This window comes from Theropithecus gelada, chromosome 1 (genome assembly GCF_003255815.1).
Source record: "Theropithecus gelada isolate Dixy chromosome 1, Tgel_1.0, whole genome shotgun sequence".
NCBI classification, from domain to species: Eukaryota; Metazoa; Chordata; class Mammalia; order Primates; family Cercopithecidae; genus Theropithecus; species Theropithecus gelada.
This window is the reverse complement of record NC_037668.1, coordinates 185,107,349-185,178,071: the sequence shown is the minus strand read 5'-3', so window position 1 is coordinate 185,178,071 and position 70,723 is coordinate 185,107,349. Positions and strand designations below refer to the sequence as shown.

At 49.5% G+C, this 70,723-nt stretch overlaps 2 protein-coding genes across 3 annotated transcripts in view; both read left to right on the top strand.

Annotated features, from left to right (window-relative positions):
• Positions 1 to 9,602, top strand: part of XPR1 (xenotropic and polytropic retrovirus receptor 1) — a 259,722-nt gene extending 250,120 nt beyond the window's left edge. For both annotated transcript variants that reach the window (XM_025377428.1, XM_025377418.1), the window contains 3 exons: positions 287 to 426; positions 2,754 to 2,975; positions 6,703 to 9,602. In XM_025377428.1, coding sequence (XP_025233213.1) covers positions 287 to 426; positions 2,754 to 2,975; positions 6,703 to 6,763 — 423 coding nt within the window. In that variant the 3' untranslated portion in view covers positions 6,764 to 9,602. The remainder of the gene's footprint in view (positions 1 to 286; positions 427 to 2,753; positions 2,976 to 6,702) is intronic.
• Positions 9,603 to 34,369: 24,767 nt separating this feature from the next.
• Positions 34,370 to 70,224, top strand: KIAA1614 (KIAA1614 ortholog). Its single transcript, XM_025377407.1, has 9 exons — positions 34,370 to 34,773; positions 37,759 to 38,705; positions 39,454 to 39,517; positions 49,590 to 49,733; positions 56,317 to 57,878; positions 59,769 to 59,925; positions 62,299 to 62,539; positions 65,649 to 65,776; positions 66,581 to 70,224. Exons 1-9 carry the CDS (start codon positions 34,724 to 34,726, stop codon positions 66,864 to 66,866), a joined length of 3,579 nt encoding a protein of 1,192 aa, XP_025233192.1. The 5' UTR covers positions 34,370 to 34,723; the 3' UTR covers positions 66,867 to 70,224.
• The last annotated feature ends 499 nt before the right edge of the window (positions 70,225 to 70,723 follow it).

Here is a 70,723-nt window from a genome sequence, read left to right as displayed (position 1 = left end):
AAGAAAGCCTGGTATACAGTATAGCAGTGAAATATATTTGTTAATGATTACTCAAATTCAGTAATACTTCATATTGCATATTATACCATTTAAGAAAAAACTAAATTGGTAGAAATAATTCTAAAATATAATGTGTACTTTCCTGCAAAATAAAATGCAACTTTCCTCTTGAACCTGTGCTTATTCGTAGGACATATGTGAGTCTTGTTGGTAGGACATGTGCTCATTAGTATGCCTGTTTATGAAAAATGTGATGGGAAACATACTCAATTTGTTTATTTCTCAGGCCTACTACTACTGTGCCATAATAGAGGATGTGATTCTGCGCTTTGCTTGGACTATCCAAATCTCGATTACCTCTACAACTTTGTTGCCTCATTCTGGGGACATAATTGCTACTGTCTTTGCCCCCCTTGAGGTTTTCCGGTAAGCAAACTACTGAAAAGTTTATTAAAGATTCTTTTTAACCTAAAAGACACCCAATACTTACAAATTAGAATTTATTATAACTTGTACTTGAAAATCTTAAATTTTCCAACTTTTCTCAAATTTCTCATCAGCCTTAGAATTGGAAAACCATGTTGGCCAGGCTGATCTCAAACTCTTGACCTCAGTTGATCCACCCACCTCAGCCTCCCAAATAAGATGATATAAAGATATTTTCAGACAGGTGTATAACATTCCTCTGAGTCAGGATAGACAAATACTGTCTGTTAAAATAAGATAGAAGCTGGAAACCAAAAGATAAACCAGTACTCCTTCCCTTCCTTCCCTTCCTGAATGCCTCGGCCTGGCGCCTAAACTCCCCATCGCTGCTGCCACCTCCCCACCCACTTCTTTCTCTTTCATGGGTGCTACTTCATCAATTTTTTAAAAAAAATTCTAGTAAAAAAAGAAAAATACCTCATGACTATTGTATTTCTTTTTTAAAAATCATTTGCTTACTAATTAATCAAATGTTCTATCCCATTTAAAACAAACAAAAAACCCCATCTTTAGATCAGCTTTCTCCCTCCAACTGTTGCCAATCTTTCTGCTGTCCTTTATAGCAAAGCTCTTCAAGAGATGTCTGCACTTGCTGTCTCCACTCTCACTTCTCTCCCATTCTCTTTTTCATTCAAATATGTATTCCCAATACTCAAACTAAACCACTTTTGTTAATAATCTATAATAATAATATTGTAGTGCCTACTATGTAGCTGACAGCATTCTAAGCCTTTTACCTTTATTAAATCCTCACAGCAATCTTAGCAAGTAGGTACTGTTATCATGTCTTTTACTGATGACACCGAAGCATAGGTTAAGTAACTAATCCAAGGTCATTACAGCTAGCAAATGGTAAAGTCATGATTTGAATCTAGACAGTCACCCAGAGCCTATGCTATTAGATCCATACTCCCCATTTTGCTAAATCCCCTAGTCAGTTCTCTGTACTTATCTTACTTTACTTCCCAGCAAAGCACTTTCTTCTCTTGACTTCTCAGAAACTACAGTCTCCTGTCTCACTAGCTATTCCTTGTCCACTCCTTTACTGGTTCTTCCTCCTTCTCCCAAACTTTTAAGTATTAGAGTGTTCCAGGATTTAATCTTCTGTGCTCTTCTCTCCTCTAGTTGTATTATTCCTAAACCTATTATTTGAAGTGCTGTCTTTATGCTATCTCTAGCCATAAACTTTCCCTTGAACTGCAGACTCTCGTCCACCTCTCTACTGAATTCTTCCATATCTGATGAGTAACTCTAACCTAGCATCTCTGATCTTAGTAAATGGTGTCACCTTTCACTTAGACCGAAAACCCTAAGACCACTTACATCCCATGTCAGTAAGTTCTGTCACCTCCATCTTTATAAATAAATCCTTTGTCTGTCTGCTTCTCATCACTTCTGTTATTACCACCTTTAAGTCACCATCATCTCTTTTCTGGACTGCTGCAATAGCCCTTCTAATTGGTCTTTCTTCAGCTGTTCTTGTCTCCCTTTGATCTCTTCACCATTCAGCAGGACCTTTTTCAAACAAATCACTTTATTCTCCTGTTGTTCTCTCATTGTTCTCCATTAGACCTAAAATTTAAACTATGGTTTAAAAGGCCCTCTGTGGATGGGCCCTCTTCCACCCCTCCATCATTATCTCCTGCTATTTTAACCTCACTTATTCTTAGCCCCACTGACTTGCTGTTTCCAACTTGCCTTTTTATACTTGCCATTTTCCTCTGCCTGGGAGGCTTTCCTCCAGGATTTTTACATGACTTGCTTCTTTATATCATTCAGGTTTTCAATAGCTGCCATGTCTTCAAAGCTTTCCCTAACCAGTCTTAATGACGGCATACTCTATTCCCTTGTCCTGCTTTATTTTCTTCACAGTACTTATCATTAGCCGATTGATTGTTTACTTGCTCATTGTCTGTCTCCACTACTAGAAATTACACCCCATAAGGACAAAAAGGCTTTGTGTCATTCTGTGCCTTTACTGCCTTATGGTAGACATTCAGTAACTATTTGTCAAATAAGTTGAAAGAATGAGCACTCTAAAACTGCATTCCATGAGTCCCTTCCTTTTTCGTAGTCTAGTCTTATTTCCCTTACCCGTCCCCCACCCCCAACCTCCCCGCAACACCATCTTTCCCTATTTTAATATTCAGGCCCTTAATTCTGTGTTTTTGTTTCCATGAGTGGAAACTTGATACCCTGGGAGGTTTACAAGTAGCAGAAGTATCTTACAATTTCATAAGTACTTTGATCTACCCCATTTTGCTAAGGCGATTTGTGTGGAACTTCTTCCGCCTGGAGAATGAACATCTGAATAACTGTGGTGAATTCCGTGCTGTGCGGGACATCTCTGTGGCCCCCCTGAACGCAGATGATCAGACTCTCCTAGAACAGATGATGGACCAGGATGATGGGGTACGAAACCGCCAGAAGAATCGGTCATGGAAGTACAACCAGAGCATATCCCTGCGCCGGCCTCGCCTCGCTTCTCAGTATGTATGGCTTCTACTTCTGTGAGGCATATTTCCTTTGGGTTTTAGCATTGGGTAACATGTAAGCTACGAAGCTATCAGGTTGAACCAAATGAAATTGCCAATACTCAGCCATTTTTCGCCTACAAAAAAAAACAGTAATAAGCAGCAATTTCATATGATACAACCTATAGACTATCTAAATGAGCATAGCATATAGAGTAAATGTCATCAATGCATAACCTAGTAATTTGGCATTAAAGATCCACTGTCTGGAGGAAAAGGTTGTTGGAGAGTGATTTATTAATACTTGACTCTTCTGTATGTTTTGTATACAAATGATTTTTATGTTGTAAACTTTAGGAATCCTGCCATCTATGCCTTGACCAAATTACTTAATTTCTGTTTTCTGCCCCTCATCTGTAAACTGGAATTAGTATGGTTCTTGCTCATAGGGCAGTTAAGTGGATTATATTCATTATTACATAGAACTTGGACCAGTTCCCTCACAGAAAGAGCCTACTAAATATAAACTATTATTATTTGTATCTTCTTATTAAATACCTACAGCAATGTTTTTATCAGTCATTGACTACATATGTTGCTAAAAGTTACCATAAATATACAGTATATGGTGACTGCATTCAAAATTTAGAGACAATAGATAGCACAGTAGATTGGAATGAAGGAGACTTAGGTTGAGGATGAACAGTTTTCTAAAGGATAAGGGAATGAATAGACTAGAGACACAGTAAAGAACATAAAGGTTGAAATGAAGTGCAGAAAGAACAACCATGTGACTAGAATTATAGTAAGAATAATTTTTCTGAATAGACGAAGTATGATTGTAAAAGGCTGAAAATGCAAACTTGATCTTGTAGGCAGGAATGAGTCACAGAGAATTTTTTTTTTTTTTTTTTTTTTGAGATGGAGTCTTGTTCTGTCACCCAGGCTGGAGTGCAGTGGTGCGATCTCCACTCACTGCAAGCTCCACCCCCCAGATTCACACCATTCTTCTGCCTCAGCCTCCCGAGTAGCTGGGACTACAGGCGCCCGCTACCACGCCCGGCTAATTTTTTGTATTTTTAGTAGAGACAGGCTTTCACCATGTTAGCCAGGATGGTCTCGATCTCCTGACCTCGTGATCCGTCCGCCTTGGCCTCCCAAAGTGCTGGGATTATAGGTGTGAGCCACTGCACCCGGCCATGAATCACAGAGAATTTTTTTGCAGAAGAATGACATTGTGAAAGTAGTATCCTAGGAAGTTTTAATAGCACTGTGTAAGATAGATTAGGCAAGGGAAAACTCAAGGCCAGAAAGCCAGATGAAAAGCTATGCAGTACTTTAATGTATGGGGCAGTGAAGATTCAGATTAGGATGCTTAGAGTTGGACCAAAAGGAATGTAAGGAGAAGTTTCGAAGGAAGTAAGAAACAGAAGGTAGTATCAGTAACTCACTGGGTATGGAAGAGTAGAGTAGAACCTGCTGAGCTTTAAATAGAGATTTGGAAGTTCTCTGAAGAAGGTAGAGAAAAGCAGAGAGCAGGGAACTGAGTCTTATTCTCTGGCTCAACCACATTAGCCAGGGAAGAAACACAGACAAGAGAAAAAAAGAAAATAAACAAAAGAGGCAGGAGTAGTCAGGGAGGTAGTAGGAAGGGCATCAAAACGAAGCATGGTTGGTACTGTGATCCCAAGGAAGCAGAGTTTGAAGAAGCTGGGGCAGGGGAGCACTGAGTGGGTCAGCGAGATAAGTGCCACAAAGGACTGGAAGAAAATGCTGAGTGTGGTTGGTGACCTCACTGAGCTCCTGATTTTGAAGTCTAATTATCCTTTTTAGTTACCAGCAGAGGGCAATCTAAACATAGACTATTTCTGCTTCAGAAACAAGGGGCTCTTTGGCAATAGATTATTCTGTTCCATTTCAGGTGTTTAATGGAGAAACACTGGGAAACCAGATTGCACCGAGAATAAGACATTAGGAATGGAGTGGTTGATGTGCAGTGGAGAGAGCAGGGAATCCAAAATAAGATCTGAGTTTCAGTACTGACTTTATCACTCATGCAACCTTTAGCATATCCTTAATGTGTGTGGTTTTTTTGTTTGTTCGCTTGTTTGAAACAATATCTCACTCCATTGCCCAGGTTGGATCAGTGCAGCAGCATGATCATGACTCACTGCAGCCTCAACCTCCTGGGTTCAAGCACTCCTCCCACCTCAGCCTCCCAAGAAGCTGAGACTACAAGCCTGCACCACTCTACCCAGCTAATTTTTTATTTTTTGTAGAGACAGGGTCTTACTATGTTGCCCAGGCTAGTCTCAAACTCCTAACCTCAAGAAATCTTCCCTCCTTGGCCTCCCAAAGTGCTGGGATTACAGGCATGAGCCACCACACTCAGCCACTCGATTTTATTGTTGGTATTTATAGTGGTAGATGGTTTATGTTGGGCTGAAATATGCTTCACTGTAATTTCACTGTAACTTTAACCATTTGATCCTAGTTGGGCTCTCTCACATAACTAATAATGAGTCTCCTCCCTCTTCTGCATTGTATGTTGTCAACTCTTTGAAGAGAAATAACTGTTATGCCTCTCCTTAGGTTTTCTCTTCTGCTGGCTAACTCTTTTGGTTTCTCATGTATGCCTCAAGTGGTGTTATATCTGTCATCCTCCTCATCCTTATCACAATTCCTTACATTTGTTTTGTAGGGTTTTGTTTTTGTTTTGTTTTTGAGATGTGGTCTCAGTCTGTCACCTAGGCTGGAGCGCAGTAGTGTGATCATAGCTTACTGCAGCCTTGAGCTCCTGGGCTGAAGTGATCCTCCTGCCTCAGCTTCCTGAGTAGCTGGGGCTACAGGTGTGCACTATCATACCTGGCTTTTTTTTTTTTTTTTAAGAGACAGAGTCTCACTGTGATGCTGAGACTGGTCTCAAACTCCCGGGCTCAGGCCATCCTCTTATGTCAGCCTCCCAAGGAGCTGGGATTTTAGGAACCAACCAGTTTCTTGTTTGTTTAATGCTTTTTTCATCCATGTTCTCACTTGATAATGCACACCGTCTCCATGAGGTGAAAGTGGTATTAAATGAAATTGGTATTATCATTCCTGCCTTACAGAGATGGAAACAGGCACTCAAAGGGTTAAATAGATGCATCATAAAATCAAAGTCAGGTGGCCAGGTTCAGTGGCTCAGGCCTATAATCCTAACACTTTGGGAGGCCAAGGCGGACAGATTACCTGAGGTCAGAAGTTTGAGACCAGCCTGGCCAACATGGGGAAAGCCCATCTCTACTAAAAATACAAAAATTAGCCGGGCATGGTGGCACATGCCTGTAATCCCAGCTACTCAGGAGGCTGAGGCAGGAGAATTGCTTGAGCCTGGGAGACAGAGGTTGCAGTGAGCTGAGATCGCACCACTACACTCCAGCCTGGCTGACAGAGTGAGACTCTGTCTCAAAAAAAAAAAAAAATCAATGTCAGTACTCAAACCCAGATGACTACCCTCTGCGTTGCGCATATCCTGCCATTGTTCTTGTTACCTTCCTCTGGTTGTGATCTAGTTTCTTAGTGTATTTCCAGTAATATCTGAAATTGAATTGGAAACTCTAGAATAATCCATCTGGTACAGCAGATAGTCACTGTTTGGGATGTATGTTTAATGGTGGTAAGACTGGAAATGTGTCTAATACAGTGCAAGTGTTTATATTTGAGTAATGGACTAAGTGCTTTTTGTCCCCCTTGTTACCACTAGATCCAAGGCTCGTGACACTAAGGTATTGATAGAAGACACAGATGATGAAGCTAACACTTGAATTTTCTGAAGTCTAGATTCACGTCTTTGGTTTTCCTACTCTACAATCCTTTCCTCGACCAACGCAACCTCTAGTACCTTTCCAGCCGAAAACAGGAGAAAACACATAACACATTTTCCGAGCTCTTCCGGATCGGATCCTATGGACTCCAAACAAGCTCACTGTGTTTCTTTTCTTTTCTTCTGGTTTAATTTTAATTTTCTATTTTTAAAACAAATATTTACTTCATTTGCCAATCAGAGGATGTTTTAAGGAACAAAACATAGTATCTTATGGATTGTTTACAATCACAAGGACATAGATACCTATCAGGATGAAGAACAGGCATTGCAGGGACCCTCTGATGGGACAGTACTGAGATATCTCGGCTTCCGCTCGACCCGGTTTTGACTGGTTGAAACCGGACATTGGTTTTTAAATTTTTTGTCAGTTTATGTGGAGAATTTTTTTCTTTCCTTCATACCCAGCGCAAAGGCACTGGCCGCACTTGCAGGAAAAGTGCAACTTAAAGCAGTACCTTCATTCATGAAGCTACTTTTTAATTTGGTGTAACTTTTCTTATTTTGGGAAGGGTTGCTGGGTGGGTGGGAAATACGATGTATTTGTTACACATAGTTTTCTCATTATTTATGAAACTTAACCATAAAGAATGATATAACTCCTGTGCAATGAAGGTGATAACAGTAAAAGAAGGCAGGGGAAACTTATGTTGGATGACATTTATGAGGGTCAGTCCCACATACCTCTTTCAGGAGACAACTTGTACCAGTTTGACCTTTTCTTTCCTTTGTTTTTATTTTAAGCCAAAGTTTCATTGCTAACTTCTTAAGTTGCTGCTGCTTTAGAGTCCTGAGCATATGTCTCATAACAAGGAATCCCACACCACACCACCAGCTGAATTTCATGGAAGAGGTTCTGATAATTTTTTTAACTTTTTAAGGAACAGATGTGGAATACACTGGCCCATATTTCAACCTTAACAGCTGAAGCTATGCCTTATTATGCATCCGCATGTATGGTCACTGTAGCATGACCTTTGCTAGCTCTGAATCAGAAGACAGAGGTATTTCAGAGGCTCTGTGTGCCCTCACTAGATAGTTTTTCTTCTGGGCTCAACCACTTTAGCCAGAATTTGATCAAATTAAAAGTCTGTCATGGGGAAACTATATTTTTGAGCACATGGAACAAATTATCCTTCCTCATTCACATTATGTTGATACAAAAGACCTTGGCAGCCATTTCTCCCAGCAGTTTTAAAGGATGTGATCATTGGATTTCATGCCATCCCATGATAGAAAACCTGTTTTAAAATTGTAGGGATCTAAACTTGGTCATACATGAGAAGTACACTGCTTAGAAATAGTAGACCATTATGATCTGTCCACAGTGCCCATTGTCACTTCTTTGTCTCATTTCTTCCCTTTGTTCCTTAGTCATCCAAATAAGCCTGAAAGCCGTAAGAGATACTACATTATTGAATATGGTTGGCATTAAATTTAGCATTTCATTATCTAACAAAATTAATATAAATTCCAGGACATGGTAAAATGTGTTTTAATAACCCCCAGACCAAGATGAAAATTCCAAGTCAATACCAGCAGATTCATGAAAGTAAATTTAGTCCTATAATTTTCAGCTTAATTGAAACAAAGGAACAAATAAGTGGAAGGGCAGCTATTATTACCATTTGCTTAGTCAAAACATTCGGTTACTGCCCTTTAATACACTCCTTCTATCATCAGCACTTCCACCATGTATTAAAGTCTTTACCCATCCCTGTTGTAACTCCAGTAAGATTAAAGTTACTGTTACTAGAAAATTTTTATCAATTAACTGACAAATAGTTTCTTTTTAAAGTAGTTTCTTCCATCTTTCTTCTGACTAGCTTCCAAAATTTGTTCCCTTTTTGAATCGAGGTTTTTTTGTTTTGTTTTGTTTTCTGGAAAAAATCATACAACTTTGTGCTTCTATTGCTTTTTTGTGTTTTGTCAAGCATGTCCCTTGACCCAAAATGGAAGAGTAAATGTTTAATTAATGCTTTTTAGTTTAAATAAATTGAATCATTTATAATAATCAGTGTTAACAAGTTAGTGACCCTTGGTAGATTAAAGGTTGCATTATTTATACTTGAGGGTTTTTTTTCCCCTGAGTATTCTGTTTTTTATACTTTAAAACTATGGGGGAAATATCACTGGTCTGTCAAGAAACAGCAGTAATTACTACTGAGTTAAATTGAAAAGTCCAGTGGACCAGGCATTTCTTATATAAATAAAATTGGTGGTACTAATGTGTATCCAGAGCCATTTGAATTGTTAACTCTATTCTTTATTAGTGAATCTCAATGATGGCACACATAAAATCTTACCGTTGACTTCTGCTGTTTGAATTCCCCAGTGTTTTTACATTAATGTATCCTATGGCCAGTTTAGTTTTTCTTCAACTGTTACGATTCTAGGCCCTAATCGGTCTTATTCTTTCACATATGATGCAATGATAGATGTAACCCTTTTCTGAAGTGTTTGTCAGATTAGCATAGTCTATTCAAAAATAAGGCTTATGTAACTTTCAGCTTGCTATGTGACAGAAGTTTAAATATGTATTTAAGTACACAGCTTTATGTTCCTCTTAAAGCTGTGAAGAGAAAAGAGGGCTTTTCCTCATCAAGAGACCTTGGGAGACAAAGCATACATTTAATTTTTTTCTTTCAAAAAAGGCAATGTGCACTTTCCTCTCCTAAATTTTATATGACCTAGCAGTTGCGAATGTTGTGTCCACCCTGCAATTTGGTTGGAGGCTCCCATACACTGAAATTCTCAATAGAACTCTTAAAAATGAACATTGACTGGCCGGGCGCGGTGGCTCACGCCTGTAATCCCAGCACTTTGGGAGGCCGAGGCGGGCGGATCACGAGGTCAGGAGATCGAGACCATCCTGGCTAACATGGTGAAACCCCGTCTCTACTAAAAATGCAAAAAATTAGCCGGGCGAGGCGGCGGGCGCCTGTAGTCCCAGCTACTCGGGAGGCTGAGGCAGGAGAATGGCGTGAACCCGGGAGGCGGAGCTTGCAGTGAGCCGAAATCGCGCCACTGCACTCCAGCCTGGGCGACTAAGCGAGACTCTGTCTCAAAAAAAAAAAAAAAAAAATGAACATTGGCTGGGCGCAGTGGCTCACATCTGTAATCCCAGCACTTTGGGAGGCCAAGGTGGGCAGGTCACGATCTCAGGAGTTTGAGACCAGCCTGACCAACATGGTGAAACCCCATCTCTACTAAAAATACAAAAATTAGCTGGGCGTGGTGGCGCATGCCTGTAATCCCAGCTACTCGGGAGGCTGAGGCAGGAGAATTGCTTGAACCCGGGAAGCAGAGGTTGCAGTGAGACGAGATCATGCCACTGCACTCCAGCCTGGCTGACAGAGCGAGACTCCGTCTTAAAAAAAAAAAAAAAATCACATACTCATTTTAAAGGAGCAGCAACCTAACCAAAGTTAAAACTTCATTTGATTTTAGGTTTAGAAATTCTAGTTTTATTTTGGAGAATCACTCAGTTTTTAATATCAATTAAAATACTCTTCAAAGGAATGAAAAGGAAGTCTAAGTAAATGAATAAAACTCGTTTTTCATTTTATGATAGTATAGAAAGCATTGATGTGTGTAGAGAAATTAAAAGACAAAAGTGGTTTACTGTCTATGCACAAATGAGTGCCTATATTTAAAGCTGCCTATGCCATTACAGTGGCATAATCGTTGATTTCACAGCATACAGAGAAACAATGAAATCAAAGATTAAATCATTAATTAGGTTATGATGGTCATTTGTAAGACTGGAAAGTAGTCAAAAACCCAGGTGCAACTTTTTTTCAGCACTCTGCCATTAGGCTCCTTAGGCAAGCTGCTTAACTTCAGTCAGAAGCAATGGTGTGGGAGAACACCATTCACCTCAGTAGTAACTTATAAAAACCATGTAAAGAGGAAAATGGGCCCCAGCCGCTAGGATCCCTGACTTCCTGATATTCTAAACATGAGAGTTCTATGACTTTAACTGAGCTTTTTACCAGAAGTAACGTGTTGATATGTATTATCTTTCTACCATGCTTTGACCAAAGTACATTCACAGTAACTAGAGAAAGCAGTTCATCCATTTCTGGATAGGTGAACCAGGGCAAGGTAAGAACAGAAAAAAAGTAAAGTAGTACTGAGTCATACAGGTATCAGATTAACAGACATTTGTTGATGATAAGTAAAATAACTTTGGAGATAGCAGAGAAGAGCAAGATGTTGGACGTTGGCAGTAAGCCTCAGCAAGGCAGTTAGGAAATTACATGAGCCTGATGACTCGAAGGTGATGCCTCCATCTCTCCGCTCAGTGGTTATTAAATTGCTGGGAAAGACCTGCCTTTATTTTCCTATCATCTTTTCCCCATTACTTTGCATTATTCAGGAAATAGTTCTTTATTCCCAAATGTAATTTTCTAAGCAGTGACTACAAAAATTTCTTATTCTAAGGAAAATAATTAAGAAAATAACCCTATCTGTGGCATTATTTTAAAACGTGGGATACTCTGGAACAACTGTACTTTATCTGGTAAGCAGATTTCAGGTTATTGTTTTCTTTGAATGGTTTACATGAAATTTTCCTCTCAAAAAACAAGTACCTCTTACTGTACAACATTTGAGTTTTTAAAATTGAGATAGCTTCTGAGAGAAAAAAAAAGTTGAATTTGTGGCTCTGTCAACTACAAAATCACCACACTTTTCTCAAATATAATAGGAATTCAGTGTCATTACAGATAAGATCTCTCTAATGACCAGATGAAGACAATTGAAGGTTTGGTAGAACTTTTGCAAAAGTTAGGTAAAGAAGAATAAATCCAGTTTGTCAGCTTTGTTCATATTCTTTTTCTGAGTGATCTAAATTTTTCTTGCTTGTGATCATGAGCCAAGACAAGGAGTGTTAAAGGTTTTCTGAATGCAAACACGTATACGTTTCTGCATTTCATAAATCAGTCTTAATAGTAAATCCTACAAACTCTCAACTTTCTGCATTGTATTTTAAGTCTATACAATGTTAGAGCACATGGTAATGTGGGACAGAGTTGATTATATGATAGCATAAGAAATTTGCACTTGTTGTGTTACAAACCAATGATTTAACCAGCATACTCACCAAATAAGAAAAAGTAAAAACATCTCATTAGGTTTGGAAGAGCCTAAGTTAGTCCATACAGGAAGTTTGCCTGAGAACGGAGAGGAGCCTGTTGATTGGCATGACTCATGATGCCTTTCTTGTATGAATTATCAAAACTCTGATATTGAGTTGCCCCTAGAAAACAGCCTTCCAGAATATATTTGCTTATTTATGGTGGAAGATGAAGTGAGAACAAGATGAGTGTTTCCCTTAAAGTGAGGAGAATCATTATACTAATTTGCAACTGAAGTATGTTTCCTTGTAGCAAACCTTTGGTTTATTTTATCATCAAATCAAAGCCACCTTCAGTTTTTTGTATGGTGCCATCAACCTAAGGAGGACAATCAAATAACCTGTTGTTTGCCTTGGATTCAGTATATCTACTAAGTACACAGTCTCATATTGTATACCTTCAAACCAGTTACTTGACTATACTTCCACCATATTACCTTAGTTCTTCCTATGCCCTTTCCTCTGTGCCACCACAAGTCGGAGAGAAAGACTGCAGTACTTCTAGAAAGATGTGGACGTCTAAGAAAGAGCCAGGCTTCCATCTCACTATCCCTTGATCATTATCTCTGAAGTCCCTACCTGCACTTCCCTGATTGCCCTATAGCAACACCAGCATGGTGGGAATAGGGGGAAAGATTGTGAAAAATCCCTAAAGGGTAATTGTTCATGACGTTGTTATTTTGAATTGTAAAATTGTGAGCCACTCACATTTCAATTGCTAAAAGAACAGAACTCTTTATCATGTTGTGAAGATTAATTTCTTGCCATTTTCTGGATTAGCACAGAAGCTTGTATCAATGAAGAGTATTTAGGAGGGAAATAGGGTGAAGATTGTATTTTTCTGTTCAAACTCTCTCCTTCTATTTGTGTTTCCTTCACCCCTCTCCCTCCACCACACTGTGTTGGTCAAATGATACTATTCTATGAAACCCTGAGCTATAGTTGTCAAAAGTAACTATGGATTGTGATTAGTCTTCTGTGGGTGCTTCTTTCCCTCTTTTTTCTCCCTTACTCTCTTTCTCAGTCTCCACTCTGGTAAATGGAAAAGGTGACGTCGGAGAATTGATGCTTGCTTGGACTCATGTTGTATCTGTGACTATGCTATTAGCTGTCTCCTTTTTCCTTCCTATATGGGTAGAATTCTTACGACTTATGAAGTTCCCTTCTTGATAAGTAGGTTAAATGCACAATGTGGTACTGTTTTATAGTTTCTAGATGGTTGTATAAAGCAAAAAGTTAATGTGGTTATGTGTTTTTAAAAGAAAATAAGTGATTGGTTACTAAACTCTGTCCTTTTTTCATTATTACAAGTTCTCTCTGTTTTCCAACAGTTTGCTGACTCCTTTGTCACTGGTGAATGGTTTGTGTGACTGTGTTTTTCTCTCTGGGTTTCTTGAATTCCTGAACATAGTTCCCCTTAGGACTAATTTTCATCTGGGGTTAGGGCAAACAGACTACAGTGGTGAAAATTTTAAACTATCCTACCAAGTTAAAAAAAAGTTTAAATGGCCTTTTATCTTCAGGTAATATGTGAGGTGTGACTCTAAAGCAATGGGATTATTGCAACAAATCTTTCTTTTACTCACACAAAGAATCTCAAATATTACAACTATGAGGTGAAATGATGTGTCCAGTTACATTTTGGAGAGGTGGACACTGCTATCACTGCATACCCATGCCCTGTGAGGGAACATAGCACTTTTCTGCAGAATTCCTGGACTAATTATTGTTCCTTATATATGTCTAGGAAAGATTACAAAATTAACTGACTCTAAGATGAATATGCCCACAATGCAAAGAGAAAAATAATTTATCGACTAAAGCATCAAAGCCTTTTCATCTTACTTCAGTGCCATAAACTCTGTTATTACTATATTTCTGTGTAGGCTAAATCAGAATATGATAATATGGAGTTCCCAGGCCAAAGTCAGGATATGAATATATAAGAATCACTAGATACTCAACACCACTTTTACAATTTGATAGTACATACTCAACATTTGTATGCCTATAGTATTTTATATTTTTCCAAATATGTAGCATCTCAGAAATATTTAGATTAATGAGTCATCTCAGTTTGTTGATGAAGAGACAAAGACCTCGCTAGAGCAGCAGTCCACAATCCCAGATGGTGCTAGGAGGCTGCTCTGTCTTGTATCCATCCTAGACACATCCAGAAGAATCCTTAAAGTTTCAGTGACCTGCATCTTTATATGGATAGTTTTTATTAGATATTTTTAAGGTTATAGGAATAATGACCAATTTTATACCTTATTTATTAAGAGATGGGGTATTTTTCTATGTTGCCCAGGCTGGCCTCAAACTCCTGGGCACAAGTGGTCCCAATTAGCTGGGAGTGCAGGCATGCACCACCATGCCTGGCTTATACTTTTTGATTCACTTCTTTTTCTAGTGTCCCACCTTTTCCCTTAGAAGAATTGTGGAGTTCTTATATTCTTAAAAATTAATGTGTGTTTATTGAGTATGTGTTAATCCTATCATATACTAGGCATTACTTTAATATTTAGTTTTAGTTGAAGTTGGTTTTATTATCGTTAGTTTTATGGAGACAAGAAGGGAAAGGTGATAAAATTATTTCTAAACTACATACTTATCTGAAACCACTGCCAGAAAAGCCAGACCATCCTCCTACTAGGTATCACTGCCTCAGGGTAAGCTGAATTTTGTATCTCAAGTTACAGATTACTCTTCACCCCTTTCCAGGCAGATATTAAAGCCTCTTATTCTGGTTTTTTCCTTTAAAAAATAAAAAGTATCAGATCTGTCAAGAGCTATTTCTTCAGAATCTTCTATTGCCAAAAACTGTCCTTATAATCCATCTTATCATTCACTCACTCTGTCAGTGAATCACATATTAGCACCACAGTTCAACCAATGCTTACCTTTATAAAATGAGAATTTCCCCTTATTTAAATAAATTGTATATTAACTGCAGTGCTGAATGGGAATGATAGTAAAGTATTCTGCCTTGCTCCACCTAGAGCATACCTATGGTCCATTCTACCTATGTGAATAATCAAAGTCAAGGCATGATTTTTGGCGATAGATGTACTATGCTACTTTGCTTCCTTATGACCAGTTTCTAGGTTAAGGAGAAAACCAAGTAGCTCAAGAGAACAGGCGGGTAACAGAAGAGAACCAAGGAGAAGCATATTAATATTAATTCCCAAACCCTCTGCCCTTTTACTAACTTTCAAATTATCATGTATTCTAAATATCACAATATTTTATGTTGTGTGGTTGAAGTAAACAAATTTGCTTATTTGTGGTTACTCAAAGCCTGTCTTCTGACTAGATGGGGCAATACAGTTTTTAAAGTTCTGTTAATCAGGGCTTTTGTATCCCTTCGGCAAGGAAATACATGAGGTAATTTAGAAATATCAGTTCTTCAAATATTCCTATCAACTGTTGGATTTAAACGTTTTTTCTACGCTTTCATAGATATTGTAGGAAATTTTAGCCCCTCTCCAGGCAGCCATGGTCAAAAGACTTGCCGGGCTGGATGTGTGCCTGCTGCTAGCTATTGACTGTCCATGAGGACGTAGCCTGGTTTCCTTCTGTGGCAATCCTCTAGTCTTAACCAGCCTGCAACCCTAATAGGAACACAGTTCAGAGGAGAGGAGACATCCTCTGTCAGCAGGAGGTGCTTCATCATTCTGTGGACTTTCTGTTTTATCCCAGGAGCAGTGTAATCACAGCTGACCCTTCCTGGCTGCTGCAGGGGAGGCACCTCTCCTATTAGTGCATGCCCGTGTGGTGCCTGTCCCGTATATAGAAGAGAAAAGTGACTGGCTCTGGACACCAACAATTACTGAACCTGGACGAGGACCCAAATCTAACTAGCTCTGTAGCCCACATACTGTCTCCCTTGAAAAAAGAAGGAAGGGGGAATTTTTTTTTTTTTTTTTTTTCCCCTGCTTGGCAGACAAGACTAGGAAGTGCCTTGTGAATTACTGTTTCTTTCTAAAGTTATGCCTGCTCAAGTCTGAATATAACCATTTAAAAGAAAATCAAAGAACATCCCCCTTCCTCCCATAAATGCATACATAATATAGGTTTCTCTAAAAGGCTGGGTCCCGCTGACGATGGCTTTTTGGGAATTCGTCCTCTGCCCCTCCATGGAAGACAAATCTGAGCATTTAAAAAAAAAATTAAACAGTAAGGCCGGGCGCAGTGGCTGACACCTGTAATCCCAGCACTTTGGGAGGCTGAAGTGGGCAGATCATGAGGTCAGGAGATCGAGACCATCCTGGCTAACATGGTGAAAACCCGTCTCTATTAAAAATTCAAAAAATTAGCCGGGTGTGGTGGCAGGCACCTGTAGTCCCAGCTATTCTGGAGGCTGAGGCAGGAGAATGGCGTGAACCCAGGAGGCGGAGCTTGCAGTGAGCCGAGATTGAGCCACTGCACTCCAGTCTGGGCAACAGAGCGAGACTCCGTCTCAAAAAAAAAAAGAAAAAAGAAAAAACAGTAACAACAAACAGCTCCCTACTGACTGCTTTTTCTTTTTTCTTTTCTCCTTGAAGCAGCCACCCTCTTTCCCTAAACGCTTATCTCCCCTCCCCTCCCCTTCCTTCCAGTTGTTAAAACTTTCACCAGTGAGGAGGATGGTGTGCTGTAGTAAGGGGTGTGCTGCAGCAGTGTGTCAGGCATTTGAGATACAGGGAGGAGACAGCAACTATGGGGTAATGAGGGTGGGTGGCTATTGCTAAGTGCCACTGATGCCTGAAGAAGGATAATGAACATCAGAGAGCAAGTACCAGGCAACTGGAAGCCAGATGTGGAAGCCTGAAGACCACTAGTTGCATATAGAGAATCTCTCATCTGCAGTGGAAGGGAAGAGAAAATGAGGACTAAGCCCAGGACTTCATAGAGTGGCAGAATTTCAGACAGTTAAACACCCAACCAAGGCAGGTCTGACATGTAAGGTCAAGGACCCGATTGGGAAAACCTAACACATGAGATGGCAATATCTGCTTGGATTCCCGCCAAAGATTTTTACTTCCTGAACCCCTCAACATTCTGAGCCTATACATATGCCTCCCCCATTGCTTGCTAGCACTTTCCATTCCCAATATTACACAGGTCCTTCTTGTGCAAGACAATGTGTGCACCTTTCAGAGTCCTCCATGACTCAGCTGGGGACATTCTGGGCTTGCTAAGGAAGAATAGGGACTATACTGAACTGGAAGATGTAGTCAGCATGGACTGACAGGAGCTGGAAGAGATTCCGAGAGTGCTTGAAGACCAGGACCAGAACATAAGGTAGAAGAGAGGACAATTTTTGACTTGAAAGGGTTTTCTAAGATACAGAATTTAACTCCCTAGCATAAGTATCCCAGGTGTTGGTGTAAACTTGCTGCTAGCACGGCTCCTAGAAAGCTGGAAAAAGCGATGGCCCATGTTGAGCAAAGTTAAAATTCCAGAATTTATATGGGAGACAATGGAGGAAGAGAAGGAAAGACGAGAGAAGGAGGGAGGGAGACCATATTGTGGGGAGACAGAGGAATAGAGACTGTTGCCACATCCTATGCCTCTTCTTTCCACTCTTGTTTAATTGACCACTCGGGCCCCTGAAGAAACTGGATGGGTTAGGGAGGGTCATTGTAGACCATCACAAGCTCCATCAAGTATAATCCCAATTGCATGCTGCCAGATGTGTCTTCATTAGACCAGATCTATACTGCCTGACGTACATGGGATACAGCTGTTGATTCAGTGCAGGCATTCTTTTCTCTTCCAATCAGAATCAGAAGCAGTTCACATTTTCATGGAAATGATAATACACATTAACAGTTTTGCTTCAAGGCCATGCTAAGTCCAAAGAAGTGTGGACCAGCTGGACATCCACAGAACATCACATTGATCCATTACAACAATGCCACCATGTTGACTGGGCTGGATGAGCAAGAAGTGGCTAGCACACTGCAGACCTTGGTAGGATATGTGTACCCCTGAGGGTTGGAGCTAATCCTGAGAAGATTCAGGAGCCTGCTACGTCTGTAATATTTTCAGGAGTTCAGCAATCAAGTCCAGTAACCATAGACATCTTCTCCAAAGTGAAAGACAAATTATTGCATTTTGTACCTCCTAAGGAAGAAGAAAGCATAGTGCCTGGAAGCCTCAATGTCTTCAGTCACCATATTCTGCACCTGGAGATACTACTCCAACTCATATCAGGTGACATCACAGACTGCCATCTTTGAGTGGGTCCCAGAGCAGGAAAGGGCTCTGCAACCAGCCCAGGCTATCAAGCAAGCAATCCTGTGGCTTAGGCTATATGATCTGACAGACTCTATGGAGGTATCAGTGGTGGGAAAAGATATCGTGCGAAGTTTGTGGCAAGACCCAGTGGGAATTAGAATGCAAGCTGCCGAAGCTCTAGAGTAAGACCCTGCCATCTTCAGTGAAGAATTGCATACCTTTGAAAAACAACTCCTATCCTGCTAGCGAGCCCTGGTAGAGGAGAAAGAGTGACCATGGTCACCATGGACAATGTGGCTAGAACTGTCCAAAAAGTACTGTGTCCTATCAAGCCCAACAAGTCAGATGGCCCCAGCAACAGTCCATCGTAAGATGGATGTGGTACCTCCAGAAATGAGCGCAAGCGGGGTCAGAGGACACAAGCAGGCTGCCTGAGCAGAAAACCCAGACCCCTGTCATCTGCTACCATTGTACCAGAGCTCCCCCTTCAGAGCACACTGTGGCTGTCCGGGGGATCCTATGAGACCAGCTGAAAGAGGAGGGGAAAGCCTGAGCTTGTTTCATGGATGGGTGAGCTCCACATGTGAGTGCGAGCTGCAATCAGAGGGTAGCTACACTGCAGCCTCACCTGGGTGGTGTGGAAAGACAGTAGTGAAGGAAAAGCTTCCTAATGATCAGAGCTTTGAGTAGTGCAACTGGTCACCCACTTAGTGTGGGAAAGAGAAGTGAGCTAAGGTTAGTACTCTAACCTTAGAGTGTACTCTAACCTATAGTGGCAAATGACCTGGCCCAGATGGTCAGAAAAAAAACAGATCAGGGATAAGGAGGCTGGGGCAGAGGCACATGGATGGACCTCAGGAAGTGGGCAAGTCTTTGTATCACATATTAACAACTACCAAAGAGCATCCACCACTGACAACTAAACAGCCAGGTAGTCAGGTGACTCAGCCCACTGACTGCAGCTAGCCAGGCTTGCCAGTGTTGGCATGATGGCATCATGAACTAAGTGGCAGAGATGGAAACTCTTCTTGCATGGGCCAACAGCATGGAGTCTCAATCAAGATAATTTGTCTCCTGCTGCTTCAAGGCCCAAACTACCTGCAACAGAGACCAACACTGAGTCCCCAATATGGCATCCATTCCTCAAGAAAACCAACCAGCTACTTGGTGGCAAGTTGGCAAGATGGGGCCTTTCCATCCTGGAAGGTCCAGTAGTTTGTTCTCACAGGAATAGGTACATATGGAGGGTATGGGTTTCCCTTTCCTAACCATAGAGTCTCAACCAGCACCACCATCCAAAGGCTCAGAGAGTGTTTGATCCACTAGCATGAGATTCCATATATCACCTTAGACCAGAGGACCAACTTCACGGCAGAGGAGGAGTGGGAGAGAGCCCATGACCACGAGATTCATTAATGGTAGCGCATAATGCATGACCTAGAAGCTGCCAGCCTGAATGAGCATTGGAATGACATGCTGAAGACATAGCTAAAGTGCCGGATAAAAGGCAATACTCCGTGAGCATGGGTGACATCCTCCAGGATTCAGTAATGCGTTGGATCAAAGACTCATACATACTACTGTCCCCTAAGGAAGGACACATGGGAGGAAGGAAGAAAGAGAGGGAAGGAGAGAGGGAGAGACAGGGGAAGGGAAGGGAAGGGAAAGCAGGGGAGGGGAGGGGAGGGGAAGGGAAAGGAGGAGGGAGGGAGGGAGGAAGGAAGGAAGAAAGGAAGGAAGGAGGGAGGGAAAGAAATGAAAAGGAAAGAGCCTAGCTACCTTTTTGGTGGTTTGTAAGGATCTAGCAGCAATAATCGTCACCGCTGCTCTCCTAGGAGACAGAGACAAGTCTCCTGGGCCCAGCTCCCATGGCTGCTGCCACAATGGAGTGGGGTGTTGGTGGAGAGGTCTAAGGGACAGAAAGGGACTGGAGAGGTGAGTCTGTGTGAACAGCGAATTGGAGAGAAAAGTGAACACCCATGAACCTTTCAGATGCAGCTTCTGAATGAGGGTTGTGGGCCCAATGGGGCAGGGCATTACACATACAATATCAAAACAGCTCTGAAGAGCTTGAAAAACCCTCAGTGTGTGTCACTTGGGAAGGCTTCTAAACAAGTCATGAAAGACACATTGGGGATCCCTGAGCCCACTGGCCCCCTCAGGGCTCGGCTGTGCTCGGCACAGTACAGGCGGCACCCAGCACCCTGTCTCAGCCCGCGGACACCCTTCCCTACTATGCTCTGACAAGAGCCACTATGTTGCAGCCACTTAACACATTAAACACCCACTCTGCACACAACTCCAGGCGTCCCCAGGGGCTCCTTGGGAGAGCAGACCCCAACTTCCCTCCAGCCCCTTCACCCCCACCATGCCACTTTTAAACTGGTTTTGCACCTGATTTCCTGGGTCAACAGCTCCTTACCATTTCATTACCAACTGACCCTTTTATCACTGGCCTGAACCCTACGTTTTTAAAGATTTTGTCTAATTAGCCAGCCATATTTATTGCATAATAATTCTCGTCCCCATGACAACCAATGTTATCAAACTGAGTTGATACAATGCCAGTCAGAAGCAAAGACACTTCTCATGGCAAACATATAATTTCCATTAGACTTCTTCAAATATTGGAAATCGCTTGTGCCCTTCTTCCCATTAGGCATCCAGGGACCGCAGGGTGGGAATTTCTGTCTGAGGGTTACCTTTGAGTGCCCACCGAATCTCCATGGTTCTCCCTTTTCACAGGTGGGCAAACCGGGCTGTTTTGACATGAGTTAACTTAAATTGACAAAGAATCAGAGTGGAAACAGATTTTTAAAATTTCCCCTTTTTTGGTCCCTAACTCCTCAGAGCACTATTGTTTCCAAAAAATAAAAATAAGAAAGCTGCAATCAGCTGCCACCGGCCCCTGAGGGAGCCTTCTCTGGGCGCAGCCTGGCCTTCCCCCCGGGATCTTGGGAATCGCTGGCCAGCAGCTGCCTCAGCTCCCCACAGCTAGAGTCTGGAGTAACGTGGCAGACACAGCCTGAAAGGTCATCTGGTCTAGGCTGTCCCCAAGTGTGTTTCCTGGGATGCTAATTGCTATTTTGAGGGAAAAGGCTTCTGTGGTCATTTACTTATGAGAAAGACAGAGTTAAACAAAGGTAAACTGGTTGAGTTTAGTTTTTGTTTTGTTTTTACTTCAGGCCTTCCCAGAGCCTTTAAAATGCCTTTGGTCCCAAGTCTCTGACAGGAGGGTGAGGTGGTGTCCATTATCTCCGCACTTATTGGACCCGAATGCTCTTTTTCATAGGGAAGCTATGAACAAGAGGAACGTGGTTTGGAAATGTAAGTCCCAGCCGCCATGTCCAGATGAGGCAGTGTTCAAGGGGCTGTCCACAGTAAGAGAGGTGGGACTGGGCTCCATCTCCAGAGAGGCCTCCCCGAGCCAGCACAGAGGAAGGACAAAGAAAAGATTGAAAAAAGCAGAGTTGGGGCTCTCTGGTGCCATTGCACTGCCTCCATTCAGCTAAGATGCGCCGCCTCTCCCCTCGCCCAAAGCAGCTTCTGCCACTCAGAAGCCCCCTCTCCCCCAACACTGAACAGCACGGGTTGGCCAGCTTAGGAACTCCGTTGACAAAGCCAGACCTTCCTCCTTTCCGCCTGTCCCTAGAGTGTGGGAAGGCACAGCGAGCAGCTGTCCTCCCTGCTGGCGATTACCACCTCCAGCACTGGCTGTTTCCCTTTGAACATTAATTAGCAGGTGGGCTCTGATTTGAGAGGGAAGCATTCTTTGGGGGTGCCCAGCTGAGAACAATGGTCTGATGGAGCAGCGTGTGGGACTCTCTGGAAGGCTCTTGCCATTATAGTAGAGCTGGAAATGTGATTTCCAGGCCTGAGTCGGATGGTGGGGGTGGGTCGCTCTTGGCTTCTTCCTCTGTGAACTCTGACTTGGAGGTTGTTGGGAGGTGATTTAGTGCTGTTCTTACACACATTCCGGTATCTGCCCTTCACAACTCGAGGACAGAGGCGAAAGGCAGTGTTTTCGCTGCTGTCCCTGCAGACATGGAGGGTGCTGTGTGGGGAGAAGTGCCACAACCCCAGATCCCAGCACATTAGTCCTGAGTGGAAAACCTCCTCTAAGAGTTTCTGCAGCAAGCAAAGTGCATTTCTACTGTGCTGATCACCCTCATCCCACTTGATCATGTTCATACCCAGACCTGAGCTAGACCCTCAACCAAATTAGTCCCCAGCCAATATGGCACCTCTTGGAGACTGTAGGGTAAGGAAAAGGGGTGAGGGACATAACTTACTTGAGCTTAGGATTCCTTTGGTTCCTGAAGGTAAGGAGGGAAACACTTGGGCTGATGGAGGGCCTATTTCAGGTCTCACCAACAAAGAAGGCACAGGTGAAATAAGAATACATGGGGCTGGGCACAGTGGCTCACGCCTGTAATCCCAGCATTTTGGGAGGCCAAGGTGGGTGGATCACTTGAGGTGAGGAGTTCGAGACCAGCCTGGCCAATGTGGTGAAACCCCATCTCTACTAAAAATACAAAAATTAGCCAGGCAGTAGTAACATGCACCTGTAATCCCAGCTACTCGGGAGGCTGAGGCAGGAGAATTGCACCACTGCACTTTTGAGACAGAGCGAGACCCTGTCTCAAAAAAAAAAAAAAAAAAAGAATACATGGGCCACATGAACAGACTCTCTTCAGATAGAAGCTGGTTGGTCACATCACCCCATTGACAAGATCCCTGTCTAGCTACAGATAGCCTTCTGAGACATGTCACCAGCCTTTGAATCCTGGGACCACCACTTACACCTGGGGGGCCTTGGGCAAAATAGTTGGCCTAAGCCTCAGTTTACCCATCTATATAACAGGGATGAAAAAAATCAACTCTAAGGGTTGCCTTGTGAATCAGGCTAAGTGGTGTAGGCAGTGTTGGCCCGATTCCAAAAACTCAAGGCTGTAACCAATGAAAAGAGCTTATGGTCTCATGGAAGAGACAAAGAAACCCACCGGGCAGGAGCTGCAGACAGTGAGTACTGTTGGAACACCGGAAATGGGGACTTCACTCTGGCTGGGGGTGATCCGAAGGGCCCCCCAGGTAGGGAAGGAGGGAACCATCCAGGTATGGACTGCACACGTGTTCATGGAACTGCAAGCAGGGTGGGGGATGAAAAGGAAGCGTGAGGTGTATACAGAACACCTGTACTGTGGGAGGAGGTGGATTGAGAAGGTCTCAGTGCTCTAAGCCAAAGCTGTGAACCACATTTCAGTGGCCACAAGAACTACAAGCTGGGAAGGCACGATCGCCTTTGGGTTTTAGAAAGGTTATTTGGCCAGCTGTAAGAGAAGGAGGCAGGGCACCCTGGAGGCAGGGAGGCCAGGTGGGAGGTGGTTCTGTTCTGTGGTGGAGGATCCTGGGCTCGGAACTGAGGTAGAGGCAGTGGAGAGGGAAGATGAGGTGGCTCCAAGAGCTGGGACTGTCACTGTGGAGGCTGAGGGAGAGCGAATCACTGAAGTTGCTAGGGTGGGTGGTTGATGGTACCATTTACTGGAAGAGGGTTCAGAGAAGGGAAAGGTGACCCTTTCCATTCCTAACATGTCAAAATTGAAGTGCCCAAACAAGTAGAGATATTCAGTTACACAGCATATAGTAGGAACTTTATAAATACCTGTTGAATGAATATGGTTGGGATCCAGGCTGGAGCTCAGCAGGGATGGCAGCCCAAGGTGACAGAATACGAGTCTTCACACAAGAGGATGGACAGCATGGAGCTCTTGGGTTCAGAAGATGCTCCTTGGCCAGGCGCAGTGGCTCATACCTGTAATCCCAGCACTTTGGGAGGCCAAGGTAGGAGGATTGCTTGAGCCCAGGAGTTTCAGACCAGCCTTGGGCAACATGGAATAAACCCTATGTCTACAAAAAATACAAAAAAATTATGTGAGTGTGGTGGTATGTGTCTGTAGTCCCAGCTACTCGAGTGGCTGAGGTGGGAGGATGGATTGAGGCCACGTGGTTGAGGCTGTAGTGAGCCATGATTGTACCAGTGCACTCCAGCTTGGGTGACAAAGTGAGACCTTGTCTCAAAACAAAAGCAAAAACAAAATCTGTTGTAATTTTTTATCAGAATGCATTTAATCCTGTTATGGGTTGAATTGTGTCCCTCCAAAATTCATGTGGAAGTCCTCAGTGTCTCAAAATGACATTATTTGGAAATAGGATCATTAGAGATGCAATCAATTAAGATGAATATAGTAGGGTGGGCCCCTAGTCCAATACTACTGGTGTCCTTATAAAATGAGGGCAACTGGACACAGACACTACAGAGAGAATGCCATGTGAAGGCTGGAGTCACACTTCCACAGGCCAAACAAAGCCAGCTCTTAGCACGGAGTCCTGAAACAGACCCTTCCCTGGGGCCTTCAAAGGAAGCATGGCCCTGCCAGCATCTTGATTTGGGGCTTCTTCTTATATACTGACTTTGTATCCAGATCCCTGCTCAATTTAGTTCTTAATTTTGAGAGTGTGGAGATTCTTTTGGATTTTCCTACATCCAAAATCATGCAATCTGCAAATAATAACACTTTTATTTCTTCCATTTTTTATACTTTTCCCCCACTTTTTCTAGCTTTATTGCACTGGTTAGAACTTTTGTGACAAGCCTGAGTAGAAGTGGCACACTGAACATCGTTTCCCTGCTCCTGAACTTGGCGAAAGTGTCTGTATTAGTCAGTTTTCATGGTGCTGATAAAGACATACCCAAGACTGGGTAATTTATAAAGAGAAAGAAGTTTAATGGATTCACAGTTCCACGTGACTGGGGAGGCCTCACAATTGTGGTGGAAGGCGAAAGGTATGTCTTACATACTGGCAGACAAGAGAGAATGTGTGCAGGGGAACTCCTCTTTATAAAACCGTCAGATCTCATGAGACATTCACTATCATGAGAAAAGACCCCTCAGTGATTCAATTACCTCCCACCAGGTTCCTCCCAAGACATGTGGGAATTATGAGAGCTACAATTCAAGACGAGATTTGAGGGGGGACACAGCCAAACCATATCTGTGTCCAATATTTCACCACTGAATATCATGTTAGCTACAGGCTTTTTAATAGCTACCCTAATCAGATGAAGAAAAGTTAGGGTCTGTTTTTATACTCTCTGTTACGTGACATTACTCTGGTTGTTTATTTTTGCATTAGTTCCTATTTTAATTACTATAACCTTATGATACAATTTTATATTTTATAGAATAAGCCCCCTTCCATATTTCTTCTGCCAATTTATGGGATTTTTTTTTTTTTAGATGGAGTCTCACTCTGTTGCCCAGATTGGAGTGCAGTGGAGTGATCTCAGCTTGCTGCAACCTCTGCCCCGGGGTTCAAGCAATTCTCCTGCCTCAGCATCCTGAGTAGCTGGGATTACAGGTACACACCAGCACGCCTGGCTAATTTTTGTATTTTTGATAAAGATGGGGTTTTTTCATCCTGATCTCAGGTGATCTGCCCGCCTCAGCCTCCCAAAGTGCTGGGATTACAGGCATAAGCCACCACGCCTGGCCCGTTTATGGGATCTTGACTGAAATTACACTAAATTTTTAAATTAATTTGGGGAAAAATTTCACCTTCATAATATCTAATAAGTATCCAGGAGTACTGAATAAATATTTCTCCATTTACCCAGATTTTCTTTCATATACATGGTGATATGGTTTGGCTGTGTACCCCACCCAAATCTCACCTTGAATTGTAATAATCCCCACGTGTCAAGGGCAGGACCAGGTGGAGATAATTGAATAATGGGGGTGGTTTCCCCCACGCTGTTCTCATGATAGTGAGTGAGTTCTCACGAGATCTGATGGTTTTATAAGGGGCATCCACCTTTGTTCAGCTCTCAGTCTCTTTCCTGCTGCCATGTGAAGAAGGATGGGTTTGCTTCCCCTTCTGCCATGATTATAAGTTTCCTGAGGCCTCCCCAGCAATGCGAAACTGTGAGTCAATTAAGCCTGTTTTCATTGTAAATGACCCAGTCTCGGGTATGTCTTTATTAGCAGTGAGAGAATGGATTAATATACATGGTTAAGATTTTTCACGATTTCCACATTCTAAAAAATTATATGTTATGTATACATACAAGATATTTATCTCGTACATATATTTATCAATATATATCTCTCACAATGTTAAGAAGAATAACATGAACACCCACACAGTCATCACCCAATAAAGGAAGGCATTGCGTTTGCCTTTGGACCCCTCCATGTCCTTCTCCCAATTTCTATCCCCTTTCTCTTCCCACCTTCAGTAGGGCACTACCGTGAGTCTGTGTTAATAATTCTCTTGCTTTTTATTACAGTTTCACTCCAAATGTATGTGTCCCAAAATAATGCATCTTTTAATTTTGTGTTTCTTTTTTACTTGCTTTGCTTGTTCAACATGTTAGTGATAATCAGTGATATTTTCCCTGTAGCTATATTTTCTTTTCTTTTCTTTTCTTTCTTTTTTTTTTTTTTTTTTTTTTTTTTTTTTTTGAGATGGAGTTTTGCTCTTTCGCCCAGGCTGGAGTGCAGTGGCATGATCTCGGCTCACTGCAACCTCTGACTTCCGGTTTCAAGCAATTCTCCTGCCTCAGCCTCCCGAGTAGCTGGGATTACAGGCACCCACCATGCCCAGCTAATTTTTGTATTATTAGTAGAGACGGGGTTTCACCATGTTGGCCAGGCTGGTCTCGAGCTCCTGACCTCGTGATCCACCCACCTTGGCCTCCCAAAGTGCTGGGATTATAGGTGTGAGCCACCGTGCCCGGCCTGTAGCTATATTTTCATTGCTATGTAATATTCCATTTCACAAATATGCCACAATTATCCTTTCTACCATCAATGGCTATTTGAGTTGTTTTCAATTATTTTATATTATGAACAATGTAGCTATTAACATCCTTGTAAATGTCTTTAGTGTGAAGGTTTTTTCTAAATGGGCCATTATTTTTCTGGCTGAGTTTTTTTGTTCTTTCAGTCTGTCTTCTACTTGATTAATGTTGGTATTTAGGAAAACTAGAATCTTTTTTTTTTTTTTTTTTTTTTTTGGTGGAAACAGGGTCTCACTATGTTGACCAGGCTAGTCTTAAGCTACTAGCCTCAAGTGATCCTCCCACCTTGGCCTCCCAAAATGCCAGGATTACAGGTATGAGCCACCACACTTGGCCTAGTAAACTAGATTTGAACATTTATCTTGTGTCCAATTTGAGTACAATTTACTTGGGCTTTTCATCATAAACAATAATATCATCTATAAAGCATAATTATTTTGGCTACTCCCTTTTAATAATTACACATTTCAGAATCATAGACCATTGTTAAATTAATATGGTGATATGAAGCATTCCAGTGTCGTTCCTAACTAGGGGGACTGTGCTGGAGTTTGACTATGCTGTAACTATGTTGGCTGTTAAATGTTGGCTTTGAGATATAATATTTGTGTTGTATTAAGGAAAGCTTCTACTTCTAGGTACAGTGTTGAATTTTGTGAAATACTTTTTTTAGCTTGAACTGTTGGGGTGAGAATCATGCTAATATATGTTTTCATAGTCTCTCATATTAAATAAGCCAATCATTAATACAGTATGGACACTTTCTTATTTTTCTCAAGATCAAAAACGGTCACAAATATGACTTCAGGTCTTAGTCATCCTCCAAGATCTTTCTCCCTGAGTCTCTTTTCATTTGTAGCTGAGACAATTGACTTGGCCAAGCTGACAGTGGCTGTTGACAGACAGGTTAAAGCCGGGTGACCTCCCTTATACTGATGATGGCCTCCTACAGAGCAAGCATGGTAGACTAGGAGGGAGAGTATTAAAGTATTTCCGGGCTGGGTGCAGTGGCTCACACCTGTAATTCCAGCACTTTGGGAGGACGAGGTGGGCAGATCACGAGGTCAGGAGTTCGAGACCAGCCTGGTCAATACGGTGAAACCCCGTCTCTACTAAAAATACAAACATTAGCTGGGCATGGTGGTGGGCATCTGAAATCCTAGGTACTCAGGAAGCTGAGGCAGGAGAATTGCTTGAAGCCGGGAGGCGGAGGTTGCAATGAGCCAAGATGGCACCATTGCACTCCAACTCTGGGCTACAGAGCAAGGCTCCGTCTCAGAAAAAACAAAACAAAGCAAAACAAAAAAATCCCTAATCCCAGTCATTTCCCTGTGATTAGGATTATGAAATGAAAAGCTGCAGCTGGAGTCAGGCATGGGAACAGATGCCTGGCAGAGTCAGAGTTGATGCAGAGTGAGTGGGCAGAGATAGTGAGGTCTGCAGTTAAAATCCCTGGCCAGGGTCCTGGTCCCATCCCAGTGGGCTTCCTGCCTGCCAGCCTGGGGGAGTGGTGCAGGATGACCCCGACCAGGTAAGAGCCACACGTCTGTTTTCCTTCGGGCATCTGTAGATTCAGGGTGGTGCAGCAACCAGAGCTGATGTGTGCGAGTGTGTGTGTCCATGTGTGCTGCAGCACGCAGAGGGGCGTGACAGGAAGACCGGGGGCTGCAGTCTGGAGGTGTCCAACTGTCCTCTGACAGCATCTCTCCTAGTTTTCTCTCCCAGCCTGTTTCCACACACTTTTCTCTCATTACCTTCTCCTCTCCCCTACCCCCATCCATTTCTTCTTCTGATAGGTATTTTATTTCCAAATTTCCAGGCTCATTCAGAATTGAAGTATAAGTCCAACGCTGCTGGTGGTGATGGACGGCATTTTGGGGAAGAGAAAAGAGGGAAGGGGGCCAGGGGCCAGGAGGCCTGGGCATCAGACGTAAGCAGGGCTCAGTCAGGAAGTCTGGGCACAGCTCCCGGCCCTGCTGGTGGCTGCCTTTCTCACAGGGCCTGGGGCAGGACTGGCCATACTGAGTGGACGAACCAAATCCTTTGGAGAGGACCTTGATTCTCTTAGCAAGCCGTGGCCCCTCTCTCTCTTGGGCATTGCTATCTGATAGGGATTTTTTCTTTTCTTTAATCACCTGGCATTTGGTCCACACCTTTTGTGTGGTGGGCACCTCTTAGAGGCCAGGGACACAGGAAGGACCAGACATGGTGCTGCTCGCAAGAAGTCTCTGTGAAGTGAGAGACACACGGGCTTAGATGTGTACAACTGCGGACAGGTGCTCTGACAGAAGCAGGTGCTCTGACAGGTGAGGGCTGTGGAGGGAGTGGGGGAAGGCTTCCTGAGGAGGTGACATGTGAGCTGAGTGTGGAAGGTCTAGGAGGAGACAGCCAAGTCGGGATGGGGATGTCAGTCTGCTCCGGCTGCCATAACAAAACACCATAGACTGGGTGGCTTAAAACACAGGAAATTATTTCTATGGTTCTGGAGGCCGATGTCTGAGGTCACATGCCAGCTCGGTGGAGCACTGGTGAGGGCTCCCCTCCTGGCCGGCAGACAGCTGCCTTCTCATTATATCCTCACATGATGAGGAGAGTGCGCAGGGAGAGAGCTCTCTGGGGTCTCTTCTTGTCAGGATGCTAATCCCATCGTGGGGGCCCCACCGTCATGACCTCCTCTAACCCTAATCACCTCCCAAAGGCCCCGACTCCTAATACTATCCCACAGAGGGGTTAGGGCACCAACATATGAATTTGGAGGGGGCCCCCGTTCAGTCCACAGCAGGATGTGTGTGTGTGGAGTGAAGCAGGTATTTCAGGTTGAAGGAATGCCTGGGCCAAGGCAAGGAGACAGGACTCAGTGTCACCAGTCAGGGAACTAGAAGCAACTCAATATGGTGAGGAAGCAGGGCAGGCTCTCGGGGCTGGGATGAGAGATGAGCCCACGTGCCATGCAAAGGCTTTGGAGTTTTAACTCGAGGCCCTGCGCTTCCCCAAACTGACCGGGCCTCAACATCACCTGGGAAGCTTGGAAGGAAACAGGTTCCTGGGCCTTGCTCCAACCTAAGGAATCAAAATCTGCACAGGTGAGGCCTCAGAATCAGCCTTCCCAGCAGCGCTGTGGGGAGTACAGGGGAGCCGCGGGAGGGTTTTGGGAGAGAGGAAGCAGCTGCGTGGTAGACGCGGCACGTGCCCTCACTCCTCTGCTGGAGGAAGTGATGAGGGCAGACCTGGGGCTGGGAATGGGGTCCTCAGTAGTTGCTGCTCAGATCAGTTGCCTCCTTGGACCATGTTCCTGTGAGCAAGACAGGAGCCACTAGGAAATGCAGGTTTCCATTTGGACAAGCTCCTTTAGGCTGGACAGTCGAGGGATGCTAGAAGTGTGCCCCCACCCCATTCCTGCCCCACTCTGCTCTAATGGTGTGAGCTGGAAGAACCATCTCCCTCACTTTTCCCTTCATCCTAAGTGAAACCTAGTTTCCGCAGCCCACATGGCGCCGTATTTCCAATGTTCAGAGCAGGTTGGAAAGTTGGGGGGAAGGGTGAGGCTTGTATTTTCACTCAGAGTAAGTCAAAGGGGCTTCTTGGGATGGTCCATTTCCCTAGTTGTTCAGCAGAGGAAGGGGCTTTGTGATCACTGTTTACATTTTGTTTTCCTCTTAGACTTCCCTCCAGAAGATAATGGAAGTGTCTGATGCATAAGGAAATAAATAAGATTGTTATGTGCCAGGCTCAAGGGCTAAGGTGTTGGTCAAGACCACACCCGAGGGGCTGCCAGTCACAGGGTGGGGTCCAAGCTCCTCACCCAGACCCAACCTCCCCTGCCCTGCAACCTCATCCTTCCCCTGCCTTTCCTGGGTAAAGTTTACACTTAGTAACACTGAAACTAGGCAGTTTCACACCTCTGAGCCTGCGTTTATGCTCATCTCTTTACCTGAAATGCCTTCTCTCGCCCCTCCCCCTCTGTCTGGCTAATTCCTGCTCATTCTCCAAGACCCAGTTCTCCGTGGTACCCCTTCTCACCCAACACACATTCCTCAATCTAGCCTTTTCTGTGAGCACCCTACACTACCTTATGCTGACCTGGATGGGAGCACGTATACAGAAAGTATGTGTGCCTGCCCTTCCCCAACTCGACCAGAAATTCCTCAAAAGTAGGGTCTGTGGTGCTAAATTTTGTCTCTGCAGTCTCTGACATTTCATAGGAGCTCAACAAATATCTGCTAAACCAAACAGAATCCAGATGAACAAGAATGCCCTCGACATGTAGATGTCGTAATTCAACAGCATTCTAAGGATGTGCCCATGGGTATCTTTAGGACAGGTGGCTTTTAAGGCCGTGGTATAGATGTGACGCCCCACTCCCCTGGGCGGGCGGGTGGAGGGGGGAGGCGGGCGGAAAAAAGCTTTAACCCAAATAAACTGAAAGTGATGATTTGCATCTCAAAAGATTGGGGGGAGGCAGGTTTTCTTTAAACATTAAACCTTTGCTGGAACTTTCAGAAACTTGCCTTATAGATCATTAACTTCTGGGGGGGTGGTGGGAGCAGGAGCCGTGGAGTCTGAATTCAGAGGTGCCTCTATAAAGAGGAAGCAAGGCAGAAAATCTTGGAACCAGACAGAGCTGGGTTCAGATTCTAGCTATACTAGCTGTGTGGCCTTAGGCAAGCTACTTAACCTCTCTGCATTTCGTTAAGTGGAGATACACTATACCTATTTTGCGTGGTTGTTGTAAAGATGTAAAGGATCCTACGTGGGGTACCTTAGCTCATAGGATGCCCCCAATAATAGTAACAGTGTTGCTGCTGTCAGGCTTAACACTGGGCATGCAGGAGACGAAGGAGTCTTGAGGGGCTTTTTACTTAGACGGCTGGAATAAGAAAGCCAGGAAGGGCCAAGCCACTGTGCCAGCACATTTTCAGTATCACAGCACTTCATGATTTTTTTCACCAATCTTTTGATTTTTTTAAAACTAAATCTTTCCATGTTGAACAGGCAGATGCTGTGCAGTGTATTGGCATGAGGGCCTGGACTCTAGGAGACTGGACTGCCACTTACCCAGCTGTGGGTCCTGGGGCGTTCACTTACACTCAGTGTCTATAGAAAGGAGACAATAGCCAGTGCCCACTTCTTAAGGCTGAAATATGAGATAACGAATTTAAACTGCTTAGCCAATGTCTGGTGCCCAGTATGCCCTCTGCGAACAGTGCAGGCACCACTCTATGAAGCAATCAATACTAAGAAGCAAAAGCAGCCAATGCTTTGTTAGAGGAACTTCTTGTTCTGGGAACATGGTGAGTTTTGGGGAGGGAAGAGGTCACCCAGGACCCTGGAAACCACCTGTCACCAGAGCTGTGTAACCGCTACAGGAGAGGGGTCTCAATCCGGACCACAAGGGAGGGTTCTTGGATCTCTCACAAGAAAGAATTCAGGGCAAGGCTGGGCACAGTGGCTTATGCCTGTAATCCCAGAACTGTGGGAGGCCAAGGCAGGTGGATCACTCGAGGTCAGGAGTTCGAGATCAGCCTGGCCAACATGGTGAAACCCCATCTCTACTAAAAATACAAAAATTAGCTGGGTGTGGTGGTGCATGTCTGTAGTCCCAGCTACTCAGGAGGCTGAGGGGGGAGAATTGATCGCCCCACTGCACTCCAGCCTGGGCAACAGAGCAAGACTCTGTCTCAAAAAAAAAAAAAGGCAAGGTGAGTTCACAGTGCAAAGCAAAAGCAAGTTTAGTAAGAAAGTAAAGTGGTGAAAGTACAGCTACTCCATAGACAGAGGAGGGAGTTCTAGAAAGTAAGAGGAGGAACGCGTCCACCCTAGGTACAATACTTAATACTCACATAGGATAAAAAAAGATCATGGGGAGATGTGCTCTGCTACAAAGGTTTGTGATAAAGGATTAATTTTCTAAATTACTATATTTTGCAATAATCGATATTATTAACTTTAAAGCATAATTAGGAATGAGTCTGTTCTCAAGATTATCAGGACACTCCTAAGTCTAGGTCTGTTTAGTAAACGTTAATTTGTCCTCTTAACCGTAAATATCTAGAAGCTGTGAATAGCTAACTCACTGGGAATGCGGCCCAGCAAGTCCCAGCCTCATTTCCTCACCCTCACACAAGATGGAGTCGCTCTGGTTCGAAGCCTCTGACACAACCTTGGGCCTGTACTGTGACCCAGAGGGTTTGCACTGGATAATCTTTCAAGCTCCTAAATTGCCAAGAGGCCAATCCACTCACAGTTCCCCAGGCTCCGCTCTCCTGTTGCCCTGCCAGACGCCCCTTCCCCACCTTGTGACAGTAACCCCCTCCTTACTCAAGAGGCAGCCCCTCCAGAAAACTTCCTTCCCCTCCTCACCTGCACGGGTACATTGCGCGGCCCTTACTGTTGCTGTGTCTGTCCTGACATCTGGAGGTGCACAACTACCCCATGCTTGACAGCGAAGCCTGTCGGCTGAAGGAAAGATGAACGGGCACTTTCTCTTTGTAGAGATTTCCGGAATCTCCTGAGGCCACTTTTATTGCTTCCCGTCTGTGAAAAACTAGGCTTGGAAATAGGTGAGGCTCGGTCACCCCCTCTGGGTGGAAGGAGAAAGTAAGCTCTGTTGGTTTGGGCCGCGGCTGCAGGGAGTGTCCCTGGCTGCGGCCCCTGGCTGCGACCCCCGCCCTGCGCTGCGGAAAGTGGTCTGCTCGGGAGTCCCCAGGACCCTGAGAACCGGTCCCCACCCAAGGCGGCGGCGGGCAATGCCGGCACCGGGGCAGATGGAATGCGCGGACCGTGTTCCCTCTGGGTTTCCCTCATGCCTCTGGAGAGCGGGAACCATCGACCTTGGTCTCGGAGGAAACGGCTCCGCGGAGCGATGGACGGCCCCACAGAGAGGGCGGCCGGCTCCTCCGGAAAACTTGTCCACACAAAAGGCATTCCTCAGCTTCCACCCCGAAAGGCGAGCCCTGGGTGTAGGGTTACCAGCGGCGCGCGGAGCCCGGCGAGAACGTGGTGCGCCCCCAGCTCCTGCCCGTGCTCCCCGTGCTCCGTGCGCCCCGCGCGCCTCCGCTCTCGCGCCCGCTTTCCCGCGGGGAAGGGGCCACCGCCCTGCGAGGCTGGCGACCGCCCCGTCGTCCCCAAGCTCGGGGCCGCCCCGGACTTCCCTCCCGCGCCTCTGATGGCCGGGGGCACTCGCTCCCTGGGCCGCGGCGCGGGAGAGGCGGCCCCGCTGGGCTCCGGGCGGGGTGGGAGGCCGAGGCCCGGCTCCTCCAGCCCCTCCCGCGGCCCCTCCTCTCCGCGCTCCGCTCCCTCTGCCCGCCGCGGGCCGGGAAGGCGCGGGCTTGGCCGCTCTCCCCTCTACGGCAAAGCCGCGAACGGACAGCCGATGCCACTTCCTTCTCTGCCGGCGCCTTCCCTGCCTGACCCCGCTTCCCCTCCTCTCGCCGGGAGGGAGTGCGGCCCGCGGGGCGCTGCGCCAGCCGGACCCACCCGGGAACCAGGGGCTGCCCGCAGAACCGGGAGCTGGCCCGGCCTCGGCGCCGTCCCGGACCCCCGGTCGGCCGCGCCCCGAGGGGCGAGGCCTGCGGGCCGCACTCCGGCCCCGGATTCGGGGCTGGAAGTCTCTTCCCGAACCCAGCAGCGGGCCTGGGAGGGAGAAGGGGCTGGAGAGGGCCTGGCCTCTCCAAGGGATGGAGGGGACAGAGGCGGCAGCGGCCAAACCCGCGGGCAGCAGCCCCCAGTGAGTATAGAGGAAGCAACGACAGGCGGGGGTGGCGGACCGGCGGGGCGGCGGAGTGGGGAGCCCAGGTCGCCCCGGACACTGGGAAGCAGGCCTCCTACAGGCTCAGAGCTGGAAGGGTCGTGGGGAGGCCTGCCCTTCACGTCCATCTTCGTTTGGCCCCTCTGAGTTAGAGGAAATACATCACAGTGCTTGGGCCACAGAACCAGGCGGCTCCGAGCTGACCCATCTTCCCGAAAGCCCATGCCCAGGGGACTCCAGTGGGAGGGTCTCTTTCTTTAAGGTCTCTGGCGTGCTGTCCCACAGTTCACCCATTAACAATTCTTACTTTAATTTTTTGGAGCCAGGGTCTCGCTCTGTCGCCCAGGCTGGAGTGCAGTGGTGTGATCTTGGCTCACTGCAACCTCTACCTCCCGGGCTCAAGCCCGGCCTCCTCTGGCTTCAGCCTCCCCAAAAACAAAAAGTTCTTTTAACTTTACACAAATTGCTCATATTACATTCTAATCCCCTGTTTTCTGGATTGGACTTTAGAAGAGAAGAAGGAGATGCAAAGAGAAACTTGCTGCATTCTAGATTAACTCAGAGAACAAATTATTTCTGTCCTCCTAAAGATAATCCTTAAACTTTACTGGCTTAAAACTGATGTGACATTTCGCATTATACGTGTATTTTGCTTTATAAAATGTATGCATTCCTGAAAGCTTGTGTATAAATTGAATTGTAATAAACGACTACAGAGGGACTTGCCATTTAAGAGAATTTGTGGTGAATCCTTGGTCAGTGTTATGAAGTGGATAACTCCTAATTTGAAGTTTATACACATACGGATTTTTATGCACAAAGTTTACTTCAAGTAGGGCACATCTAGATGTATGATATTAAAGCTGCATTTTTCTCAGAAGTTAGAATCAACATTAAAATGCTGTGGCACGTAGATATGCATGCAACACCCTGAGTCAAACCCCTGCTCACCTTCATTCCTTGTGAAGGGGTAAACATCAGCCATGCTGCTAAGGATCTGTGCAGCGCTGGCAAGCCACCCAACCTCTGGGGATGGAACATCCTCATTTACGGAATAAGGGGAATAGGGTTAAGTGATCACTACATGTTTTGGAAAAGGCCTGGGCTTGGAATGAGAAGCTTTGGATTCCAAACTGGGCCTCCCCTTAGCACCTCTGTGTTGTAATCTGTGCCTCAATTTCTCCATCTGTAGAAGTATATAACAAAGCCTTTTTTTTTTTGAGACAGAGTCTCGCTCTATCGCCCAGGCTGGAGGGCAGTGGCGGGATCTCGGCTCACTGTAACCTCCGCCTCCTGGATTCAAGTGATTCTCCTGCCTCTGCCTCCCAAGTAGCTGGGACTACAGGTGCCTGCCACCACACCCAGCTAATTTTTTGTATTTTTTACTTATTTTATTTATTTATTTATTTATTTATTTATTTATTTATTTATTTGAGACAGAGTCTCCCTCTGTTGCCCAGGCTGGAGTGCAATGGCGCAATCTTGGCTCGCTGCAACCTCTGCCTCCCGAGTTCAAGCAATTACCCTGCCTCCGCCTCCCGAGTAGCTGGGACTACAGGCGCAAAGCACTCCTGGCCTCGTGATCCACCTGCCTCGGCCTCCCAAAGTGCTGGGATTACAGGTGTGAGCCACCGTGCCTGGCACATTTTTTGTATTTTTGATGGAGGTGAGGTTTCATCATGTTGGCCAGGCTGGTTTCAAACTCCTGACCTCAAGTGATCCACCCGCCTCAGCCTCCCAAAGTGCTGGGATTACAGGTGTGAGCCACCGCGCCTGGCCAATTTTTTGTATTTTTAATGGAGATGGGGTTTCACCATGTTGGCCAGGCTGGTCTCGAATTCCTGACCTCAAGTGACCCACCCACCTCAGCCTCCCAAAGTGTTGGGACTACAGGCGTGAGCCACCGTGCCTGGTCAATAACGCCATTCTGTTAGGGACAGGATTACTGGGGGCAGTGTGCTTGAAAGCACTTGCAGTCCCGCCTGGCATAGAGCAGATGCCTGATCAGCGTTCCTGACTGGTCAAGGTCTCCCTTTGAGCTCAACCCCATACTGTGGTCCTGTGGCTTGGGCATCAAGGGTCAGGGGTGAGGTTGGATGCAGCACCTTCTACCGGAGGTCAGATCCTGCTTGGTGTCTTCCTGATGTCCATCATCCTCATTGGCTCCCCTTGGAGAGGGAAGAGCATGTTGCCTGTTAGCAGATGCGGGTATCCTCCACTGAAACTACCCTTCAGGAAAGCAAGAGGCCAAGGACTGGGAAATCACCCTGGTTTTCACTGTGGTACACATTTGGCATAGGATTAGTTGTCCTCTGAAGCTTCATTTTGCCCATCTGTAAAATGGGGATAGAAAAACTAGAACACTACTCAGACTTGGAAGAAAACATTCAATAATAACTTATTTGCACTCTTCAATGATTTGCATTTTTAAAAAAGCACTTTCACATTATCAATAGCAGGCGTCCCCAACCCCCGGGCCACAAACCAATAGTGGTCCACAGACCATAGCAGTCCATGGCCTATTAGGAACCAGGCCACACAGCAGGAAGTGAGTGGCAGCGAGCAAGTGAGCATTACCACCTGAGCTCTGCCTCCTGTCAGATCAGCGGCGGCATTAGATTTTTATAGGAGCACAAATGTTACTGTGAACCGCGCATGTGAGGGGGCCAGGGTGCAAGCTCCCTATGAGAATCTAATGCCTCATGATGTGAGGTGGAACAGTTTCCTTCCAAAACCATTGCACTCCACCCTGCCCCCGATACGTGGAAAAACTGTCTTCCATGAAACCAGTCCCTCTGGTGCCAAAAAGGTTGGGGACCACTGATCTAGAGGGCATGCCCTGCTCTGTCTCCAGGTTACTTTCATCTGGACAGGACTCAACACCAAGACACTTTGGGGCCCCGGGAGGTTGTGGGGGTTTGTCCTGTGCTGGGTCTCAGGAGCTCTGTCTGTTTTCTCCTCCAGAGGGCCCAAGACAGGGAGTGGAAGAGCCAGCCCCATGGAGGGGACCTCAGCTGTGGAGTTGAGTGGTCTTGAGCCACAAATGGATAATGGACACCCCCCAAGACCCTGGCCTTGCCCTCAGGAAAACAGAACATCCAGCCCGATGGCCCCCCAGCCTCCCAGAGTATGGGGGGTACAGCTCCAAGGCCCCTCTGTGCTGGAATCCAAGGTGAGGGCTTTGAAGGAGAAGATGACAGCAGCCAAACAGGGAGTGAGCCCTTGCTCTGCTTCCCATGAGCGGTCATCCCCCAAGAAACCCAAATGCAGACAAGGCAAGGCAGGGGGAGCCGGGACTTCATCGGAGGGGCCTTTCCTGCCAGGTACTGTGGTGGCTCCTCATACCCAAAACCTGCCTGATGGGCAGCTGGATGGCAGCATCAATGAGGAGGAACCCGCCAGGGATGGGGGCCCCGGGCCTCCCAGGCCGCCTGCCCCTGGGCATGAATACTGCAACAGGGGGAGCCCGTGGCCTCCAGAAGCCGAATGGACGCTGCCTGACCATAAGAGAAGTCCGCTGCTGGGGCCCAGCTCTTTGCAAGAGAGCCCCATCCATGGAGTTACTCCCGGACGGCCTGGGGATCCTGGTCCTTGTAACAAAATCATCCACATTCCCAGCCCGAGGACAAGAAGGTCCTCCCCTTTTCCAGATGGTGTGGTCACAGATGCAGATCTGGATAGCACATCCCTGACCTCTGAGGAGGAATCTGTCCCCGGGACAGCCCTGCTGGGCGAGTGCTGGAGAGCTGGAGACCTGGAGGCTCTGGGCACCAGGAGCAGTGCCTTGTCCCTGTCTGATCGGGTGGAGAGAAACCGCCTGTTGCTGCAGGAGATGCTCAGTGTTTCTGGGCAGAGCCCCCGCAAGGCGGGAACCCCCGCCCGGACTCCGTCCTGGGACACAGCTGCACCAGGTGAAGCTCACTATGGAGGTCCAGGTGGTGGAGGGAGCAGGAGGGAATCCAGAGGGAGGAAAAGGGGAGGAAGGGGTCCCACAGAGGGAATGGGGCAGGAAAGGAGGGAGAGCCTGACAGCTGCCTGTCCGCAGAATCATCAGGATGGCCTCTTATTCTTGGCTCTGACATAGATTCTTTGCAGCCTCACAGGCAGCCTGTCTGCTGAAGCCCCCCATGACCCTGCAGACCAGTGGGAGGCCACCCTGTGTGCTTGGGGTTAGAGGCCAATGATGTCTTCCTTGCGGCTTGGATTCCTTTCCGGAGTGGCTTTTGCCTCTCCCTCCAGTGACATGCCCTCACCCTCAGTGAGGACCCTCTGGTGGGGCAAGCAGACAGGAACCCCTTCCTAAAAGGAGGCTGGGCGTTCTAGCAGCTGGGCTGAGCTCAGACGGTAGCACCAATGGGATGTACAAGTGTCCAGACCCGAGAGGACAGCCTCTTTCCCCTCCTGCCTTCTCATTCCAAAATCTCACAAGCTCATTCATCACCGCATGCCTGAGCCCAGGCATGTGGTCCTCTCAGCATATGGCTGTGTCCACAGCAATCATCGTGACAGGCTCGGCCTCCAATTTTCAGGCAAGGTGTTGGATTTATCTGGGGAGTAAGTTGCTTCTGGAGAAACCCTTCTCCTCAGTGTTCACTACGTGGCAGCTGAGAGCCCTGTTTCTGGCTCTGTCCTGATCTCTGCTTCTGTTCTGGATCCTAGAGCGACCAGTCAGGGATGTGGACTGGGCCTTGGACACCTCCTTGCAGGACTCCGGCCAGAACAGGTAAGAGCTCAGAGCCCACATTATCTCTCCCTCCCTCCTCACCATGGTCCCTCTGTTTACTCAGCATCAGGACAGTAGGAGACGTCCCAAAATGAGAGGGCAGGCAGACTCCTGCACCAGCAGACCAGTGGACACCATCATCCCTGAGACCCTGTAGAAACTGCCAGTAACCCCCACCGCCACATCCCCCAGGCTGGTGCTTCTCTGCTACTTAAGCAAAACCACCAGGGAACAAAGCGCATTGCTAACTCCCCGTTCCATGTCCATGGAGCCATTTCCCTTGCCCAGGCCTCTTTATCTGTAAAGTTGGGGAAATAGCATCTGTCTGGTTCACTTCACAGGACCATTGTGAGGCCGAAGTGAGATCATGGGTGTGAAAATCCTTGGGGAAAATGTACAAAGCCTTACCCCAATTCCGTTCCCAGTCAAGGGGTTGTGCTGGGATCATGTCAAAGATTTCACCTCCTACCTTACCATGCTATCCCGCGGCCTTCGCTCCAGCCCCTCCACCAAATATTTTGGGGAAGCTGGACCCACCGAGGTATAGCAGGGAAAATGGGACTACCTGTCCTTCATGGGCAATGTCCTGAGCCAGGCAGGGTGAGAAGAGTACACTCAAGGGGGGAGTGGGGCCATCTGCAGGCCTGACTGCAGCTGGCGCCTGCACAGAGGTTGAACCCAGCCTCAGTCTTTGCCAGGGTCCTGGTCCACAAGGCTGAGAGGTTTCCCCAGCTGTCTGGTGATGTCAGCCTCTGCGAGGTCTTGTGGTTTCTGCGGAGGGCAGAGGTCGACACAGTTGCTGCACTGGTGTAAGGCAGCTCCTGCACAAATCCCACTCAGAACCGCCCTCTAGAAAGTGTGGACAGACCTCTGTCTTAGTCTATTTGGGCTGCTATAACAAAAAGCCTATACAGGCTGGGCGGCTTACTAACAACAGAAACTTACTGCTCACAGCTCTGGAGGCTGTGAGGTCCAGGATCAAGGCACAAGCAGATTCAGTGTCTGGTGAGGACTGCCTGTGGTTGATTCATAGATGGTGCCTTCTTGCTGTGCCCTCGGGTGGAGGAAGGGGCAAGGCAGCCCTCTGGGGCCTCTTAGAAGGGCACTAATCCCATTCATGAGGGCCGTGCCCCATGACCTACTCACCTCCCAAAGCCCCACCTCCCAACACCCTCACACTGGGGATATGGTTTCAACATAGGAATCTTGGGGAGACACAAACATTGAGTCCATCGCAGTCCCTACCCCCGCACCTGCCTTAACCAAGTAAGGGCAGCCCAGGTTCATGTGATTGGGCTTCTGCTTGCCTAAGGGTCTGATGGAGAGGCGGATGTCTGGCTCCTTCGTCCCTTGCTATTTATGATTTGGAATCACAGCTGCCTCCCCTTCCGCCAGGTATCTCTTCCCCCACCTCCCTGGCTGCTGTTTCCAGGCCCTCCTCTGGTCCCCAGTTGGCCCTGCCACAGTGTTGAGGAGCGTGACTGCAGAAAGGCCCGTGGGCCTCAGCTGGCTCTGCTCCCCTGTCTGCCCCTGTTCAAGTCGCCTTCTGTCTTTTTCCCTCTTTCTGTGCGGAGCCCTGGAGGAGAGGGCTGGGGCAGATGCCCTCTACTGCAGAGGTGGTGCTGCCTCTGCCTGCAGCTGCTCCCACCCCCTGCACACTTCCTCCCTAGATGAGGGAAGGGCCCAGTGGGAAGATACAGCCACTGGGGATTCTGCTCAGTGGTCGCTGCTGAAAGGAGAAGCCAAAGCTCCTGACAGCCTGTTGCATACTAAGGAATAAGGCCCACTCATTTTCAAGGAGGAGACCTCAACCGTGGGGTAAGGAGGGACTTTCCCTTAGTGCTGTGAGGAGATGGTATTTGTGTAGAAGCCTCAGGACTGGGGTCTCTGGGCTGTTGTTTAACCTGCCAGGCCTCTAGCAGCCACGGGCTGCATTTCAGAGTTCAGGCAGGGTGTGCGCACCTGTGTACTGTATGGTGTGTGCCTGTGTGTGTGGAGAGAGAGAAAAGGTCTCTTAGCGAGTTTTAGGACCCTGTTCAAAGAGTGTTAACAAAATGTTCCCTTAGAGTGCCCGGCAATCAGGGCACAGAGTGTTGTGGGGAAACACACCTTGTTTGGGAGTCATTCCGAGTACCCTGCTGGCCTCACTTGGCGCTCTGCAGTGAGGTCCCTGCTGAGTAGATGCCCAGGCTGAAGGGCCATGTCTTGAAGCCCCTCAGATAGGGTTCCCTGCCTGGCTCTATCCCAGCGTCTCCTGGGCAGACATTAAAGGTGGTCCCCAAGACCATGCAGTGCTCCCTCTCTCCCGGAGCAGGATGGAGTGATTGATGTTACTTCTGCATCAACGAACTTCCCAAGAGACCTCTGGAGTAAGGCAAGCTTCCCTCAGCTCTATGCCCCGGGAGTGCCACTCGAGGCCAGGGTTCTGGGGCTTACTGTCTGTTCTAAGGGGCTTAGGACCTTGGGCAGAGAATGCTGAGGCTGTGGCAGACCATTTGATGGCCACCCCGAAGGGGGCCCCAGGATATCAGTCACGACATGCTCTGGCAGGAGGAAAGCACAGGACCTCACTCATGAGGTCATGAGCCCCTTGGATCTTCTGAGGGTTTGAGGTCCTGCTTCACATTCAGTCAAGTGTTGCAATCAGATAATCATTACAACCAAGTTAACCCGGCATGCATCTGATGGTGTCCATAATGGTTACTGCTCTGCAGGCAATGGGACAAGGAGCTCATGATGTGACAGTGACAGCAGAGCTCAACACAGCAGGCAGGCTGGGGGCAGGCTGGGGCTGGCCTGGCTTGTGAAGGGCAGTCACTAGGAGTCAGCCTGGGTGGCAAGCACTCAGGACCTTAGAGGCTAAGGGTCAGATGCGGAGGAGACCCCTGACCGCCAACCCCAAGTTTGTGCCCCCTCTAATGAGGGGCAAAAGAAGGCTCAGTTGCGGAAGACGGGAGCCTCCCAGTGGCAGGCAAAAGCCCATGCCAGTAGCTGCCATTTTTGAGCTCTTCCGTGGCAAGAGCTATGCTAAGTGCTGTTCCTTCTTTCCCATTATATCCTAATAACAAATTGTATTTATTGTTCCTGTTTCACTGACAGAGAGACCTCTCTGGGGGGAGTTAAGTGACTTGCCCAGGATCCTCCAGCTGCCAAGTATTGGAGCTAGGATTCGCACTCAGGGCTGCTGGCCCCAAGGGCTGCACTCTCACCATCGTGCGGCACGCCACAAGCCGCCCTGTCCCTGCTCCCACAGACCACGCCTTGGGCTAGGGATCTGGGGGTCTCCTTCCCCTCCCAGCCTGCTCTGTTCTCAGTGTGGGCAAAGAAGGGCAGGTGATGGACTCCATGGGATACGCTTATTTTTCTCCTAGGTCACTACTGGATGATTCAGGAAATGGGGTTTGGATTTTGGGAGAGAGGATGAGGTGAGAGGTTGGGCCTCACAGAGGGCAAAGGGGATCTGTGCCTGGAAGGACTCATAAGAGAGAAGTGGGAGGACATTGAAATGGGGGGCGCCATGCTCTCACTGTCTCTGTACCAGCTCTGGCCCCTTCCCTTCCTTGAGCCTCTGAGAGACATACTGGGATCGCAGATTACCTTAGGATCCCAGTAACCCAGTGCAAGTGAAAGGGTGTGACAGTGAGGAGCACAGCAATCAGGGCAATGCTGGCTCCAGACCCCGCACCAAATCCACTTCGGAGGCTCAGGAGCCCACGCCAGGGCGGCCGGCCCTAGGCCCTTGGCCTCCTCGGCCATCTCCATGGAGGCAGTGCTGCTGCGTGGCCCAGGTCACGCAAATCAGAACCTTCTGTGTGTGCGTGTGATTTAGGAGGCCCCAGGTCCTCAGTGTGTCTGCAGGGCCTTTAGTTACTGGTCGCTGTGGGGAGAAGGGAGCAGAGGTCTCCGTTTTGTTTTATGTGTGCCCTAGTGATCAGGGAAGCGCAGGGAACATCCTAGGTTATTTTCCCCTCGTTCATGTGGTGGAGTCGTGCCTCTGTGGGGATCCACAAGCCCAGTCCCCGGTGTACACACCCTTCAGGGAACCCCTGTGAGTGATCGTTGGACCAAAACACTTCACACGCCACGGGGGGGCAGGGGAGGGGGAAGGAGAGGGGAGGGTGGGTCCCGATCTTCAGGCCCCTGCTGGGATTCCTGGGGGGTCAAAACTCCCTCCCCTGAAGCAGTTTCTAGACTCTAAGTTAAAGACAGGCAGCCCTAAAGAATTTCAGGGGCTTGGCCTGTGGTTTAAGTGGTCAGGCCCACAGCTGTGAGAAAAATCTCAGGCTTTTAAAGCTTAATATGTTAATTAGCATTTTTGGAAACTGAGATGGGAAAAAACAAAATGTTTTTCCTACTTTCACACACTCGACACAGCGCAGAGCGCTTCGCCTCGAGCCGCCAGAGCGTGCGCAGGTGTTTCCCGCACGCCAAGCAACGCTCTGGCCGACCCAGCTGGCTACCCTCTGATTCCACCCAGTTCCGACGCTGTCTGCCTGCAGATAGGATCGGGCCCCACAGGTTGAGGGCTCGGTTCCACAGGACTGCGCCCACTGCAGATGCCAATCGCAAGTCCCAGGTTGTGACCTGCATTTCGGACCAACTAGCTATAAATCGGGGTTCCCACTGTGCCTTCCTTGGGTTTAATTTTATAGGACGGCTCACAGAATGCAGGGAAACACTTGACTTGCATTTACCTATTTCTTATGAAGAATGTTACAAAAGACACGAACAGCCACGTGAGGACAGACATGGGGCAAGGTACAGGAGATGGGACACCACCCCCTAGAAACCCTCACAAGCCCAGCTGTCCCGAAGCTCTCCTGCCAGTGCTTTCGGTGTTTGTGGAGGCCTCATTATGTAGGCATGATTGATTACATCATTGGCCACTGGGAGTCAGCTCAAACTTCAGCCCCTCTCCCCTGCCAGAGGTTAGGGGGTGGGACTGAATGTTCCAACCCTCAAAATGATTGGTCTTTCTGGTGACCAGCCCACATCCCGAAGCTATCTAGGGACGCTCAGCCACCAGCCGTCTCATTACCATACAAAAGACACTCTGATCATTCCTGAGATTCCAAGGGTTTAGGAGCTGTGTGCCAGGCGCCAAGAGCAGGGATCAAATCCATATTTATTAGATCACAGAAGCACAGAGCTCCCCTGCGAGCCAGCCACTGGGTGTGATCCAGAACAATTTCACATGGAACTGGTCACTTTTGCTCTCACTGTGCCCTGCACCGGCTGCAGCCATAGCTGGCACTGGTGTATCTCCTCCCTGAGCTCCTGGGGCAAGAACTGTGCTGTTGTTGTCTCCGGGACCCAGTGCCTGCAAGTGTGTGCAGGGAAAAGGCTCTCAGAAATGTCTGACAGAGGCACGTAGTACAGAGTGTGAGTGAGGGCTCAGCAAGGAGGCATGGGGAGTCCCGGCTGAGTGCTGGAGAAGAGACACTCTGGCACCACCCCAGCATGCCCAGGGCTATAGAGGTGCCTGAGAACACCCCAGGGCATGGGTGTAACCAAGAACGGCTGAGCCCCTGCCTGTCCTTACCACCCCCAGCTCCCATCCCACCCCACTGATACACACGCACAAAGGAAAGCCCCCTTACCACTCCCAGTCCCACCGAGACTAAAGCAAAAGAAAAAATTAAATGTAACCCCCCAACAATGTTTTCGGATACTTAACACGCTCCCAGTGTCTGACCCTGGGTGGAGAAGGAAGCCCTACCACAAACCCAGTGCCACCTGGAGCCTCCAGATACCCTGTCCCATGCTGCGTCATTGCCACACCCACATACACACCACACATGAAAAATCTCATGATGGTCCCAATCTTGACCAATCAAGGAGCTCAAGAAAGTCCATTTACCCAAGGCCATTCAACTTGTGGGAGCTCATATGAAATTCTAGGAAAGGAAACCCTCTCCCCTGCCCACCAGAGTTAAACAGGCCACTGGTCCCCCATCTGAGGGCATCTCAGATACCCGCCTCCTCTGTGGCCACCCAGGTCCCACACCTGAGGCCAGGAGGTTCTCACCAAAGGGGCAGCCTGAAGCCTCCTTCTGGGGCTCAGCAGGGAATCTGTTCATCTTCCAGAAGGCAGGAACAGGGTGGTTCTGCTGTCCTCGGAAGTCGGCGCCTTAGGTGCACACCGCAGGCCTCCACGCAGATCCTCTCGAAGGTCTTGCAGGAGGTGGGTTCTCCCAGCTGCCGTTCCTAAGGACTCCCACTCCTCCTTCTCCACTGACAGGAGGGCCTATTGCCTGTCTGGGAGTCAGCTTTCCTCCACGACCAGCCGGCCACCTCCTGTTTTCTATCCTATGGAAGCCACCTTTTCTATGGAGCCCTGTCAAAGGCTTTTCAAAGTCCAGAGCAAAGCCACCAGGCCCCCTCCAGCTACAAGATGGTGTTTGTCACTTCAAATATGCCTTCTCCTTGCTGATGACAAGGTGATCTCTTTGCAGGTGACTTTAGTACATGTTCGGGGATTCCATCCTTTGCTTAGTAAGGGGGTGAGAGTAATTTCACAAAACAATGGTGCTAATGATAAAATAATGATAATAAATGCTAACATTTACAGACTCTTACCAAGAGCCCAGCTCTGAGCTCATCTCTTTTAAAGGAGCCACTCTCACTTATCTTAACAACTGGGCCCTTATTTAGCAGATAGGGAAACTGAGGCTGAACTCCTAAGTAACCTGCCAGGGTGACACAGCTAGGAAGTGGCTGTCCAGGGTAGAACCCCAGGCAGGCTGCCCCCAAGCCACACACTTCCCCGCCACTCTAGGCTGTGTCCTGTCCATGTCCTGCAGACCTGGGAAGAAGGGACTGGTGCAACCAAGCTGACAGTCTGAGGCTAGGTCCCTGCCCTCATGGAGCACATGACATAGGACCAGTTCCAGGTGCACCTTTTCCACTTCCCCTCATTCAGAAAATTGCACACAGAATCACAGTAGGAGAGCTCTATCCATGGTCATCAGAAAGCTTTCAAATACACAAACATGGAACAAATGCTAAGTAGAAAAGTTTCTCTATGTTCTGTACGCTCCATATTCTCCCTCTACTGGGTGCATCCTGGAACCTGGGAAGCGGCAGATCCCTGTATATTCCCAATGATTTCTCCATCCATGTACCTGAGTTGAAAGGGTTGAACACAGACTCGCTGAGCTTATTATTTTAATCCAGGATTTTGATGGCTGCAGAAGAAGGCCACTCTGTCCCCTTGACCTCCTTGGCTAGGAGAGCAATGGTGGTTCTCCTGCCCCAGCTGGCTGGAGGGAGAGCAAAGCCATAGCTAAGCCTGTCCCTCCACCAGGAAACTGGCCGAGACGGGAGTACCCAGAGCAGGAGGGGACCGCACGCCGCCCTTTGTCCTTGTGAACCAGTGGAGGACACAGGTGGCTGGAGGGGTGGGGGAAGGGCCAGCATACGCTAATGGAACTCTAGTTTTCCTCAACAATGAGCTCTTTACAGGCTCTGCCACTTGGTGGGGGCCAAACATCTGTTGTGGGACCTCCCCCAAGGGGGGAACCTCAAAATCCCATACCCCACCTTATGGCATATCAGACTATGTGGCCAAAGATCTGGGCTCACAGGGTAGCAATGTGAATCCTCTCCCCTCTCCAGTCCCCACTGCTTGCAGCTGGGGAAACTGAGGCCCAGGGAGGAAAAGCACTCAGCCACTTTATTCCTATGCTCCATCCTCTGAGCTAATAAGCTCCAGAAGTGCAGGCTTTCAAGAGAGTGGCAAAAGCTGTCTATTCTTAGGTGGGAACTGCCTTTGCCTGGCCATGGCACTGACCACCCCAGCCCTTCTAGGAATTTTCCAGAGCAACTGTGGGAGCTGAAGGTGGGCAGTGAGACGGGACAGACTCAGCACCCACCCCATTTCTCCTGCTTACTCCCTGCCTCAGAGGAAGACCACCTTCTCTCCACAGGGCTGGTCAGGCCCCCGCTTCCCCAGGGTGCACAGTGACCTTGGCTGCAGGCTGTGAAGGTGACTGCCACTCCTCTGTGCTCAGTGTGGTACTGCATGGATGCCTCCAGGCGCCTAAAAAGCCCTGCTTTTCTAATCAGTGGAGAACCAGCTTGTCTGCCAGGAACTGAAGCAAGACAGCTGATGAGAGAAAAAAAAAAGTAACAGCTCCAAGAGGAGGGAGCAGAAAGGAAATAGCAAAGCTGGAAAATGGCTTAAAAACCTGGGGGCAAGGCTGATCCTGGCAGCATCTGGCCAGCTGCCTGGGCGCCCTCCTGCCTGCCCACCAAGTCTTGTGACAAATGCCCTCCGACAGCCGTGGAACCACAGCTGTCACCGGAAGGCTCCGAGTGTGCGGGCTGGCAGCCAGAGGCCCACGGCTGCAGGGGCGCCTCTCCGGGCTGGTAACCTCATTATCTCTGCTGTTGGAGCAAGAGCCCCAGGGAGCACAGCTGCTCTCAGCCACCTTGGAGGAGCTGTCTGCTCGGGAAGCTGTGCAGAGGGAGGCCTCTCCTGCCAAAGCAGGCTTCATGGGGCAGCGGGCCTGGAGATTCGCTTTCACATCACTCCAGTAAAGCCCTCCTTGTTCCAAAGCCATGCCTGGGCCCTGCCAGGGTTCACAGGCACAGATGGTGCCTTTCTTCTAGCAGTCTCCTCCTGCTCCCCAGCGGCCTCAAAGCAGGGTTCGATGCAAATAGTGAGAAGAAAAAGAAAAGGAAACAAGAAAAGAAATCAGAGTTTGTCCAAGGATGTCCAAGGAAGCCCTCCTTGGAGGCTTCAGAGCTGTGCCATTTCCATTCACATCTCTGTCATCCAAGAAAACTGCCTGGGCCCTTCCCCTAGTCAGGACCAGGCCCCTTTTTCATGTGGAATACGGGGGGGGTGAGGGGCTGCAGGTCTGAGATCAGGACCTGCTGGAGCCCTGTGGACCCTCACTGTTGAGGACAGCCCAGCATATGTGACGGTGAGGACAGGGGCAGCCAGTGGGGATGATGAAGTTACCCCGAAGAGCGTGTCTGCCCCCAGCCACAAACATCCTCTGCCTGCCCTGAGACCCAAGGCGGGAGGGGACAGAGGGTGCGGAACGACGCTGGAGGCAGTGGGCTGGCTGTTGTGTGCTCTGCTCAGCTTGCAATTGAGGTTCGACCTTGAACAATGTGCCAGTGTTCCTCTCTGCTCTGGACACCCTCATCTGTCAAGTGGAGAGAACACCTGCCCTCGGCCAGCCTGGCTGCGGAGAGCAAGCTCCGTGGAGAACGACGGCTTGTCAGTGGGAGATTGTGGGTTGCTGTTATAGCTGTAACCCAGCGCAGGCTGTGTGTCAGTGGCTGAGAGACAGCTTTGAAAAAGGACTGCTGTCATTTTCTGCAACTCTGGACTGGCCAGGGAGGCAGCACATCTGGTAGGGGGTGGGGGCTAGTGGAGGACCCTTATTATTACGAAAATCAAGCCATTTGCTGACTTGGTTTGGGTCCAGCTTAATGTCTCTCAGCCCTGAGCCTGTGAGCCCTGAGCTGGTGCCTAATGGTTTTGGATTGGGACTAAGGCAAGAAAACACCAGGATTTATAAAAATGCCATTCCCCCAAAGGGCCCAATCTATGCTGGACAGAGCCCTGATTCTTTGCATCTGCAGGGGGAACTAGTGTGGTGCTGTGTGTGGGTGCAGAGAGACAGAAGGAGAGAGAGGTGATGCGTGGAGAGACCATCTGTCTGGGCACAGGCCCAGCCCAACAACCCCAAGCCCTTTCTCCCTCCTCCTCCCAGATAGCTCCTGCTGTCTGCCTGGGGAAGGAACAATAGAATAATCTGGAGACTCTCCCACCCTTTCTAGATTCTCTTGAGGTCTCTGCCTCCAGTGCCTGAGCAGATGTCCAAGGCCAGGCTGGCTCCCCAGCCCCCATCCAGAGCCACGCAGGGCCATTTTCCAGCCCCAGGCCCCAGGCCCCCAGGCTGGGTTCCCTGTGCGTGGGTGCTCGAGGAGGAAGGCTGCACATGCAGCGCTTTTTCTGGCAGAGCCAGTGCTTAACACTGCTAAAGCCCTCCTAATCCGCATTATTTTCTTCTAATCCCTCCCTCTCCACCCTGGCCTGTGTGCCACCCTGCAGGACCGTTGGTCCCAAGCCGGAGCCTGTGCTGAGCCCCAGGCATGAGGAAGCCACGCATCTGCTGCAGCGTGCCCGCATGAAGGCCAGGACCCGGCCCCTCCGTGCCAGCCATGACATCGTGCCCACCATTACCCAGGGCAGCCGGTGAGTGGGACCTGGGCCAGGCTAGCCTGGGAGGGCCATAGCAGGGAAGAGTCAGCAGTGGGAAGAAGTAGGATCTAGCCAAATGCCGCTGCTCACTCCTTGTGCGTGTGTGTGTTTTCCATATAAGGCTCTTGCTTTGATCATTTAGTCAGTCAACACACCTTTCCTGAGGGCCTGCAGTCGGGCACTGAGATACAAAGATGAATGAAACATGATCTGGATCCCTAGGGGGATGGAGGTCACAGTCTCCAGGGAGAGAGGCAAAGAGATATTCAATTCTGTGGACTGTGGTGTAAGAGAGGAAAAATGTGTGTGCTGAGCTGGAAACTGTTAACTCCACCTGGAAAGGACAGGTGAGGCTCTTGAGAGAAGGTGACTTCTCAGCTGAGGCTTGACGGAGGTGTAGATATGCACTGGGTAGATGAGAGAGGCAAGGGTAAGCGTCCTGGGGATGGAAACTGAGCAGAAGTGCTGTGCTCAGGAATTCAGCCAGGCTAGAGGGTAAGGATGTGCAGGCTGTGGCGTGAAGGCTGGAGGGCTCATTTGGGCCAGTCATGGAGGCCTCCAGGCCTGCAGAACAGCTGGACAACTGGATGTCTGCTGCAATATCTGGGAGCCGCTGGAGGACTCTGGGCAGGGGGCAGCACGATCACACCTCAGTGATGCCTTTCTAGCTGCCGAGATGTGTTGAATCTGGGAGACTGGTGCGCGGAGGAGGATGCTGCCATGGCCATGCTGAGCGGTACAGAGAGGAGAGTCTGGAGACCTCACACAGACCTCAAGCACCAGAAGCAAGCAGGCTTAGTGAGGCGACAAAGGAGCGCAGCACCTAGAGCCAGACCACGCGGGCTTGACTTCTGGTTCTGGCACTTAGCTGGGTGCCTCTGCGGAAGTCTCTGTGCCTCAGTTTCCTCACCCACGAAATGGGAATTGTAATAGTGCCTGTCTTACAGGGTCTGTGGGGCAATGTGAGCTAACACACATGAAGTTTAGAACAGCACCCGCCACGCAAAAACTGTGAGCTCTAACCACTTCTCATTTAGTTGCAGGGGTGTGGGCGGTGTGAGAAGGGAGGAATCTGGAATGAGCCCAGGGTTCTGACTCGGTGTCTGCGTGTTTGGTGGGGGCGAGGCCTCAGTGCAGGGTCAGGCATTGGAGGGAGAGGTGCTCCCAGAACATCCACTGGAAATGAGCACCAGGCAGTTGGATACAGGATCTTTAGAGGAGGAGAGATCAGAACTGAAGATTTGGACGTCATCCCTGATTTCATAATGCTACAGCCATGGTAAGGGTGAGCTTGTCAGGAGTGAAGAGGTAGGAAAACAACAAGGTTAAGGACATTCAGACCAGCACATCACACACATGACTGCCCCCTGAGCAACACGCTGCATCCCCATCTTCCTGCCTATGGTACACCTTGAAGAATCACTTACACGTGGACTTCACCACCACACAGAGCTGTCTTCCAGTCATGCACCTGGGCCTGAGATGAGGCTGCCAGGCTATGCCAGGTCTCACCAGGCCCAAGCAGGACCACTTCTGCAGCTAGCAAAGTCTGTGGCTTCATTGGCGTGGCGGACATGCTGCATCTGCCTGTTTGAATCACCACGTGGCACTGGAGGGAGCAGGCGTTCTTAGGGAGCAGGGATCTTGGTGGAACTGGACCATCTGCTCTTTGATGGAGGGTGCCGAACTGCTCATTAAAGGCTAAGGACCTTTATGGAATCACTGAGATGACTCCTTCATGAGCAGAGGTCGTTGTGACCCTTAGAAGAGAGGCTCAGAAGACCCTAAACCCTGGCAAGGGATGCCAAACAGACTACCCTTGTATTTCCACATTTTGGGCCTTGCCTCTCTCTCTAGATGGAGGGTACTCGTTAGGAATGGGTATGGTTGGCCGGGTGCGGTGGCTCACGCCTGTAATCCCACCACTTTGGGAGGCCAAGGCGGGCAGATCACAAGGTCAGGAGATTGAGATCATCCTGGCTAACGCAGTGAAACCCTGTCTCTACTAAAAATACAAAAAATTAGCTGGGCGTGATGGTGGGCTCCTGTAGTCCCAGCTACTCGGGAGGCTGAGGCAGGAGAATCATTTGAACCTGGGAGGCGGAGGTTGCAGTGAGCCGAGATCACACCACTGCACTTTAGTGTGGGCGACAGAGTGAGACTCTGTCTCAAAAAAAAAAAAAAAAAAAAAAAAAGAACGGGCATGGCTTCTTCAGGGCATCCTAACTATTCTTCTTCTTCACATACATATGGTGAGAAACCTTAGACTTCCAAGCAACTCTCCTGTTGTGCTTTGTAGAGGCATTTAGGTTAGGTCGGATAGCCTCAAAATAGTCAAGACTATCTACAAAACAGATTGCATTGTGTAAAGGTCCTCTTGGACACTTCTTCCTCAGATCACTTTAACAGCTCAGAACAACCCCAATCACTAACTTTAAAGTAGGCTCCCTTTTGCAGGCTGTCTCCAGGCCATAGAAACGCTATAGAATTGCAAGGTGACCCACTTTAGCAGCTGCCGTGTCCAGAAAAGAATTACTATGACTTGGCAGCGCTGGCGAATCCTCAGAGGGTATAGCTGAAAAATCAACGCCAGATGGCTTGCTGCAGATGCTTCTAAAGGTTATGCTCCGTCAGATCACCCTGGAGGGCCATGCTGAGTTAACATGGCAATGACACACAGGCCCCAGGTCTCAGTTAGATGCAGGAGGCCCCATCCCTAGCCCAGATGCATCACTTCTAAAGAGCCGCTTGGTGAAAGGTGATGGAAGAGGAGGGGCAGGCAGAGCTGTCTCAGAGGGCCTTCTTTACCCTAGGTCTGGCTAGAGGCAGCTGGGGCAAGCCTGAACAGACAGGGATTCCAGGAGGTGAAGAGGTAGCAGCAGCTGCATTTTTCTGGAAATAAATTAATACAGAAATGGAGCAGCTCCTGGAAGCACAAGATCTTGCCGTATAGGGGCTAGACATGCCTAGATTGGTGTTTCTGTTGGCAGGAGGACAGGACATGTCAGCAAGAGGCAGGGCTGGGAGGTGACACTGTAAGTGCCACTGTCCCAGGTCAGAGAGAGTGGCTGTGTTGAGACTGCAGAGCTTGCATACATCACATTGATTGTATGGTTAGGGAAGCAATGCTATGGAAAGAGGGACTCTGGAAAGGGGTCCCTGTGAAGCCATATGTCTCCAGGACTGTGGTGGGATCCTCCCCTACAGGAGTGACTGCTGGGGCCTCTGTGGAGCGTCACCTTGAGAACTTGGCAGGCATGGGATTTGCTCACCGCTTAGCTACCTCATTCGTCCTGCACTTGTCTCCAAAATCCTCATCCTGCCTTTACACACTGTTGCTGACACTGCTGGTGGGGGCTTCTGGGTTTGAATAATTGAGTTGAAAGCACCTTATGTGATTAAGCACTCCTTAATTTCTCTTTTTAGAACAAAAATGTCTGCCTCTGCAGTGAATTCCAGGATTGCTCACCATCCTGTGTGTGAAAGTTAAGACCACTAATGTGGCTCATGGGACCTGGGCTCCTTTGTTAGATTAGGACCGCACTGCCTTTAAAGCTGGGCTCTTTTCCTCCCTAGAAATTACAGCCCACGTCCTGCCAGCAGACAGGGCACTAGCTCTTGGGACCTGTGGAGGGGTTGTTGTGTGAACCTACGTGCAGAATCTCCCCGTGGGCCTTTCCCTGCATTGGGTCGGCTGGGCTGGGAAGGGATCCTTTCTGTGCAGTGGGGGTAAAGCATCTGCTCAGCAGGGAACCTCCTGTTTCTGGGGTGGGGGTGAGGGAGGCTGTTTCTCTGGATGGAGTCTTCCTTTCGGGGGCTATGGGGAGGGAAGCGTGCTTCTGAAGAGCTGACCGTGAGTGCCACATGAACAAGGACCCCACAGCTGACCTAGATACAAGTGCAGATAGGGCCCAGAATCCTCGCGTGGGCTCTCCGGGGCTCAGAGTCCCAGCGCTTTACAATCCCCAACAGAAAATCATCACCACCACAGTTATTAATCTCAGCAGGGCCTCTCCACGGCCGTATTGAGATGAGTAGTGAGATCCTGCACCGTCTTCAGCAACGGGCGTCCTGCTCACTAGCCCACATATCTTATAGCCTACATATCTACAAAGGCCCCTCTGAAAGCAGGGCTGCGATGTGACTTTTGGGGGCCCTAGGCACTTTTGCCTTCATGGGCCTCTTGCTCCATATAAAAACATTAAAAAATATATATTTCATGACCATGCTGGTTGAAAGGTAAATACGTCATTCTATATTAAAATGTTTTCTTTGACCCAAAAGTTTATTTTCTTCTGATTTTAAAAGAAATTACAACATTGTCCTGGGCCCCTGTCCATATTGTGGGTCCTCAGCATAGCGGCTGTTGTGCCTGATGAATGAGTAGCCATGGCTGAATGTGAGTTCCAGCAAACAGGCTGACCAACACCTCTTCAGTGTTCCCCAGAGCAGCCTTTTTAAGCACAGGATCTGCTGAAATCTCAAAGCAGGCAGATCTACTTGCTTAGCAGGAGTTTGTGTGTTTTTCTGTTTCGTTATGTTTTGTTTTGAGACAGGGTCTTGCTCTGTTGCCCACGATGGAGTGTAGCGGCACGATCTTGGCTCACTGCAACCTCTGCCTCCTGGGTTCAAGCAATTCTCATGCCTCAGCCTCCCAAGTAGCTGGGACTATAGGCACGCATCACCACGCCCAGCTAATTTTTTCTATTTTTAGTAGAGACAGGGTTTCATTGTGTTGCCCAGGCTGGTCTTGAACTCCTGAGCTCAAGCAATCTGCCCACCTCGGCCTTCGAAGTGCTAAGATCACAGGCGTGAGCCACTGCGCCTGCCCAGCAGGAGTTCTTCTTTAAAAAAAAATTTCGTCCTGGAGCAGTGCTTATGGGGGGAAATGACGAGTCAGGGGTAGGTGCAGGTGTGGAGCCCCAGTTGCCCATTGCCTTTTGCATTCCAGTGAGCATTCAGCATCTAATAAATAGAAGTCAAATGCTAGTAGGCTAAGAAGAAAGATCCAGGAAATGAGGCAGGAGGGTTGCATGAGGTCAGGGAAGGAGGCCTGGAGGCCCTGAAGGCCCAGGAGCGTAAGAGGAAGCAGGAAGGAATGTGGGGGGCCTGCATTTTCCCTCCAAAGTGTATGCACTTGACCCTGTGGCCTCTTCTGGGTTGGTGTGATAAAATAAAGGCTGTGCTTCAGTTGGATCTACAGACAGGAGGTAGTGGAGAGGCTGGATAAGAGGCCACTGCAGGGGTCCAGTGTGAGTGATAAAGAAGTGATAAATGAAAGAAACAAGAAATGGAATCCCAACACTTAGCAGTGGATTGGTGGGGAGGCCCCTGCCAGGAAAAGGAAGGGAGAACTATGGTTCTTACTTGGGTGCCCTTCTGATAGAAAATGGCCTATGGTCCTAGGTCCATTTTCATAGTGGCCTGAAACTCCGGTGACCTGGCTCCACGAGGCCGTGGTGTGAGATGTGTGTAGGTGCCTTCCAGAACTGACCAGGACTTGACTATTCGCCACAGTGTCTCCCAGAGCCAAAGTGGATGACAGGTGGGCAGACTCCCCAGCACAGCAGTGCCATCCCCCACAAAAGCAGGACAAGAGTATGTGTGAGGGCTGGGGAGGGGCAGTGCCTGGAGTGGGGTTGGAACAGTCAAGACTCAGGAGCCAAGGAGAAACATCACCGTTGCCTTGTCTGAATTTTGCGTAAGCAAGGTGATGTGGAACCCTGCATGGAAACTTCAGGAGCAATTGCTTAGAAACCCTGACTTTAGGCCGGGCACAGTGGTGCATACCTGTAATCCCAGAACTTTGGGAGGCCGAGGTGGGAGGATCACTTGTGCCCAGGAGTTTGAGACCAGCCTGGCCAACATAGTGAGACCTCATCTGTACAAAAAATAACCAAAATAAGCCAGATATGGTGAAGCACACTTGTGGTCCCAGCTACTTGGGAAGCTGAGGTGGGAGGATCACTTGAGCCCCAGAGGTCGAGGCTATAGTGAGCCAAGATCATGTCACTGCACTCCAGCCTGGGCATCATAGAGAGATCCTGCCAAAAAAAAAAAAAAAAAATTCTCTGACTTCAGTTCTCACACAGCCTCTCCTCTAAGTGGAGACTTAAAATATCCTGTTCCCGTGATGGCATTATAGCAAATACGTATTTCCACAATCACTACCAAAAATACATGGTGGTCAGGCTCACTTCCTCTCCCTAACAGACACACACACACAGACGCCGCCCCCGCCCCCAACTCCCCAGCACACACGTGTAAGGACTTCAGCATATTCCCATTCAATAGTGTTTCATCTTAACTCAGGCTGAGCCATGCAAGAGAGGCAAAGCCAAAAGCAGGGAAGGTGGCCTTGGTTTTGTTTAGCGCTATGTTAGGAACAGGATGGGCTTGCAAGCTACTCTGGTTTGCGGAGACGCCCCAGAAATCCGCTCTGGAGTAACCTTGTGGGTTGCAGTTACCACAGAGCACGGTGGGAGACTGTAGCCCAGGGTGGAGGGGTAGGGCCGATGGGTGTCCATACCTCCCCATGTTTCTGCCCTTGACCTCTCTCCTCCTGTCTCTTCATCAGAGATGGCCACAGAAGCCCAGCCCGGGACCCCAGGACGACCCTTGCCTGCATAGACAACCTCCAGAACGGGCACACAAGCGATTCCTCCAGCGGAGAGTCCAGCGGCGGGCAGAGGCCGAGGCGGGGCCCCTCGCCGTCGCACGTGCGTTTTGAGGATGAGTCGGCCCGCGAAGCCGAGTTCCGCCACCTGGAGCGGCTGCAGCAGCGCCAGCGCCAAGTGCTGAGCACCGTGCTGCAGGCCGCGGACCAAGGCCCCCTGCGCTCCAAGCCCGACCTCGCCCACTACATCAGCGGGGCCCCCCGGCTCCGGGACGCGGGGCAGGGGGCATTCCACCGGCTTGTGGGCAGCCTGGACCGCGGAGGACCCCTGGCGCCGCCGGCACGGGGCAGCGAGAGGAGGTGCCAGGCCTGCGGCAGCTGCATCAACGACCCGCGCCCCGCCCAGGGGAAGGCGTCCCCCGACCCCACGACCCTCCAGGAGCTTCAGGCTGCACGTGGGATGGAGAGGGTGCTGGGTGGCCTGAGCTCCCCACTCCGGCTCCTTCCTGCAGAGCCCGGGCTCCGCATGGAATGGATCCGGGAAACACACATCGGAGACATCGTGTGCCCTGCGGAGGTAGATTCTGCCCTGGACAGCACAGACAACTCTGACAGCTGCAGGATGGACAGTGAGGAGGCAGGGACCGCTCAGGCTGGCGGGGCATGTAGGCGGACCCGAGGCAGCAGCCCGCGACTGCGACTGCGGGGCTCCAGGCCTCGAGGCCACAGGTGGTCCAAGAAGGCTGAGGCGGAGCTGCCTTGGGGCCTTCAGGCCCAGCAACACCTGCCTAGGGCTGATGATATGGAGGTGGAAAATGAGGTGAAGGAGGGCAGAGGACACACGCCTGGGGAAACTCTATTTTTGAGAGAAGATGCTGTCCCTAAGCCTCCTGACCTGGAGTTGAAGCGGGTGCCCCTGGGACCCCAGTGGCAGCCTGGACCACGGCTGGGAAGTCACCAGGCTCACCTTTTGGATTCCCGGACTCCATGCAGGACAGCCTACGCCACCACCTCCCCCATGACGCCTGAATCACCAGGGCCAGGAGGCCAGGCCCAGGTTATAGAAAGCCACGAGTCCCTGGAAATTGTCTCTCCTTCCTCCCTGCAACAGAGCCATGCAGAGCCTTCCGCCCTGCACCAAGCCCGGCAGCCAACAGTTTCCTTTTGTCCTGAAGGCTGGGAGCCAACCCCTCCCCCTTCAAGGAAGGCCACCTCGCCGGTGTCTCACAGGAAGGCAGCCCTGGCTGGATTGTGCGGGCCAGGTGACCAGGGAGAACCTGTGGGTATCCCCCGGCCTCCTTCAAGAGGCACGATTCTCAGGACCTGTGAGCTGCCCCCATCACAGACCCAGCCCAGCTGCCCTCAGGTCAGGCACCCACTCCTGGCCCTGTCCACCAACAACTGCAACAACAGCGCACCTCGGGGGCTGCAGGAGCCCTACGGGGGAGCCGTCCACGAGGGTAGGGTGGAGAGGGGCCCCTGCAGCCGGGAGCCGGAGCTGCCCCTGGAGAACAGCAGAGATGGTAAGGGGCTGCCGTTCAGTCCTGCCCAGCCCAGGCCTGGTGTGGTTCTACAGCAGAGGCCGAGACCCGACCTGTGACACCCAGGCCTTCAGAGTCATTCCGTTTTATCTCAATAGTCAGATGGCAGCATCACACACCACCTCGGCAGCTCCTTGGAGCCACTCTGAGGTGTCAGGGGTGCTGGCAGAGGCCAGATGCAGGATTGACCGCCAGCCTGGAGGCAGACTAAGCAACTCCCTTCTGGGGGAGGCAGAACCATGGGGAAGGTGGTGGAGACATCCTCTTCCTGTTGGGAACCCTGAGGTTCCAAGATCCAAGCTCCAAGCTGCATGGCTGCTAGAGGCCTGGGCTTTAAGGGATTTACTCCCAACAGTGCAGAAAGAGGCAGCAGTTCCAGGATTTACTACTTGTTTGGAACAATAGATGCCCACTAATCACATGGCTGAGACCCTGCCCCTTCAGCATCATCATTTCATTTCATTTCATTTCATTTCATTTCATTCCATTCACTCATTCATTCCTTCAGTATTGGCAGAGTACCTGTTACGTGCCAGGCACTGTACTAGGCACTGTGGGGAATGCACATGTGAATACTTGAGCAGGAGTCCTGCTCTTGAGGCTTTCTGTGGCCAGGCAGACATGCTGTCTGGAGGGCCCTGTGACCAAGGGAACAGGGCTCCTAGGCGGTGTGCTTTCTGGTACCAGACCCTCCCTGGCCCCTGGGTCTGTTGGTGGAGCAGTAGGTTTCAGCAGGCAAGGCTGCTGAAGGGTGTGGGTCTCACCACTTTGTCTTTGGAAGGGGTCCTCATATTGTGGGAGAATCCTGGGGGGTGGCGGGCTCAGGCCCTGATCCCTAGTGTTGTGATCCCAGATGACCAACTCTGCCATTCACTTTTAGGCAGAGATAACAGGCTCACTCCACACGTGCCCACGGTTCTGACAGTCTTGGGGCTGGGATGGCTCGAGGGACCCAGGGCTTGGCAACAGAGTGGAGGGAGAGAGGGCAGAGAGATGACAGACCTTATTGAGGATGTGGATGCAAAGTCCCCTCCACTGCATGGGGACACACAGACTTGGTCCCTCTCCCTCCCTTGCTTACACAAACCTTGAGGCAACCCCCTCCCCCTGGGGTCCCTCCCACCCTGTGCTGAGTGGCAGTTTCCTTCTCTGGTGGGCTCTAGGCAGGCTGTGGGCTTGCCCCTAACCACTTCCTGCAGGGCTTCCCTTCTGAGACCTGCTGACCTCTCTGGGCAGCCCAAGCCTCTACCTCGGAGCTTGAAGCAGAGCAAGTGAGGCCCTGGGTGACTCCCTCAATCCCTTAGCCTGCCCGCATCCTCCTCTGTAAAGTGAGGACGATGATGGCACCATCTCCTAGGGCCCCGTGAACTCATCTCTGGAGAGGATTCCACTCGTTGCCTAGCACATAATAGATCTCCAGAAATGATGGCTATTTTAAAGCTCTTAGAAATCACAACTGACAAGATTGTGGGTTTTGTCCCAGGAATACAAAATTTTCCCCTGCTCCCACTATGTCCCTTGATATGGAAGGGACATGGCTTATCACAATCAACCCTTTCATTTAACAAACAGTGATCATCTACTGTGGACTAGATGCTGTGCTGGGTGATGAGCTTACAGCAGTCAACAAGACTCAGTCCGTGTCCTCAAATAGTTTCCAGCCTCGAGGACACTCACGAGGGGTCCTCAGGCCTGGTCATCTAAGAGGCCACCCCACCTTCCCTTGCTGCTTCCCAGGTCTCTCCACTGCTCTCCTTGGGCTCTGCCTCTCCAGCTTCTTCTCACCCTCCCCCTGTTGGGAATGTTCCTTTCCCCCACAGGACCTGTGGGATGAGCTGGTATGACTCAGGTGGGATGCTGTGCTTGTTTCAGGAGGACCCCAGGGCTTTCCCGGCTCAGCAGATGTTGCCACCATCAACTCCAAGGGCATCACCCTCTCCCTGTCCTCAGAGGAGCCAGAGTCCAGCCAGGAATCAGAGGGAAGCCTGCAGAGGACAGGGTCGGGATCTGGAGGACATGTGCTGTCAAGGTGAGTGACAGGAGAAAGAGCCAGACTGCAGAAGGAGGTGGAAATGGGGGCTCTGGGAGGGGAGAGACCCCCTGGAGTGGTGGCATGACCCACCTCACTGCTCCTAGTCCTCAGAGGCTCCCTAGACTGTGAACAAGCCTGGCAGCCCTCTCACTCCTTTCCCAGTGTCGTTTAGTCTGATGTACCTGATCATTCATTCATGGAGCATCCATTGAACGGCCTCTAGCTGCAGACACTGTGCTGGTTCCTGGGGCAAAGCTAGCAGAGCCCCAGCCCTGGGGAGGGGCCCAGGATGGGGTAACCTGTCTGAGAGGCTTGCTTCTGCTCTGCCCTTGGATGCTTGAAAGTAACCAGATGTTGCGGAAAGGGAGCCCAGCAGTCACATTTTCCTTCTCTCCTTCAGCTTGGCGCTGGCGCGGGGTGGTGGGGTGGGGGCTGAGTCCTGGCCCTTTGGGACCTCCTTAACTTGCCTCAAAGCCTTGGTGAACCCGGAGCTCTGGCCAGGGCCTTCTCTTCCCTGTGACACACTATGCCTGGTGGCTGCAGGCAGCTCTAGGCCTGAAGAGGCACCAGAGCCGACTCTCCATCCCTAGTGCCATCTGCTCTCCAGAACTTCAGAGCTGCACGCTCAGTTTCTCCTGGACATCTCCATTAGGGGGTCTGATGGGCCCCTCAAACAGAAAGCTCAACAACTGCTTCCCCCATGTCCCCTTCCCTGCAAACACGTCACTGTCTGTCTGCACAGCGCACAAGCCCGAATCCAGGAGTCCTGGACTGCTTCCTCTTCCTTCTCTCCCACCGCAGCCCTCTGCCAGTCATTGCCAGCTCCGGAAACCCCTGCCTCCCACCACTTTTCCTGGCCTGAACTCATGGCTTCTTTGCTATACAACTCTAGTAGCCCCTACCTGCTCTCCGCCTTCACCCTTGCCCCTACATTTCCTTCTCCACACAATAGTCAAGGGTCGCTTTTTAAAACTTGGATTAAATGGTGTCCTTCTCCTACTGAAAACCCTGAATGCAATGGTTTTTCCCTGCACTTGGAGTAGACTTCACACCCCGGCTGTGGCTGGTCCTGCTTTGTGGACTTCGCCTTGCCTGCCTGTCTGACCTCATCTTGTCCTGCCTCTTCCCCTTTTCTCATCACCTACACCCAAGCCTCATGACCTGGCCCCTTTCTGTTCTTAAACACGCAGAGCTCTTCCTGCCCCAGGGCTGTGGCACCAGCTATTCCCCGCACCTGGACTACTCACCTCCAGGCGTGGCAGCCCTGGCTGCTTCTTGCCACTCAGCTCTCAGTTTAAAGCTCCTCTTCTCAGAGAGACCTTCCCCACCACTCCATTTTAAAGAAGCGCCTGGTCACCCTCTGCTTCACCCACATGGGACAGGTCTCCTGGTTTTCCTGGTCTGTTGTTCATAAGCTCCTTCGAGTAGGCACCTTGTTTGTCTTGCATACACACACCCCAGGGCCTAGAAGAGGCTAGCACATAGTAGGCCGTTAAGAAATGGTGAATGAATGGGCCATGCACAGTGGCTCATGCCTGTAATCCCAGCACATTGGGAGGATGAGGCAGGTGGATCACTTGAGGTCAGGAGTTCGAGACCAACCTGGTCAACATAGTGAAGCCCTGTCTCTACTAAAAATACAAAAAGTAGCCGGGCGTGGTGGTGTGCGCCTGCAATCCCAGCTACTCGCGAGGCTGAGGTGGGAGAATAGCTTGGACCTGGGAGGCAGAGGTTGCAGTGAGCCAAGATGGTGCCATTGCACTCCAGCCTGGGCAGCAGAGCAAGACTCCATCTCAAAAAATAAAAAATATATATACTGAATGAATGATTGGGTGGGCCCTTAGCTGAGTGTTCTGGCAGGCGGCTTGCCTGAGCTATTGTCCCCAAAAGCAACCCAAGCGGAGTATCTGGCAGTCTTTCTTTTCTTTTCCTTTCCTTTCCTTTTTTCTTTTCTTTTCTCTTTTCCTTTTCTCTCTCTCTCTCTCTCCCCCTCCTTCCTCCCTCCCTCCCTCCCTTCCTTCCTTTCTCTTTCTTCCTTTTCTCTTTCTTTCTTTTTTTTGGGGGAGTCTCACTGTGTCCCCCAGGTTGAGTGCAGTGGCGTGATCACAGCTCACTGCAGCCTCGACCTCCAGGCTCAAGTAATCCTCCTGCCTCCATCTCCCAAGTAGCTGGGACCACAGATAGGAGCCACCACATCCGGCTTCCACTTGACCTTTCTTTCTACGCCTGGTTGTCAGTTCCTGGCCCCAAACGTGCCAGAGGCATTGGTGCTGGCCCATCTGCGGCCCTCGAGATGGCCCCAGGGTACAGTTTGCCCTGGCCACCCTCCCGGCCCTCCCCTGCCCCCTCACCTCCACCCTTGTGTTTCAGAGCATCAGCAGGGGCTGACACAGGACCTGGCTCCCTCTTGGCTGCCCCTTTGGACCAGAACAAGAAAAGGAGCAGCAGCATCGCCTCCACCTTGGGGCTGAAAAAGCTCTTCTCAGCCCTCGGCCAGAGTTCCCGGCCCAAGCTGGGCAAGTCCCGCAGCTACAGTGTGGAGCAGCTGCAGCCCGCTGTGCCTGGCCTGGCGTCACACTCCAGGGCCCCATCGTTACAATCCCTGCACCCGGTGAGTCCAGGGGCCCCAACCCAGGGAGTGAAGCCAGCAGTGGTGCAGCCACCATCAGAATGAAAGGTGAATGGAGGGAGGAGGTGCTGAGGATGCCTCCCAAGGAGCCCACAGTAGGGAGAGGGAGGCTGCTGGCATCCGCACAGTTGACCCATGAGACTTGGAGTCCCCTAGACAAAGGATGGGTCGGCAGCATCTCACACTGCTGAGATGACCCTGCCAGCTGCCCAGGCCTGGGGTCACTCTAGGCTCCTCCCTCTCCCTCAACTTTGCCACCTCAGCCAAGTCCCGGAGAGTTAACAGCCTGATGGTTCTGGAACCTTCTCCATGGCCATAGTGACTCTGAGCCCAGGCACAGATCACTTCCCACGTGGATTCCCTCAGCAGCCCCTTGACTGGCCTCCCTGCCATGGTCCTGCATGTGGCTTCCAGAGTGGTCCTTCTGATATGCAAATCTGGCCACGCCACCCCCTCACCGAACAGCTATCATTGGTCCCTTATTGCCTTCAAGATAAAGTTCAGACCACTCAGCATGACCAGAGTTTCTGGGATCTGTCTGCTTTCATCCCTCGTCGTTCTTCTTTTAACACACTTGACCCCGGTTGCAGCCGATACGCTTGCAGTTCTGTCGGCAGATCGCACGCTGACTCTGAACCCTCAGCTGGGCTCTTTCTCCCGCCTTCCCCAATGCCACCTGCCCACTCATCCATCCTTACTGCAGGCATGTGCCCCTCAGGGAGCCACTCCCAACCCTGCCTCAGGCCGAACTGGGCCTCCGCCCCCTGCTCCCATTGCTACTGTGCCTCCCTCCTTTGTGGCACTCCCTGCATCATGTTTAGTTGGGTTTTGTCTCTCAGCCCTCACTGGAGTGTGAGTTATTTGAGGGAACACCGCTTGATCTTCGTATTCTGGTACTTTCTAGGGAAGCTAGTGCGGTACGCACAATACACACCGAGTAGTGAGTGGGTGGGAAGCGCAGGGCAGCTCGCTCAGGCTCTCCCTCCCCAAGCACTCCACACTCTGCAACGAGGAGCAGCACCCGCTGGACACCCCTTCTGTTCCAGGGAGTTCCAGGTGGTCTGTTTCTCCTAATTCCCTCCCCGCTCTCCTAGGGAGAGTGAAGCAGGTGAGAGTGGTTTGCGTTGCTGGCGCCTTTCATTTCCCAGGCTGCAGGTGAGAAGAGGATGCAGACTGAATGAAGGTCCCATTGACTGTCTTCCACCAAAGACTGTCCTAGGCACATGGTCAGTGCTCAACAAATATTTGCCGGTTGAATGAATGGAAGGCAAAGAAACAGCGGCAGAGATTGAAGCTGGCGAAATCAGCAGCAGTGACTTGTGCTCCAGGAACTCGCTGTTCTCATGAAGTTAGATTTATCCACAGCGTGTCTGAGCCGTGGCACCCAGATTTACTGTCATCAGGACTTCTATCTCTGTAAACCCCCCAAAGGAAACACCACCCCCGTCGGTGTCATGGAGAGGTTCATAGGCAATCTGAGCTGAATGGACAAAGATAGGAAGTCCTGATGACAGTAAATCTGGGTGCAAGAAAGGGAGGCAGAGCAGGGAGGATGAACAGCAGAAATACATTTTCAAGAACTGAAAAAAGACAGAAATTTTCAAGAACATAGAAGATAAAGGAAGAATCTGTCTCTCCGCCACAGTATTTGTGACATTCCTCAGGGTAAAATACTTGCTGTTGGTGTGTGCTGCTGCCAAGAGTGTGTTTGCTGGGAGGTTTAGTTTTTTGGGTTTTTGTTTTTTTTAAGATGGAGTCTCACTCTGTCACCCAGGCTGGAGTGCAGTGGCACGATGTCTGCTCACTGCAACCTCGACCTCCTAGGTTCAAGCAATTTTCCTGCCTTAGCCTCCTGAGTAGCTGCGAGTACAGGCATAGGTCACCACACCCAGCTAATTTTTGTATTTTTAGTAAAGATGGGGTTTTACCATGTTGGCTAAGCTAGTCTAAAACTCCTCACCTCATGTAATCCGCCTGCCTTGGTCTCCCAAAGTCCCGGGATTAAAGGCATGAGCCACTACGCCCAGCCGTATATATACCCCATTTTCTTTATCCACTTGTTGGTTGATGGGCACTCAGGTTGGTTCCATATCTTTGCGATTGCTGATTGTGCTGCTATACATTAGCTATACATTAGCAGCACAATCAGCAATCGCAAAGATATGGAACCAACCTTTCTCTTATAATGACTTCTTTCCTTTGGTAGACACCCAGTAGTGGAATTGTAGGATTGAATGGTAGTAGATCCTTTTTTTTTGTTTTTTTGAGACAGGGTCTCATTCTGTCACTCAGGTTGGAGTGCAATGGCACGATCTCGGCTCACTGCAACCTTCACCTCCAGGTTCAAGTGATTCTCCTGCTTCAGCCTCCCGAGTAGCTGGGATTACAGGCACCTGCCACCAGGCCCGGCTAATTTTTGTAATTTTAGTAGAGACAGGGTTTCACCATGTTGGCCAGGCTGGTCTTGAACTCCTGACCTCAGGTGATCTGCCCACCTCAGCCTCCTAAAGTGCTGGGATTACTGGTGTGAGTCACCACACATGGCACACACCATCTCCTTTTAAAGTGCACTGAAACCTTTTAACTTACCTGTGCTCAGCCCTGCCCCCATCATTTTGTGAACTCCTTGAAGGATTTCTTGTCTATCTTTTTATCCGCAATGTTTGAAGGTACAGTGTTCGATTTAAATTTTTGAACGAAAGCAATCACAAAAGACATACTAAAGAATCACAAAATAATATTTTGAATTTTAACTCTAAAGTGGTATTTATTACTCTGCAATAAACTTACTGTCATTTCTTCCTTAATGAGTAGTTAGATTTCCTTAATCAATGAGGTAATTAGTATAGCACTAAAGTTGTTATTGCAGCTAAAAAACAAAACAAAAAATCCCTTGACTCCTCAGATGGCCTATGTAGACCCATCTCCTTGAGTAAGTCATGGTGGTTCCTGTTGAATTCTTGGAAGCAATGATGAAAGCTTGTGCTGTCACTTTCTTACAGGGCCCTCACATTCATGGTGGGGGCCAAGTCCTCTGTCAGCACCTCCCAGGTGGCTTTTCTCACCTGCAGTATTGTCCCTTTCTCATCAGGTGTCACCCTCTCACCAGCATCGGAAAGCTGCCTCTTTTCAGAACCTCCATTCTCTGCTGAGCGGCAAGGGGGAGCGGTCCCGCCTCTACCTGGTAGCGGGGCCAGGGGACCACAGTGCAGCTGGCAGGTAAGAGGAGCACCCATGATTTGGAGGATAAACTCAGAGAGTGACCAGTGGAGCCAAAAGCTTGACTCCTTCCGGCCTCAGCATCATGGCTCTGAGCAGGGTCCGCTGAAGGGAAAGCAAGGCCTCCGCCCAGGACATCTGATGTGTGGAGACAAGGCTGCCACAGGAGTCTCAGCACCTCAGTGTCCTGCCCCGACCCTCGGTGCACTGGGCTCTGAGAAGGCCTGGGGTTGCTGGAGAGGGTGGAGTTGGCCGGTTTGAGTCCACTGTCCCTCTGCTGTCCAGTGACATCTGGAAATCAGAAAGTTTAGAGAGCTTTCCTAGCCCAGATAAAGATCCAAATAAACATGTGGAGTCAGAGACCCCCAGAGAGGCCCAGGACGCATGACCTGCTTGGAAACATCCCGCCCTGTCTGACGAGGCCCTGTAGGCTGGCTGCTCTTTCCTGGGGCGTGGATGCACTTCGGGGTGTATGTTAGCTCCTGGAAATGTGACATAAACTTATACCTTTGGTCAGATTCTTACAAAGGTCTCTGTACCCCCCCAAATTTGAAACCACTGCTTTGGGAGGGTGGGGTTTCTAGTTCCACAGCAGGCTCTGGGGGGCCTTGCACAGCAGTGGAAACCCACCAGTTTTGGCCCTAGCAGGCTGTCTTTGCTGGTGGAGGTCAGCAGAACCCCAGCCTCCAATGCCAGACTCTGGCGTTGGCTGTCCATGAGGCATCAGTCATCTGTAAGCTAGGGAAGAGTTGTGCCCAGTGCCTGACGCTTTTTGCCCTCACTGTGTCTCTGGTTCCCTCGCAGGCCGGCCAAAGCTTCACCACGGCGTGCCCTCAGCGTGGAGGACGTGGGTGCTCCCAGCCTGGCTCGCACCGTGGGCCGCCTGGTGGAGGTGTTCCCGGACGGCACGAGCCAGCTGCAGCTGCAGCGCTCCCCGGGAGGCACTTTCGGCTTCTGCGTGGCCTCTGGGAATGGGCGCCCAGACTCAGGTATGCCCTCTCCCCTTCCTCAGCCCCATAGCCGGGGCAGCCTCAGCAAACCACGGCAGGGCCTTCTGGCTGTGTCAGAGGCTTTTCTGGTCCTTGGCTGAGCCGTGGAGCTCTGGGAATTCAGAAAGCCCCTGACCACAGGACTAGGCTTCTCCCCTCAGGGGCTCTTTCTGAATTGTCCAGGGCTGTCTAGGAGTCTGCACCTGCAGAGCCTTTGCCCTGGGCAGCTGCAGCTGAGAGGGCGTTGGTGGGGAGTGTACGGGAGGGGGTAGAGTTGGCAGGTTTGACTCCACCGTCCCCCTGCTGTCTGATGATATCTTGAAATTAGAATCTTAGGCAGGCACGGTGGCTCACGCCTGTAATCCCAGCACTTCGGGAGGCTGAGGCGCCTGGATCACCTGAGTTTAGGAGTTCGAGACCAGTCTGGCCCACATGGTGAAACTCCATGTCTACTAAAAATACAAAATTAGCTGGGCGTGGTGGTGCATGCCTGTAATCCCAGTTACTCAGGAGGTTGAGGCAGGAGAATTGCTCAAACCCAGGAGGTGGAGGTTGCAGTGAGCCAAGATGGCGCCATTGTACTCCAGCCTGGGCAACAAGAGCAAAACTTCGTCTCAAAGGAAAAAAAAAAAAAGAAAGAAATTAGAATTTTGAAGGCCATCTTAGCAGAGGAGAGCCAGAGGGAAACTCTCTGTGCCTGCCGGTTCTCAGCAGTCCCTTTGATGTGGCTGCGTTGAAACGGTTCCTTTCCTCCGGCTGTGGAGTATGTCTGGGCAGGTGGAGCGTGCCTGTCTGTCTCTGCATCCCGTCCCCCCCTCAGGCCTGTGCCCGAGGATTATGTTCAGATGAATCCTGGCTGCAGGCTTCTGGTTGGGGTGTGCCCTGGGTCTCAATTCAACGCAGGCAAGGGTAGGGAGGAGTCCTGGACATCATTCTGCACTCTGGCCAGTTCTCAGTTCCGCGCCATCCATGAGTCTTTCAGGGCAATGTGACTTGCCAAGGCCCACACCCAAGGTCTGTGGTCCAGAATGCATCTCAGGGCAAGGGCCCATAAAAGAAAGACATTCCCCAGAGGAGCAGGGAAGGAAGACAGGTATGCGAGGGTGGGCAAGGAGAGGAGGGGAAGGAAGAAGAGAGAAAGGGAGAGACAGATACAGAAAGACGCGCACAGAAGCCTGCTGCAGCTAGGCTCTGCCAATGGGGGGTTGAGTCCTATGCTTTGATCTCCTAGGTCAATGCTGTTTAGCCTGGGAAAAAGTCTGCCTGCTGCCACATTTGCAGACCGCAGCATGAGTTCTCATGTCTGTACCATCATTAATTGTTTCAGCAAATATATACTAAGCACCTACTATGTGTTATAGATACGGGGGATACAGCAGTAAGTGGAACAGACCAAATCCCTGTCCTCATGAATATACTACCCAGTGAGCAGTTAGATTGTATCTATAAAATGTGTACTCTTGTTATGTATAATGTGCTACGTATGTCAGATGGTGAAAAGAAAGTTCTGAGAAACACACAGATAAAGCAGGTGTGGCAGATGCTGGTATAGACAGGAGTGTGGGGAGGCTTTTCTGAGAAGATGACACTTGAGCAGGGCCCTGGATGGGGCAAAGGAGGGGCCCTGCGGGTGTCTGGGGAAGAGCATTCCGGCAGATTGGACAGCAAGTGCAGAGCCCTCATGGAGGGGTGAGCCTGGCCTGTGAGAACTGTGAGGAGGTCAGGTTGGACACTCTACAGCAGGCAAGGGGTTGGGAGGAGCAGTTTGGAAAGATGGGGTTGTGCCACTGTAAGGGGCTTTGGCTTTCATGCTGAATGAGATGGGAGCCACTAGAGGGCTCGGAGCGAGCACTGAGGCTCTCTAATGTCTATGAGAATAGACCCCAGAGGGACACAGGTGGAGCCAGGGAGCCCTGTGTTGAAGCTATTTCAGCAGTCCGGGACAGAGATGGTGGTACTTGGGCTGGGAATGGCTGTGGAGATGGGGAGAGGGGAGAAGGTTGGATTCTGGTTGATTTGACTCTTTGCTGATGAGCTGGACATGTGTGTAAGAGGAAGACAGGACAGGTTTCTGCCCACTCTGGACCTCAGGAGGATAAAACGTCCTTCCTCACAGGCCTTCCCGTAGCCTCCTCTCCTGTTAGGTGAGCAGGACAGGCCCCCGGACAGGTGTGTGAAGGCAGAGGCAGACAACTCAGCATGTTTGTGCTCCGGCACCTCTGCTGGCTGTGTGACCTAGAGCGGGCGACATCCCTGCTGAGCCTCAGTTCCCTAATCTGTGAAATGAGAATGACAAAACCTACCTAGAAGAGTCATAAGGAGCATTTGATAAGGCACACAGGAAAGGGCCTAGCATTTTTCTTCCCTCCCCTTCAGAAAGAGAAGGTCTGGGGAAGAAAACCCCACACAGGGACCAGTGTGATCTGCATTCCCCTGTCGATGTGAGTGCACACACAACAGGGCATTGTACTCTGCCCCCCACCATCCCCCAGAGTCCCTTTTGGCTCCCTTGTAGGCAGTGGGAGCCCCTCCCCATCACCCATCTGGGAGCTCTGATGGGCAGGGGTCTCTAGTGACCCAGGGTCCCCAGCACCCTTGCCTGAGTTGGTGCCAGCTCCCTGTTCTGCCCAAGCATTCCCTGGTCCTGCTGCCGTCATGGGTCACTAGATGGCACACAGGGGTCCCCACGCACATGAAGCCTGGCGAGTGCTGGGGCCTCCGTTCCCCAGGCCATCCTCCAACAGCAGAGGGTCACTTCTTCCAGGCTCCGAGGGGCTGTGAAGAGGGCTGGCTTGTGCCCTGCGCTGAACTGGCAGGATGCTGGTATTAACTTGCTGGCTTTCACATCTGACTCTCTATGAGTCTGCGAGAACAGCAGGCTTTGCCTTCTGCTTCTAATTGGATACAACATAGAGATCACACATCCTCAACAAAGGCCATTTCCAGCAGACAATAAATGCCTACGACAGCAGGCTGTCATATTTGTGTCACGAATTTCAGTTGTGAAATCTACACGAGTCTCCCCAAAATGGCAGGAGTGACGTCAGTGTCTGGCCTAGCTCTGGCTGCATTCTTTCAGGGTTTATCATTAGTCCCCACCTGCAACTCCCACAGCACATCAGACACTTCTCTGGGTTCGCCACAGGGGCTCCTTCTTACCTGCCCCCTCCCCGTGCCACCAACCCGTAGACAGGGAGGGCAAGCAGTCCAGCTAGAGGAGGTAAAAGACAGGGTTGAGGGAAAACGCCTTGTACAGTCAGGATGGCAGACGTACCGTCGGGGAAGACAGCCCTGCAGAAAAGGCTCGGCTTGGCCAAGAAGCAACAAAAGGGATTCTATACCTCCGACCGGGGCGGGGGAATGTGTGCAAAGATTGGATTTGCTAAATTCAGAGCCACAGACTTTCAGGTGCCTCGGTGAAGATCAGTGCTCTTTCAAAGCCACATTTCAGAGGCAGGCTTTAAAATGCCTGACTTCTGTCAGGGCCAGAGGCTGGGGGGACCTGAGAGAGGACTTCCCACTAGTCCAAGATGTGGTGACTAGTTTCAAGCCAGAGATTGAGGAGCAGACCTGATGCCCCTTCGGGCCCCTGCTAGGAACCCGATTGGAGGAAAAGGAAGTGGAGACAGTAACGCGTGGGCAGTGGCCTCATGTTTGAAATGCAGAGTGAGCCGAGCTGGGCTTGGAACAGTGAGGGTGCCAAAGGCTGCACTGAGCAGCCTGGTTCTGCCAGTGCTGATGCCCATGCCAGGGGTGTGCCCTGCAGGCCTCCAGCAAAGTCAGCCTGTGTCTCAGCCCCTGTGTCCCAGCCCCTGTGTCCATCCAACACGGAGCATGGGCATCAGGGGCTCCAGCCTGCCCTGGGAGAGCCAGCACCTCACTTACTTCCTCCCAGGTGGGAGCAGCTGGAGGGGAATTTGAAAGGTTTCCAGCCACAGCTGAGGCCGGTGGGGGAATG

Coding starts and splice junctions, on each gene's coding strand:
- KIAA1614 (XM_025377407.1), top strand. CDS start 34,724: ATGGAGGGGACAGAGGCGGCAGCGGCCAAACCCGCGGGCAGCAGCCCC. Junction 38,706..39,453: donor CTGGGACACAGCTGCACCAG/GTGAAGCTCACT, acceptor TCTGGATCCTAG/AGCGACCAGTCAGGGATGTG. Junction 65,777..66,580: donor GACCACAGTGCAGCTGGCAG/GTAAGAGGAGCA, acceptor GTTCCCTCGCAG/GCCGGCCAAAGCTTCACCAC.